The sequence below is a fragment of the Haematobia irritans genome, chromosome 4 (assembly GCF_050003625.1).
Source record: "Haematobia irritans isolate KBUSLIRL chromosome 4, ASM5000362v1, whole genome shotgun sequence".
Taxonomy (NCBI): Eukaryota; Metazoa; Arthropoda; class Insecta; order Diptera; family Muscidae; genus Haematobia; species Haematobia irritans.
In genome coordinates this window covers 145,358,549-145,430,637 of record NC_134400.1, presented here as the reverse complement: position 1 = coordinate 145,430,637, position 72,089 = coordinate 145,358,549, and the positions used below count along the sequence as shown (strand labels likewise).

At 33.7% G+C, this 72,089-nt stretch overlaps 5 protein-coding genes across 5 annotated transcripts; all 5 read right to left on the bottom strand.

Annotated features, from left to right (window-relative positions):
- Positions 1-3,863: 3,863 nt before the first annotated feature.
- LOC142235799 (uncharacterized) lies at positions 3,864-5,697 on the bottom strand. Its single transcript, XM_075307056.1, has one exon. The coding sequence runs from the start codon at positions 5,685-5,687 to the stop codon at positions 3,864-3,866; it is 1,824 nt and encodes a 607-aa protein (XP_075163171.1). The 5' UTR covers positions 5,688-5,697.
- Positions 5,698-21,349: 15,652 nt separating this feature from the next.
- LOC142235798 (uncharacterized) lies at positions 21,350-23,239 on the bottom strand. Its single transcript, XM_075307055.1, has one exon. The coding sequence runs from the start codon at positions 23,237-23,239 to the stop codon at positions 21,350-21,352; it is 1,890 nt and encodes a 629-aa protein (XP_075163170.1).
- Positions 23,240-30,734: 7,495 nt separating this feature from the next.
- LOC142235796 (uncharacterized) lies at positions 30,735-32,123 on the bottom strand. The gene has a single exon (XM_075307054.1). It carries the CDS (start codon positions 32,121-32,123, stop codon positions 30,735-30,737), a length of 1,389 nt encoding a protein of 462 aa, XP_075163169.1.
- A 984-nt stretch (positions 32,124-33,107) lies between these two features.
- Positions 33,108-35,135, bottom strand: LOC142234650 (uncharacterized). The gene is made up of 6 exons (XM_075305814.1): positions 34,905-35,135; positions 34,359-34,777; positions 34,174-34,285; positions 33,933-34,120; positions 33,715-33,868; positions 33,108-33,659 (listed from the first exon to the last, which is right to left on the bottom strand). Exons 1-6 carry the CDS (start codon positions 34,999-35,001, stop codon positions 33,196-33,198), a joined length of 1,434 nt encoding a protein of 477 aa, XP_075161929.1. The 5' UTR covers positions 35,002-35,135; the 3' UTR covers positions 33,108-33,195.
- Positions 35,136-39,021: 3,886 nt separating this feature from the next.
- Positions 39,022-40,740, bottom strand: LOC142235795 (uncharacterized). The gene has a single exon (XM_075307053.1). It carries the CDS (start codon positions 40,738-40,740, stop codon positions 39,022-39,024), a length of 1,719 nt encoding a protein of 572 aa, XP_075163168.1.
- Between the last annotated feature and the right edge of the window lie 31,349 nt (positions 40,741-72,089).

Below are 72,089 nucleotides of genomic sequence, written 5' to 3'. Positions count from 1 at the left end.
TACAAATTTTCTATAGAAGTAAATTTTTGACAAAAATTTCTATAGAAGTAAATTTTTGACAACATTTTCTATAGAAATAAAATTTTGACTAATTGTCGATACAAATAAAATTTTAACAAAATATTCTATAGAAATACAATTTTGACAAAATTTCCTATAGAAATAAAATGTTGACAAAAATTTTATTGAAGTAAATTTTTGGCCAAATTTTCTATAGAAGTAAACTTTTGATAAAATTTTCTATAGAAATAAAATTTTGACGAATTTTTCTATAGAAATAAAATTATCATAAAATTTTATATAGAAATAAAATTTTGACAAAATTGTCCATACAAATAAAATGTTAACAAAATATTCTATAGAAATAAAATTTTTACAAAATTTCCTATAGAAATAAAATTTTAACAAAAATTTTTGTAGAAGTACATTTTTCGCCAAATTTTCTATAGAAGTGAATTTTTGGGCAAAATTTGTATAGAAGTAAACTTTTGATAAAATGTTCTATAGTAATAAAATTTTGATTTTTTTTATAGAAATAAAATTTAGACAAAGTTTTCTATAGAAATAAAATGTTGACAAAATTGTCTATACAAATAAAATTTTAACAAAATATTCTATAAGAATAAAATTTTGACAAAATTTCCTATACAAATTAAATGTTAACAAAAATTTTTATAGAAGCAAATTGTTGGCCAAATTTTCTATAGAAGTAAATTTTTGGCCAAATTTTCTATAGAAGTAAATTTTTGACAAAATTTCTATAGAAATAAAATTTTGGCAAAATTTTGTTAGAAGTAAATTTTTGACATAATTTTCTATAGAAGTAAATTTTTGACAAAATTATGTATAGAAGTAAATTTTTGACACAATTTTCTATAGAAATAAAATTTGACAAATTTTGACGAATTGTCTACACAAATAAAATTTTAACAAAATATTCTATAGAAATAAAATTTTGACAAAATTTCCTATAGAAATAAAATTTTAACAAAAAAATTTGTAGAAGTACATTTTTCGCCAAATTTTCTATAGAAGTGAATTTTTGGCCAAAATTTCTATAGAAATAAAATTTTGAGAAAATTTTCTATAGAAATAAAATTTTGGCAAAAATTTGTTAGAAGTAAATTTTTGACACAATTTTCTATAGAAATAAAATTTGACAAATTTTGACAAATTGTCTATAGAAATAAAATTTTAACAAAATATTCTATAGAAATAAAATTTTGGCAAAATTTCCTATAGAAATAACATGTTAATAAAATTTTTAATGAAGTACATTTTTGGCCAGATTTTCTATAGAAGTAAATTTTTGACAAAATTTCTATAGAAATAAAATTTTGAGAAAATTATCTATAGAAATAAAATATTGGCAAAATATTGTTAGAAGTAAATTTTTGACACAATTTTCTATAAAAGTAAATTTTTGACAAAATTGTGTATAGAAGTAAATTTTTGACAAAATTTTCTATAGAAATAAAATTTGAAAAATTTTGACAAATTGTCTATACAAATAAAATTTTAACAAAATATTCTAGAGAAATAATATTTTGACAAAATAGAAATAAAATGTTAACAAAATTTTTATAGAAGTACATTTTTGGCCACGTTTTCTATAAAAGTACATTTTCGATAAAATTTCTATAGAAATAAAATTTTGAGAAAATCTTGTATAGAAATAAAATTTTGGCAAAATTTTGTTAGAAGTAAATTGTTGACACAATTTTCTATAGAACTAAATTTTTGTCAAAATTGTGTATAGAAGTAAATTTTTGACACAATTTTCCATAGAAATAAAATTTGACAACTTTTGATACAATTTTCTATTGAAATAAACTTCTGACAAAATTTTCTATAGAAATAAAATTTTGACAAAATTTCCTATAGAAAAAAAAAATGTTAATAAAATTTTTATAGAAGTAAATTTTTGGCCAGATTTTCTATAGAAGTAAATTTTTGACAAAATTTCTATAGAAATAAAATTTTGGCAAAATTTTGTTAGAAGTAAATTTTTTAAACAATTTTCTATAGAAGTAAATTTTTGACAAAATTGTGTATAGAAGTAAATTTTTGACACAATTTTCTATAGAAACAAAATTTGACAAATTTTGACAAATTATTTATACAAATAAAAATTTTCCATTCGTTTTGTTTTGTTACTGTTGGTTTTGTTCTTTAAGCATTGTTGTTGTTTTTTTATTTCAGCTTAAAACCATACATTGACTAAACTACAAGTGTATCTTAACCAACAGAGAAAAGAAATTTTAACAAAATATTCTATAGAAATACAATTTTGACAAAATTTCCTATAGAAATAAAATGTTGAAAAAAAATTTTATAGAAGTAAATTTTTGGCCAAATTTTCTATAGAAGTAATTTTTTGATAAAATTTTCTATAGAAATAAACTTTTGACAAAATTTTCTATAAAAGTAAATTTATGACAAAATTTTCTATAGAAGTAAATGTTTGACAAAATTTTCGATAGAAATAATATTTTGACAAAATTTTCTATAGAAATAAATTTTTGACAAAATTGTCTATACAAATAAAATTTTAACAAAATATTCTATAGAAATAAAATTTTGACAAAATTTCCTATAGAAATAAATTTTTGACAAAATTGTCTATACAAATAAAATTTTAACAAAATATTCTATAGAAATAAAATTTTGACAAAATTTCCTATAGAAATAAATTGTTAACAAATTTTCTATAGAAGTAAATTTTTGACAAAATTTCTATAGAAATAAAAATCTGAGAAAATTTTTTATAGAAATAAAATTTGGAAAAATTTTGTTAGAAGTATATTTTTGACAAAATTTTCTGTAGAAATAAAATTTTAACAAAATATTCTATAGAAATAAAATTTTGACAAAATTTCCTATAGAAATAAAATGTTAACAAAAATTTTTATAGAAGTAAATTTTTGGCCAAATTTAGTATAGAAAATTTTTGACCAAATTTTCTGTTGAAATAAAATTTTGTATAGAAATAAAATTTAGACAACATTTTCTATAAAAATGAAATTTAGAGAAAATTTTCGATAGAAGTAAATATTTTACAAAATTGTATATAAAATTATTTTTTGACAAAATTGTCTATAAAAATAAAATTTTGACAAAATTGTGTATAGAAATAAAATAGTTACAAAGTTTTCTATAGAAATATAATTTTGCAAAATTTTTTATAGAAATAAATTTGTGAGAAAAATTTCTATAGAAATAAAATTTTGAGAAAATTTTCCATAGATTGGCCAAAGCACAAAAATCAGTCATATTAACGCACGTTAGTATTGTTTAAGCTAGCGTAAATCGTATTTTATTTAATTTATTTGCAGAGGTTCATAATAGAATCAACTAATCGTTCATGGTGTTGCCAGACTACGACTATGAGATTTTGTATATTTTTTTTAATTTTTGGTAGATTATTTTTTGGCACGAGTGGATACCGCAAATTCCTTAAAGTTGGCCTCAGACTGTTTCGTGGAGACCTATTCATGGATGTCAAAAATGTTATTTGTGTTTGCTCTATGAGGTGACCATAATCCTTCTATGCTTGTACACACCAGGGACTAGTCCTGCACTGTGTGTTTGATGTGCTCATATTCATCTTTTCTGCATGTAACTGTAATATTATTCAAATTTCAAATTGTGTGAAAGCAACATTCAAACATATGCTTGACATGCATTGTTGAAAATTGTCTGTGTATTTGGCAAACTAGTGTAGAAAATTCTTCACTGAATACATGCACGTCCTGAGCATAAAAAAGTTTTTATTTCACAACGTCAAACTAGAAACCATATACATTCAATAATAATGACCAAATTTTCACTAAATTTTTTTCCGTTTGTAGGGTTCTGTTTATTTATTTTATTTCTCTCTGTTTATGATTATGGTACTTGAAAAATAGCAATTCCATGACAAATGCAAGACACGATATAGTAACCCCACCACAATACACTACCAAAACTGAATAGAAGTATTCCAATGTCAAAAGATGATCATTTACCTCATCATCGGAAAAATACTGGATTTCGCCACTTAAAATGCCATACCATTCTACACCAACGAATGTCTTCCACAATATGCCAGAGGCCCAAAGATTTTCCAGATATCGATTGAAGAGTTCAATATAGGGAAGATTATGACGGGTGGCAAAGAAAATGGGGGCACTGTGGATGATGGCATCGATGCGATGTAAACGGGGTACTTCCAAATATCTCTGCTGAAACAAATAGAATTGTAGCTTATCTTCAAAGGCCCCGTGCACAATTGTCGTACTTAAATTTCGCCTCAGATCGTCCAGAACAATGCCATCCTCTACAAGGAAAAGTTGATTGATAATCGGAGATACGCCAGAGTTAGCCCGATAATATTCCATATCGGCTTTGGTTATTTTGAAACGGAGATTGGTATTGGCCAATTCCTCGACAGTATTGATCTGCCGTTCATAGACGGTGGAAACCAGCATGCTGGACAATATGCATAGATAGAAGTTTACCATGATAAAACTGAACATGTTGAGCAATATATAAAACAAATTTAATCGCCATGAGTTAATCGTAATCGGCATTTGATAATCCGACAAGGACACACTCCATACATACATGAATGACTTGAAAAAATCCCACGAATTGGATCTGAGATATAAAAATCCTGCTATATTTAAGGATGCTGCAAAAATCACCACAAAATAAAGCAGCCATGTGGAGGCACTGAAGGGTTTCTCAAAATATTGGTATTTCGGTATGGGTCTTGCATTGGGTACCGCAAGATAGAGATGACCATTCCACAGCACATTACTGGATTCAAACGAACGATTGGGATAAGTGAGGAATGCCGCAAAATCCATATCTCCAGCTGTGAGGGCTTCCAGCAATTGTGTCTTGTCATCATCACAATAGTTGTGAGGATATTCACTGAATGAAAAATTGAATTGGCGTATAAATGTCCTTAGAATTTGGAACATATATCCTGCATATATGAGTTTACCATTTCTATTGGTGAAACGATAACACCTAGGAGGGCTTGAGGTTATGGGAAATTTTACAGGATAATGATAAAAATTTCTTGTGTCCTCTCTCAAAAAGTATTCGTCAAGCGTTGACAGCCTTTTTACTTCTAAACTGGGAAATTTATTGTAAACATACAGTGAAGATCCTTCGTAAAACAGAACATTGATGAATCCAAAATTCCAGCAGATTTCCGCAAAGTCTTTTAAATGATTAACATACGATTTCTTAATAACCCACAGGATGTGTATTAAATGCAATTTTCGCAAATGTGTATTTGCAATATGGGCCATATGTTTGAAATTTTTCACAAGCGCCTCACTTTTCTCTTTATCCACTTCAGACTTTCCCGTATTATTCCCATGATGTTTTCGTTCTTCCACAAAAATTACTGCCAACATATTATGTGCAAAATTTTCATAGAGAAATTTTGAATCTACAAAAACCGCTGTAGAATCACTTTTAATTTTATTCGACTTGGTGACTACAATTCTCGTTATGAAGATTTCCTTTAGTAAAAATTCTTGATTTTTTGGATTTTTTGTTATAATTAAATTCCATTCAATTTGAAACTTTCGATTTAGTTCATTGATAATATTGTTTAATTTATTATCTGGCAAAATTGCATGCAATATATCCATGTATATGGTCACAAGCAAAAAGTGTAAAAGCCTCATAGTTGCCAACTCCTGTCCGTTCACTTCGACGTTCAGTCCTTAAATGCATGTATGTCATCCTATCTATCGATTATAACCCATATTGTTAAAGTATATGACACTCTAACACTTTGAGGCTTGTACTTTTAATTGGATGGAATATTGTTGTAGTAAAACAAAAAAATTCTACAAGTATACATTAGGGTGATAATATTTAGAGTGCAATTTCCATAAACTTTTAAACTAGATGGTTTTTGAAAAGTGCCTATAAATAGTGTCATTCTATGGACAGTTGTATCAACTGGAAAAATATGTGTTCTATAAAAAATATTCTCAAAATTTTATTTATATAAAATATCATTCTATGGACAGTTGTATCAACTGGAAAAATATATGTTCTATAACAAATATTCTCAAAATTTTATTTCTATAAAAAATTTTGTCAAATTTATATTTTTATAGCAAATTTTGTCAAATTTATATTTTTATAGCAAATTTTGTCAAAATTTTATCTCTATAGAAAATCTTGTCAAAAATGTATTTCTATAGAATTTTGTCAAAATTTTATTTTTATACCCTTCACCACTACTGTGGTACATGGTATAATAAGTTTGTGCATTTGTATGTAACGCCAAGAAGGAAAAGTCTGAGACCCATCGTTTAGTATACCGATCGTCTTAGAATTAAATTCTAAGTCGATTTAGCGATGTCCGTCTGTCTGTCTGTCTGTCTGTCCGTCTGTCTGTCTGTCTGTTGATGTATTTTTGTGTGCAAAGTACAGCTCGCAGTTTTAGTCCGATTGTCCTAAAATTTGGTATAGGGTCCTGTTTCGGCTCAAAGACGATCCCTATTGATTTTGGAAAAAATCGGTTCAGATTTAGATATAGCTGCCATATATATTTTTCACCGATCTGGTCATAATTGGCGTGTATATCAACCGATCTTCCTAAAATTCCGTACATCCGAATATTTTATGAGTCTCGAAAAACTTGCAAAATATCAGCCAAATCGGTTCAGATTTAGATATAGCTCCCATATATAGCTTTCGCCCGATTTACACTCATTTGCCCACAGAGGCCAATTTTTTGCTCCGATTTAGTTTAAATTTTGCACAGGGAGTAGTATTAGCATTGTAGCTATGCGTGTCAAATTTGGTTGAAATCGGTTCAGATTTGGATATAGCTCCCATATATAGCTTTCGCCCGATTTAACTCAAATGACCACAGAGGCCAATTTTTTGCTCCGATTTAGTTGAAATTTTGCACAGACAGTATAATTAGCATTGTAGCTATGCATGCCAAATTTGGTTGAAATCGGTTCAGATTTAGATTTAGCTCCCATATATATGTTTTTCTGATTTCGACCAACATTTTCCTTGTAAAATCGCCACTGCTTAGTCGAAAAGTTGTAAAAATGACTCTAATTTTCTTAAACTTCTAATACATCTATATCGAGCGATAAATCATAAATAAACTTTTGCGAAGTTTCCTTATAATTGCTTCAGATTTAAATGTTTCCCATATTTATACCCTTCACCACTACTGTGGTACAGGGTATAATAAGTTTGTGCATTTGTATGCAACGCCAAGAAGGAGTAATCATAGACCAACCTTTTAGTATACGGATCGGCTTAGAATTAAATTCTGAGTCGATTTAGCGATGTCCGTCTGTCTGTCTGTCTGTTGATGTATTTTTGTGTGCAAAGTACAGCTCGCAGTTTTAGTCCGATTGTCCTAAAATTTGGTATAGGGGCCTGTTTCGGCTCAAAGACGATCCGAAACGAAAAAATCGGTTCAGATTTAGATATAGCTGCCATATATATTTTTCACCGATCTGGTCATAATTGGCGTGTATATCAACCGATCTTCCTCAAATTCCGTACATCCAAATATTTTATGAGTCTCGAAAAACTTGCAAAATATGAGCAAAATCGGTTCAGATTTAGATATAGCTCCCATATATAGCTTTCGCCCGATTTACACTCATTTGCCCACAGAGGCCAATTTTTTGCTCCGATTTAGTTGAAATTTTGCATAGGGAGTTGAATTAGCGTTGTAACTATGCGTGCCAAATTTGCTTGAAATCGGTTCAGATTTGGATATATCTCCCATATAAAGCTTTCGCCCGATTTACACTCATATGACCACAGAGGCCAATTTTTAACTCCGATTTAGTTGAAATTTTGCACAGGGAGTAGAATTAGCATTGTAGCTATGCGTGCCAAATTTGGTTGAAATCGGTTCAGATTTAGATATAGCTCCCATATATATGTTTTTCTGATTTCGACAAAAATGGTCAAAATACCAACATTTTCCTTGTAAAATCGTCACTGCTTAGTCGAAAAGTTGTAAAAATTACTCTAATTTTCCTAAACTTCTAATACATATATATCGAGCGATAAATCATAAATAAACTTTTTCGAAGTTTCCTTAAAATTGCTTCAGATTTAAACGGTTCCCATATTTTTTTTTACTAACATTGTGTTCCACCCTAGTGCATTAGCCGACTTAAATTTTGAGTCTATAGATTTTGTAGAAGTCTATCAAATTCTTCCAGATCGAGTGATATTTAAATGTATGTATTTGGGACAAACCTTTATATATAGCCCCCAACACATTTGACGGATGTGATATGGTATCGAAAATTTAGATCTACAAAGTGGTGCAGGGTATAATATAGTCGGCCCCGCCCGACTTTAGACTTTCCTTACTTGTTATTGTTGTTTTTGATCTCAGCTTAAAACCATGCATTTACTAAACTACAAGTGTAGCTTAACTAGCTTTAATGTAACATAACCTACTTTTCCTCTGTTGGTTAAGCTACACTTGTAGTTTAGTAAATGCATGGTTTTAAGCTGAGATCAAAAACAACAAAACCGATTGAAGAGAAACCAACAATAACAAACAAAACGAATGAAGATAGAGGAAGCACGCTCAAAAACAAACCCAGCCAACTATATTCAAATCAATGATTTGAGTTTGGCAAAGGAAAAGAGATATGCTTGCAAATTTGTTTAGGCAGTAGCCGACTATCAAACCTTTTTTCGGACGATTCAAGTGTAGTTCACTTTGGGTTGAGTGAATTACTCGAATTTGTTGATAGTTTTGCTGCAGGTAGAGTATGCTGATGAGGAATGTGGTAATTCCGAAACAGCTGTACATCCAACCATCTTGCAGTCTATAGGGCTTTGCCCAAATAAATTTGACAAGCATACTTTTCCTCTGTTGGTTAAGCTACACTTGTAGTTTCGTCAATGCATGGTTTTAAGCTGAGATCAAAAACAACAAAACCGATTGAAGAGAAACCAACAATAACAAACAAAACGAATTTTATTTTTGTAGCAAATTTTGTAAAAATTTTATCTCTATAGAAAATTTTCACAAAATTTTATTTCTACATAAAATGTTGTCAAAATTTTATCTCTATAAAAAATTTTGTCCAAAATTTTATTTCTATATAAAATTGTATATAAAATGTTGTCGAAATTTTATTTAGGTTAGTTGGAGATATTCTGCAAAATCTACAAAAGCATCAAGAATTTTACCAATCGAACAAACAGTAAAAAATCTACCGACTGTGGCAACCGTGAATCAATACCAAAATATTTAAGGGAAGGTCAAAATCGTTGGTTCAACACGCAAAGAAAAAAAAAACGTTTGGAAAACCTTTACCGAAAACGTTTTTCATTTGTTAGAGTTTTTTGAAGTTCTTCGAAAATTTTAAACTTCGTTTGTTACAAAAATTTTTATTTTTTGAATAAACAAATTAGTGTTGAGCCAACAACACAGTCCATTTCAAGCACTGTTCTTTTCTGACTTTAAGTCATTAATAAGACGCATAAGACACAGTTTCATAAAAGGTGATACGGTCAAAATTTGGTCAAGGGAAAACGCGTGTAAATCGGTGAAATCGTTTATTTAAAAAATCAAATTAAATTTCTTTTTCAAGTTCAATTAGTATAAAATTCAGGAAAAATATTCAGTTAGGCTTTCGTTTTCCCAAATCCGAATTGCCGGGCCTCACGCTTGACACCTGCCATCAGATTTTGTACAGCCACCTTGTCCACCTTCTTCGCCGCAGAAAGCCAGTTTGCCTTGAACTGCTGCTCGTCCTTAGCAGTTTTTTGGTCTTCTTTAGGTTCCGCTTGACAATAGCCCAGTATTTCTCAATTGGGTGGAGCTCTGGCGTGTTGGGAGGGTTCTTGTCCTTGGGAACCACCTGCACGTTGTTGGCGGCGTACCACTCCGTGGCCTTTTTACCGTAATGGCAAGATGCCAAATCTGGCCAAAACAGTACGGAACAACCGTGTATCTTCAGGAAAGGCAGCAGACGTTTATTCAAACACTCTTTCACGTAAATTTCTTGGTTGACAGTCCCGGAAGCTATGAAAATGCTGCTTTTCAAGCCACAGGTACAGATGGCTTGCCAAACCAGATATTTCTTTCCGAACTTTGACAGTTTTATGTTCTTGAAAATATCTGCTACCTTTCCCCTTCCTTTTGCCGTATAAAACTCCTGTCCCGGAAGCTGCTTGTAGTAGGCTTTGACGTAGGTTTCGTCGTCCATTACCACGTAGTCAAACTTCGTCAGCATCGTCGTGTACAGCCTCCGGGATCACGCTTTGGCCGACGTATTTTGTTTATCATCGCGATTTGGAGTCACTATCTTCTTGTAAGTCGATAGTCCGGCTCGTTTTTTGGCTCGATGCACGGTTGTAGACGATACACCCAGCTTATTTGCGGCATCTCGGAGAGAGAGGTTAGGGTTTCGCTTGAAACTACCGGCAACTCTCTTTGTCGTCTCAGCGGCTTCTGGTTTTCGATTTCCCCCCAATCCAGACTTCCTGGCTGTCGACAAACGTTCCCCAAACACTTTAATTACATTTGTAACGGTTGATTTGGCAACTTTTAGCGATTTTGCCAGCTTTGCGTACGAGTAGCTCGGATATTCGCGATGCGCGAGCAAAATTTTGATACGCTGCTCTTCTTGCTTGGACGGCATTTTGACAACTGAAGAGTGAATTCCAAAATCAAAATAGGAGCAACATTCTACACACACACACACCTTCAAAATGAGGGGTGTTCAGGGGTGTTTTTTAAATGCAAACTTGAAAGAAATACGTCAAGTTTATATTGACCAAATTTTGACCGTATCACCCTTTAGTATATGGTCTCTAACATTCATGCAAAAATTGGTCCACATCGGCTCACAATTATATATATCCCCCATATAAACCGATCCCCAGATTTGGCTTGCGGAGCCTCTAAGAGAAGCAAATTTCATCCAATCCGGTTGTAATTTGGGACATTGTGTTAGTATATGATCTTTAACAACCGTGGCAGAATTGGTCCATATCGGTCTATAATTATATATAGCCCCCATATAAAGTGTTCTCCAGATTTAACTTGGCTCCGCTAACAACCATACCAAAATTGGTCCATATCGGTCTATAGTTATATATAGGCGATCTCCAATCACACAAAAATTGGGCCATATAGGTTCATAATCATGGTTGCCACTCGAGCCAAAAATAATCTACCAAAATTTTATTTCTATAGAAAATTTTGTCAAAATTTTATTTCTATAGAAAATTTTGTTAAAATTTTATTCGGTTCATAATCATGGTTGCCACTCGAGCCAAAAATAATATACCAAAATTTTATTTCTCTAGAAAATTTTGTCAAAATTTTATTTCTATAGAAAATTTTGTTAAAATTTTATTTCTATTGAAAATGTTGTTAAAATTTTATTTCTTTAGAAAATTTTGTTAAAATTTTATTTCTACAGAAAATTTTGTCAAAATTTTATTTCTATAGAAAATTTTGTTAAAATTTTATTTCTATAGAAAATTTTGTTAAAATTTTATTTCTAGAGAAAATTTTGTCAAAATTTTATTTCTATAAAAAATTTTATGTCTATAGAAAATTTTGTGATTTAATATATACCACGTATGGACTTACATACAGTTTAGAAGACGGTGTTAGGAGGTTTTAAGATACCTACCGCAACTTAAGTAATTCGATTAGGGATGGCAGTGTTTAGAAGAAGTTTGTATGCAATCTATGGTGGAGGGTACATAAGCTTCAGCCTGGCCGAACTTACGGCCGTATATACTTGTTTTTATACCCTCCATTATAGGATGGGGGTATATTAACTTTGTCATTCCGTTTGTAACACATCGAAATATTGCTCTAAGACCCCATAAAGTATATATATTCTGGGTCGTGGTGAAATTCTGAGTCTATCTGAGCATGTCCGTCCGTCCGTCAGTCTGTTGAAATCACGCTAACTTCCGAACGAAACAAGCTATCGACTTGAAACTTGGCAAAAGTAGTTGTTATTGATGTAGGTCGGATGGTATTGGGCCATATCGGTCCAATTTTACGTATAGCCCCCATATAAACGGACCCCCTAATTTGGCTTGCAGGCCTTCTAAGAGAAGCAAATTTCATCCGATCCGGCTGAAATTGGGTACATGGTGTTACTATATGGTATCTAACAACCATGCAAAAATTGGTCCACATCGGTCAATAATTATATATAGCCCCCCATATAAACCGATCCTCCGATTTGGCTTGCGGAGCCTCTAAGAGAAGCAAATTTCATCCGATCCGGCTGAAATTTGGTACATGGTGTTAGTATATGGTCTCTAATGACCATGCAAAAATTGGTCGAAATCGGTCAATAATTATATATAGCCCTCAGATAAACCGATCCCCAGATTTGACCTCAGGAGCCCCTTGGAAGAGCAAAATTCATCCGATTCGGTTGAAATTTGGTACGTGATGTTAGTATATGTTAATATATGGTCGTTAACAACCATGCCTAAATAGGTACATATCGGTCTATAGTTATATGTAGCCCTCAGATAAATCGATCCCCAATCACACAATAATTGGTCCATATCAAAAACATAATTGTATAAGCGATCCCCATATTTCAATTCTGGCCCCCTACGTACCGTGTAAAAGTCTATATCGATTTGTAATTATTTGTAGACTTACCTACACATACCTATTTTGTCTAATATATACCACACAGAAAAAATTATCACGAAAATTTTTCCAATTAAAATTTTAATTGAGTTTTAAAAAATGTTCAATTAAAAATTTAATTGATTCAACAATTTTTTTAACTGAAACAAAAATCAATCACAAAAATTAATAGTTTCAATTAATGACAGTCTTTCGTAGAAGTTTCAACGCAATCCATGGTGGAGGGTACATAAGATTCGGCCTGGCCGAACTTACGGCCATATATACTTGTTTGTTATTAAGAAAACTTATTTTGCATTAAAGTATCTGTTATAATTTGAAGTTTTATACGAACATACCTTTGTTGATATATCGCAAAAAGAGAACGAAAATTCGATCAATGAGATTTGCATTCTAATTTGAATTTTATAGAGCCTAGATTAGAAATTGGTAGCTCGGAATCAAAATCCTTAAGCGCAAGTTAAAATCTTTTATTTGACGTAAACTTGTTTTTGAGTTTGGTTTTCCAGTGATGTATTTATTATGCTAATATATCAAAATGCTTTTGTTGCTTAGTAAAAAAGAAAATTAACTGTTACTGGAATAAATTTGCCAGCTGTCAAATGAGCACTTTAAAAACAAGTAAGGAAAGTCTAAAGTCGGGCGGGACCGACTATATTATACCCTGCACCACTTTGTAGATCTAAATTTTCGATACCATATCACATCCGTCAAATGTGTTGGGTGCTATATATAAAGGTTTGTCCCAAATACATACATTTAAATATCACTCGATCTGAACAGAATTTGATAGACTTCTACAAAATCTATAGACTAAAAATATAAGTTGGCTAATGTACTAGGGTGGAACACAATGTTAGTAAAAAAATATGGGAAACATTTAAATCTGAAGTAATTTTAAGGAAACTTCGCAAAAGTTTATTTATGATTTATCGCTCGATATATATGTATTAGAAGTTTAGGAAAATTAGTCATTTTTACAACTTTTCGACTAAGCAGTGGCGATTTTACAAGGAAAATGTTGGTATTTTGACCATTTTTGTCGAAATCAGAAAAACATATATATGGGAGCTATATCTAAATCTGAGCCGATTTCAACCAAAGGCGGCACGCATAGCAACAATGCTAATTCTACTCCCTGTGCAAAATTTCAACTAAATCGGAGTTAAAAATTGGCATCTGTGGTCATATGAGTGTAAATCGGGCGAAAGCTATATATGGGAGCTATATCTAAATCTGAACCGATTTTAACCAAATTTGGCACACTTAGCTACAATGCTAATTCTACTCCCTGTGCAAAATTTCAACTAAATCGGAGTTAAAAATTGGCCTCTGTGGTCATATGAGTGTAAATCGGGCGAAAGCTATATATGGGAGATATATCTAAATCTGAACCGATTTCAACCAAATTTGGCACACATAGCTACAATGCTAATTCTACTCCCTGTGCAAAATTTCAACTAAATCGGAGCAAAAAATTGGCCTCTGTGGTCATATGAGTGTAAATCGGGCGAAAGCTATATATGGGAGCTATATCTAAATCTGAACCGATTTCAACCAAATTTGGCACGCATATCTACAATGCTAATTCTACTCCCTGTGCAAAATTTCAACCAAATTGGGGTAAAACTCTGGCTTCTGGGACGGTATTAGTCCATATCGGGCGAAAGATATATATATGGGAGCTATATCTAAATCTGAACCGATTTCAATAAAATTTGGCACACTTGACTAGAGTATTAATTGTTCTTCTTGTGCAAAATTTTAAGCAAATTAGGGTAAAACTCTGGCTTCTGGGGCCATATAAGTCCATATCGGGCGAAATATATATATATATATATGGGAGCTATATCTAAATCTGAACCGATTTCTTCCAAAATCAATAGGGATCTTTTCTGAGCCAAAACACATACTTGTGCCAAATTTCAAGTCGATTGGACTAAAACTGCGACCTAGACTTTGATTACAAAAATGTGTTAACGGACAGACGGACAAACGGACAGACGGACATCGCTATATCGACTCAAGAGCCCACCCTGAGCATTTTTGCCAAAGACACCATGTGTCTATCTCGTCTCCTTCTGGGTGTTGCAAACATATGCACTAACTTATAATACCCTGTTCCACAGTGTGGAGCAGGGTATAATGATAACAATCTGAAATTTGTTGCAATATATCTCAGCCACCCTGATAATATTCAATAAATAAATATGTAGCATTCTCATTTGTTAGATCGCATGATTTGCAAGAAGCTTGTGTATTTTGAAATGAAAACCCCATTAAATTTATTTCTAATAATTACACTGAAATAATTTCATGGACGCCAGCACACAGATATTTTTTTGTTTGCAGACCCCATAAATAGCTTTAATCACGGAAATTTGTTATATATCTCATTGCAAAATTTGTTAAAAATGCATTCACATAAACGTTCATTTAATATTAGTTTGTAGTATTTGTGAGTAAATCGCCTATAATTAGTGTTTTTATATACATAACGGGATCCAGAGAATTTGCGGGATTTTTGTCATATTTGTACTTTTGCTTAAGTACTTAATTCACGGAAATTTCCCCTTACAATATTTTATTAAAAAAGAAAATCTTTCAATACTACAAAATTTTTGTTTTAGTAACAATGGGAGAATTTAGTACACTGAAAAAAAAATTGTTATTAATAATAGCAAACAAGTTTTCAATTATGAAGAGCGGTTTTTATCTGTTGAAAAAGGGAAAGCAGTCAATGAAGTTGTTTTAACAAACATACGTTAGTTTAAACAGCAAACACTTTTCTCTGCTGAAATAGCTAATAAATACTGCTAACTTACCATACTTTTATCTACATACCCTGCCAGCATTTCAAAGTTCCATTTCATCCTCATCGTACGAAATGTACATGAAAATATTTTGCCATCACTATTGCGCAATTAGCGTATTATAATTTATTTAAATAAAAACGAAAATGAAGTGCTGAAAACATAGTTATTGCGCTTAAAATTGTGATACGTATAAAGAAATAGTTTTTCAGATATTTTTCCAGACACGCTGCCTCCATCAATAATAATCACTGATAGACGCTGCAGCATCAGCCGAATGTAGCAGAATTGCAACATATACGTCAACATAATTCCTGTTTTTACGGCATTATGTTCAATGTGTGGTCATTCGTATAAATATTATACATGGAATAATTTATAAATTTTTATTCAAATTAATAAACATCTAAATAATCGTATTTTACTTGACCACAATGATTCTTTAACAACTATCTTAAAATTCACCTTTTTATAGTTTGAAGGGGCTCTTATTGGAGTCGTTCTAAATTTATCTAAAAAACCACCTAATAATTGCTCTCATGCGATACTTTTTTGTCGTAACTTGGCGTGGTATAACTTTTCAATAGTGACGGCACTTTTGCGACGAAGTTTGGATATCGCATACGACTGTTTTCGACGTGGTGGGAATTCTCAGAAGTGCCGTCAGATTCAAAAAATGTTTTCAGAGTATAACAAATGACCAAATATATAATTTTATTCGGATAATCAAACATTTTTAGTAAACTTTTGACTTTTCAGTAGTATGTATGTAACAGAGTGTTAGAGACCATATACCAACACCATGTACCAAATTTCAGCCGGATGGGATGAAATTTGCTTCTCTTTGAGGCTCCGCAAGGCAAATCTGGGGATCGATTTATATGGGGGCTATATATAATTATGGACCGAGGTGGACCAATTTTTGCACGGTTATTAGAGACCATATACCAAAACCATGTACCAAATTTCAGCCGGATCGGACGAAATTTGCTTCTCTTTGAGGCTCGCAAGCCAAATCTGGGGATCGGTTTATATGGGGGCTATATATAATTATGGACCGATGTGGACCAATTTTTGCACGATTGTTAGAGACCATATACCAACACCATGTACCCAATTTAAGCAGGATCGGATGAAATATGCTTCTGTTAGAGGCTCCTCAGGCCAAATCTGAGAGTCCCTTTATATGGGGGCTATACGTAAAAGTAGACCGATATAGCCCATTTGCAATACCATCCGACCTACATCAATAACAACTACTCGTGCCAAGTTTCAAGGCGATAGCTTGTTTCGTTCGGAAGTTAGCGTGATTTCAACAGACGGACGGACGGATATGCTCAGATCGACTCAGAATTTCACCACGACCCAGAATTTCACCCCCTGGACCGTCCGTCCATGTATTTGTTGTTCGCAGGATTCCGGTCGCAATTATTAACCGATTTTGATGATAATTGGTGTGTTGCGTTTTTTTTTTGGAACAGGGACGAACGCTATTGAAAATCGGATCAACTTTTGATATAACATGTTGGCTGATTAGTCCCCGGACTAACAAAGATAAACACATTTTTTTGTCAAAATTCGTTTTTATTATTCAACATAGTTCCCTTCAAGAGCTATACAACGATTATAACGACCTTCCAATGTTTATACCCACCACCATAGAATGGTGACGGGGGTATAATAGGTTTGTCATTCCGTTTGTAACACATCGAAATATCGATTTACGACTATATAAAGTATATATATTCTTGATCAGGAAGAAATTCTAAGACGATATAACCATGTCCGTCTGTTTGGCTATCTGTTTGTCTGTTGTAATCACGCTACAGTCTTCAATAATGAAGCAATCGTGCTGAAATTTTGCACAAACTAGTCTTTTGTCTGCAGGCAGGTAAAGTTCGAAGATGGGCTATATCGGTCCAGGTTTTGATTTAGTTCCCATATAAACCGACCTCCCGATATGGGGTCTTGGGCTTATAGAAATCGTAGTTTTTATCCAATTTGCCTTATATTTGAAATCTAGATATGTTATGACAATAAAGAGGTGTGCCAAAAATGGTGAGTATCGGTCCATGTTTTGGTATAGCCCCTATATAGACCGATCTCCCGATTTTACTTCTTGGGCTTATAGAAACCGTAGTTTTTATCCAATTTGCCTGAAATTTGAAATTTGGAGGTATTTTCGAACCATAAATAGGTGTGCCAAAAATTGTGATTATCGGGTCATGTTTTGGTATAGCCCCCATATAACCGATCTCCCGATTTAGGGTCTTGGGCTTCTAGAATCCGCAGTTTTTATTCAATTTACCTGAAATTCGAAATCTAGCGGTATTTTCGAACCATAAAGAGGTGTGCCAAAAATGGTGAGTATCGGTCCATGTTTTGGTATGGTCCCCATATAAACCGACCTCCCGATTTGGGGTCTTATAGAAACCGTAGTTTTTATCCAATTTGCCTGAAATTGGAAATCTGGAGGTATTTTCGAACCGTAAATAGGTGTGCCAAAAATGGTGAGTATCGGTCCATGTTTTGGTATAGCCCCTATATAGACCGATCTCCCGATTTTACTTCTTGGGCTTATAGGAATCGTAGTTTTATCCAATTTGCCTGAAATTTTAAATCTAGAGGTATTTTATGACCATAAAGAGGTGTGCCAAGAATGGTGAGTATCGGTCCATGTTTTGGTATAGCCCCCATATAGACCGATCTCCCGATTTTACTTCTTGGGCTTCTACAATCCGCAGTTTTTATTCAATTTACCTGAAATTCGAAATCTAGAAGTATTTTAGAACCATAAAGAGATGTGCCAAAAATGGTGAGCATCGGTCCATGTTTTGGTATGGTCCCCATATAAACCGACCTCCCGATTCGGGGTCTTGGTCTTATAGAAGCCGTAGTTTTAATACAATTTGCCTGAGATTGGAAATCTAGAGATATTTTCGGGACATAAAGAGGTGTGCTGAAAACAGTGAGTATCGGGCTATATTTTAGTGTAGCCCCCATAAGAACGATCTACCGATTTAACTCCTTGGGTTTCCAGAAGCCGTAGTTTTTATCCGATTTGCCTGAAATTGTAAATATTCTGGTATTTTAGGCTCACAAAAACGTGTATCGGATTAAGTTTTTATCGGTCCATTTGGTAATGCCTCCATATAGACCGATTTCACTTCTTGAGGTATAGAAGGCGCACTGATCATGAAAATTGCTTGAAACTCAATGTAAAATTTCCACATTTTACTTTTCGGGTGAAAATCTACAGATTTAAGAATTCAAATCAAGACGTTATTTTATAATTTTCTTGCACACTTACAAGAGATGTTAATGATTCCTCTAAAACTCAAACAAAAATGGTTCTTATAAATCTAGAATCTGATATAGTCTCCATAGGTAAAATCTTGAAATTTATCTTGGGGAAGTGTACTAGTTGATCTGCTCTGCTTGGGAGAATATCTGTCATCAAACCCCCCTGAAATTTCAAAGGAAACCCTAATATTTGATTCATGGTGGTGGCACGCAGAGAAGAAACATGATTGTCACAATCATATTTCAAGAGCAAAATAATATGATAGGAGCTATTTTTGCGGCGACCATGTAACATTTTCACCTGCAAACATGTTGGCTCAGTGAACATGGTTCTAAGAAAAATATAATTGTCCTCATCTAAACTGTTATTATATTGATAAAAAGAATTTTGTTTGAATGAAAAGACAATGGTCACAATTTAAAATGTTATGGTATTCATTCAAAATGTTTTTCTTCTAGTTAAAAGAACATGGTCACAACCTAAAATGTTTTGATCTTTATGAAAAAACTTTTTTCATCGTCGAAAAAAGGACGCCACTTGAGAAAAGAAAACACAAAATTAACTTTATTTTTTTGTTTTTATTTATTTATAAACTAATTCATTGTTTATTTGTATTTATAATGTCGTTCAAGCAAACATCATATATTTTTTTTACACACTCAATTTTTACACATTTCAATTTCAACAATAAGTGATCATTCCATATTTACTGCGTGCCCGTCAAATGTACAAACGCAGACATCATGTAACTGCAAATAAAAATAAATGATACCATATAGCAAAATGCAGAACAAAAAACAGGTAAATTTTTTTCAATTACACTTTCCTTTTTTGTCTTCACATAAAACCACGTGCCACTTCTGAATAAATAAATTAACACAAAACAGTAAATCCGTATTCTCCGTCCATTCCAAGAAACAACCAACACACGACTGACGCGCAAAATGAAAATCGTGTGTACCTTCTCAATGTTTTTATAAAATTCTTTTCGCTGCAAAAAAGTTAAAAAATTAAATGGTCACGAAAAAAATGTAAATGGTCTTTATGGCCATGTAATGGTTCTAGTCATGTCTATACTTGCGGCAACCATGTCCAAACAGGGTTTTTCTGTGCGTGGGGTATTTAAGATTCGGCCCGGCCGAACTACTGCTGTATATATGTACTTGTTTGATACCATTTTGGTAGTACTCCTTCGGTTTTTCCTCAAAATAGGCCTTAGTTTCGGCGATCACCTCTTCATTGCAGTCAAATTTTTTTCCCTGCGAGCATCCTTTTGAGGTCTGAGATCAAGAAAACGTCGCTGGGGGCCAGATCTGGAGAATACGGTGGGTGGGGAAACAATTCGAAGCCCAATTCATGAATTTTTGCCATCCTTCTCAATGACTTGTGGCACGGTGCGTTGTCTTGGTGGAACAACACTTTTTTTCTTCTTCATATGGGGCTGTTTTGCCGCGATTTCGACCTTCAAACGCTCCAATAACGCCATATAATAGTCACTGTTGATGGTTTTGCCCTTCTCAAGATAATCGATAAAAATTATTCCATGCGCATCCCGAAACAACAGAGACCATTACTTTGCCAGCGGACTTTTGAGTCTTTCCACGCTTCGGAGAAGGTTCACCGGTCGCTGTCCACTCAGCCGACTGTCGATTGGACTCAGGAGTGTAGTGATGGAGCCATGTTTCATCCATTGTCACATATCGACGGAAAAACTCGGATGTATTACGAGTTAACAGCTGCAAACACCGCTCAGAATCATCAACACGTTGTTGTTTTTGGTCAAATGTGAGCTCGCGCGGCAACCATTTTGCACAGAGCTTCCGCATATCCAAATATTGATGAATGATATGACCAACACTTTCCTTTGATATCTTTTAGGCCACTGCTATCTCGATCAACAACATTTTACGGTCATTCAACATCATTTTGGGGATTTTTTTTGATGTTTTCGTCGGTAACCACCTCTTTCGGGCGTCCACTGCGTTCACCGTCCTCCGTGCTCATTTCACCACGCTTGAATTTTGCATACCAATAAATTATTGCTGATTTCTCTGGGGCAGAGTCCGGAAACTCATTATAAAGCCAAGTTTTTGCTTCCATTGTATTTTTTTCCTTCAGAAAACAGTATTTTATCAAAACACGAAATTCCTTTTTTTTTCATTTTTTTCACAATAACAATAGTTGCTTCACAAAAGACGCTCTATCTCACAAACTAATTGACTTACAGACGTCAAATTTTGACACGAATCATTTGAAGGTTGGTACTATATAAAAATAATATGCATTTAATACTAGCGACGCCATCTATGTGTCAGACCGGGGACTTATCAGCCAACGTGTTAGCTCCCATATAAATGTATCGTCCGATTTCGATAAATGGGGTCAGATTGCGTTCATTTACAAACCGATCGTCGTCAAATTTACCACAAAATCTAAAGTTTCCCTATAGGCAACATTGGGAATGAAAGGGTTAATAAGTTTAAAGTTAACTTCACAAATGCATTTGTATTTTAGTTAAATCAAACATTTATTCTTTGCAGTAGATATACACATTAAAATTAAATTATTAAATTAATATATAATCTCAGTGAAAGTATTTAAGAGGCGGTTTTCGCATTTTGCATATTTAAAATTCATCACTTCTAGAACAAATACAAAACACGAAATAATTACAGCAGTACAATAAAATGTCAAAGGTGCATAGAAAAATGCTAAGGTTAGGTATGGTTCTTGGGGTTTCTCATCCTCGAGATATTTGAGTTCTCCACTTAAAATCCCAAACCACTCTATATCTTCAAATGTTTTCCACAATAGTCCCGATTCCCAAAGATATTGCACATAGCGAGAGAATAGCTCGGAGTAGGGTAGATTGTGACGAGCTGAAATATACACTGGTGTTATGTAAATAGCCGTAGGCATAAGATATACACGAGGAATCTTCAAGTGTTTCTGTTGGAACATGTAGAATTTTAATTTATCATGAAAACCTCCCAGTACAACATCTGTGCTTAAATTTCGTCTCAATTCATCAATCGTTAGCCCATCTTCGATATCACAAAGGGACAGCAAAGCGTGAGAATCCCAATGCGAGTCCCGATAGGTATCCAGGTCTAATTGTGTTATGGGAAATCGTAAATTTGTAGCGGCCAATTCCTCGAATGTGGTAATCTGATGTTCGTAAACGTTTGTGACTAAAAAGCTTGCCATGATGCACAAATAAAAGTTGATCATAATAAAGCTATAAACGAGGAGCATAATGCAGAATAAACGAAACCGCCACGATTTAATTGGAATTGGGATCTGCGACTGGTACAGGGTTACACTGCAGACAAACAAACATGACCTGGAAAAATCCCATCTATTATATTTCATATACACGAATCCGGCCACTCCAAAAGAGGCTCCAATTATTGCCAAAGTAAATAGTAGCCATGTCTTAAAATCATAGGGTTTATTCAAATAGTGATAGACTGGTATAGGTTGAGCATGTGGAACAGCAATATTAGCACGTCCTTGCCATAGAACTAGGCTGGTATCATAAGAGCGATTGGGATATGTTGTAAAGGGAAGAAAGTCCACTTTGCCTTCCTTGAGAGCCTCTGTAAGGACTTCCTCATCGTCACTGTTATAGTTGTGAGGATATTCACTAAAACTAAAATTGAACTGCCGTATGAACGTAATCAGATAATTGTACATGTATCCGGCATAGACAGTTCGACCCTCTTTATCAATAAAACGGTAACATCTCGGTGGACTGGAACTTATGGGAAATTTGATAGGATACTGATGAAAATTGCGCATTTCTTCTTTGGTGTAATAACTCTTCAATGATGACACCAATATCACCTTCATTGTAGGGAATTTATTGTAGGTATATAGAGATGTTCCAGTATAAAAGAGAACCTTTGTAAAGCCAAAACTCCAACAGATGTCTGAAAAGATATGCAATTCATACATGCTAGCGTTTTTCACAATCCATAGAATATGGCTATAATGAAGTTTCCTCAAATGACTTTTAGTTATGTTAGCCATATTTTGGAAAGATCGTATGAATCGTACTTCCGAAAATCCATCATGGGATTTACCATCATTTTGAATGCTTGAAGTTGAGGGTATTGTATGTTGAAGGTTCACAATCACGATAACCAAAAAATTGTGAGAAAAATGTTCATATATAACTTGTGTTGTTACAAGAGGATCTGCTGCATCTATGTTTATGTCACTTGACTTGGTCACAATAATTACTGGTTTATGCAAATTCTTCAGCATCTCTTCGTATTCCATTTCAGGTTTGCTAATAAGCAAATTCCACTCGAGGCTTAGATGGGTGCTCATATTTCCTATTATCTTAATAACATTATCGTCCGTTGCACTACCATATGTAATACCGAGTATAAAGAACATCGTCCATATTTGTAAAAATACCATTATTCCTTCCATAATAGTTTCGCGACACTGCATGTTCTATTAACGACTGATAATAGAGAGAAGAATTCTATTCAATTTATCCTCCTATGTTTAAATCCACCATCATTAAATGTTTAAGGGCGTTGCATTATGTAATGGAAATGAGTTAAGAATTCTTTTGTTTGGTGTTTTTAGAAAACAAATCCATTAACTCCATCACAATACATTTAAGAATTGATAAAATTCAATCTAAGATCTAATATTTATACCCTACATCATTGTCGGGATTGTTTCGCAGTAAAAACAAGTGAGGAAAGTCTACAGTCGGGCGGGACCGACTATATTACACCCTACCACTTTGAAAATCCACATTTTCGATACACGCAAAAAAATAATTCTTTCCTCCCAAACGAAATTTTAGCCAAACAAAGTTCGTTTCTCATTTGCTTTTCGCTGTAAGGAAGTGTATTTGGAAGAAAAGTATATACTTTTTATGATAAACGTTTATTCTTTTCCAAGATGTAAAAACAATTTCATAAAGACAAACTCGAAAAAAAAACATTATTTTCTTGCTAATCTTTCTGACATCCACGAGGATTTTTTAGTTCTTAACACCTTTTCCTGTAATACAAACAATGTAGAAGAAATTATACGATTTTATAAATTTTTAAAATTTTTTTACCTTTCGCCTGGACGGAGAATCGAACCGCGGACCATGCACTTTGTAAGCCAACACACTAACCACTGAGCTATGTACCTGTTATGGTCATCAATACCCAGCAAAAAAATTTGGAGGTTCTTCCAAAGGCACAACTTTAAAAGCACTTCTAGAAGATGCACTCCCAATGATGTTCTTTTAATTCAATTTTTTATAACTTGGTTGTTCTTTCTTTTACGGCCATTTTCATGTAGCTCCGTTAGGCTTTAACTGCCAGTTAACAGAAAGTAAATTGCAAATATCTTCTCTCCGGTTAACTTTAACTGACAAATTTTCGTCAGTTAAGTTCCTAACTGGCCTATGGAATATAAAGGCAAGATGACAGCTTCGTCTATAATACGGTTTAAAAGTTGGTTAGTTAACCGAACACTAACGGAGCTTTATGAAAATGGGGGTTAATGTGTAATTTTAACTTTTTTTGTTTTAAATAGGTTAAAAACAGAGTAAGAATTTATAAAATGGTACAAATCTTTTAAATTTTGTCGAAAAAATGCTAAATCTAATCCGAAAAATTGTGATTTTTTTTAAATATTTGAGGTCAAACCTTTCCGACATCCAATAAATGTATTAAAAATTATAAAAATTATTTATTTTACAAAATATCGCAGAATTTTTTGATTTACATCCAAAACATTGCATTCGGATCACACCTAAAAAAGTGATGCAAATTCAGTGCAACGGCTGTTGAAATGGAGAACTTCCGTCCTATGACAAGCCCATGTTAAATTCATTGCTGCTGCGTCAATTTTGCACCACTTCCGGATCAAAAAAGAACATTTTCACTACTTTTTTGGCGACGCTTTTTTTGCTGGGTAGATAAATATCCATTTGAGTTATATTTATATAGCATAGCTTGCGGCGCCCACGAACCGAATAAACAAAGTTTATTTAACAGAAACAAACGTTTAGTTTGACGCCGTGGAGCAGTGGTTGCTACGTGCGACTTGCATGCCAAGGGTCGTGGGTTCGATCCCTGCTCCGACCAAAGTTTTTTTTTTTTGTTTTTTTTTATACCCTGCTCCACACTGTGGAACAGGGTATTATAAGTTAGTGCATATGTTTGCAACACCCAGAAGGAGACGAGATAGACACATGGTGTCTTTGGCAAAAATGCTCAGGGTGGGCTCCTGAGTCGATATAGCCATGTCCGTCTGTCCGTGAACACATTTTTGTAATCAAAGTCTAGGTCGCAGTTTTAGTCCAATGGACTTCAAATTTGGCACAAGTATGTGTTTTGGCTCAGAATAGATCCCTATTGATTTTGGAAGAAATCGGTTCAGATTTAGATATAGCTCCCATATATATATTTCGCCCAATATGGACTTATATGGCCCCAGAAGCCAGAGTTTTACCCTAATTTGCTTAAAATTTTGCACAAGAAAAACAATTAGTACTACAGTCAAGTGTGCCAAATTTTATTGAAATCGGTTCATATTTAGATATAGCTCCCATATATATCTTTCGCCCGATATGGACTAATACGGTCCCAGAAACCAGAGTTTTAGCCCAATTTGGTTGAAATTTTGCACAGGGAGTAGAATTAGCATTGTAGCTATGCGTGCCAAATTTGGTTGAAATCGGTTCAGATTTAGATATAGCTCCCATATATAGCTTTCGCTCGATTTACACACTGGTAGAAAAATGGTTCGTAGGCTCTCAAATTGTTCTAGCAAAAACACATGCACTTTGCATAACGCAGAAAATGCCGTAGTGCAAACAACGAGTATGTATACAAAGGTACCGTTAGAAATTTACAGATAAACAGGTTTTGTGTTCTAAATGCCTTATAAATCAATTTCGTAGATATGAATAACGATGTGCATGTGGTTTCGGTCGGACATCATGACAACACAGCAAAATCTATTTAGTGTTGTGTAGGGTGACCTATTGACTTTTTAAAATCTCTGTAACTTTTTTGTTTATGAATATAAGTAAATACTTCAAAAGCAAAAGTTTCATATTTTGTTAAGATATTTATAATGGTTGTAAGAAATGGGCATCATAGGGGTATACGAAGCGAAATTAAAAATCAAATTTGACGTCGGAGTCAAAAATGACCAATGCACGAAATATAGCCCCTGATCAACCACGAACAACGATATGCGTTTCTTTTCGATTGGACTTCAAATGACGACACAGCACAATAAATTGTATTTCGGGGGGTCGTAGGGTGCACGGAAAAAAAGTTTTGGTGTTCTGAAATTGTCTTCGAATATGTTACAAAACTGGGGGGTGACCGCATCAACTTTTTATTTTCCTTTAGGCCGTGACCCTATCTAGTGCACAGGCTCATTACAGTTTCGTTGTGAATAATAAATATAGATGGTGGGTGAGTTAAATTGGTGTTTTTTGTATATTCGCAAGAAACTTAGTGTACATTTTTAATCTTTAGTGAAAATGCCACAGGGAAGTGAACTTTCAGATGAAGAAGGCGGAACAATTACCGTAATGAACCTTGGTAGCAAAAATAAATTGCATAAATGGACACGGCGATACGATTATCATTTTCTGGTCTTATAAATTAGAGGTTTTTTTTCTTAAGTGAAAGTCACACTATATGATTATTAAATTACTTATTTTATCAATAAATATTATTTCCTACTGTACGAGTATATAAATCCTATTTCAAAGATCTTAACAAAAAATAATACACTACCAATGACACCTTCAAATGCAATAATTGGTTGGGTTTCATTAATATAACGTTTGTGTTCATTTATACAACGTTCGCCTTTCATTCATAAAGGGTGATTTGTTAAGAGCTTGATAACTTTTTTTTTTTTAAAAAACGCATAAAATTTGCAAAATCTCATCGGTTCTTTATTTGAAACGTTAGATTGGTCCATGACATTTACTTTTTGAAGATAATTTCATTTAAATGTTGACCGCGGCTGCGTCTTAGGTGGTCCATTCGGAAAGTCCAATTTTGGGCAACTTTTTCGAGCATTTCGGCCGGAATAGCCCGAATTTCTTCGGAAATGTTGTCTTCCAAAGCTGGAATAGTTGCTGGCTTATTTCTGTAGACTTTAGACTTGACGTAGCCCCACAAAAAATAGTCTAAAGGCGTCAAATCGCATGATCTTGGTGGCCAACTTACCGGTCCATTTCTTGAGATGAATTGTTCTCCGAAGTTTTCCCTCAAAATGGCCATAGAATCGCGAGCTGTGTGGCATGTAGCGCCATCTTGTTGAAACCACATGTCAACCAAGTTCAGTTCTTCCATTTTTGGCAACAAAAAGTTTGTTAGCATCGAACGATAGCGATCGCCATTCACCGTAACGTTGCGTCCAACAGCATCTTTGAAAAAATACGGTCCAATGATTCCACCAGCGTACAAACCACACCAAACAGTGCATTTTTCGGGATGCATGGGCAGTTCTTGAACGGCTTCTGGTTGCTCTTCACTCCAAATGCGGCAATTTTGCTTATTTACGTAGCCATTCAACCAGAAATGAGCCTCATCGCTGAACAAAATTTGTCGATAAAAAAGCGGATTTTCTGCCAACTTTTCTAGGGCCCATTCACTGAAAATTCGACGTTGTGGCAGATCGTTCGGCTTCAGTTCTTGCACGAGCTGTATTTTATACGGTTTTACACCAAGATCTTTGCGTAAAATCTTCCATGTGGTCGAATAACACAAACCCAATTGCTGCGAACGGAGACGAATCGACATTTCACGGTCTTCAGCAACACTCTCAGAAACAGACGCAATATTCTCTTCTGTACGCACTGTACGCATTCGTGTGGTTGGTTTAATGTCCAATAAAGTAAACTGAGTGCGAAACTTGATCACAATCGCATTAATTGTTTGCTCACTTGGTCGATTATGTAGACCATAAATCGGACGTAAAGCGCGAAACACATTTCGAACCGAACACTGATTTTGGTAATAAAATTCAATGATTTGCAAGCGTTGCTCGTTAGTAAGTCTATTCATGATGAAATGTCAAAGCATACTGAGCATCTTTCTCTTTGACACCATGTCTGAAATCCCACGTGATCTGTCAAATACTAATGCATGAAAATCCTAACCTCAAAAGAATCACCCTTTACAATGAAAAACAGGGTTCATACAATGAATGATTTTCGTTCATACAACGTATAAGCTGCATCCATACAATGAATAAATTTCATTCATATAACGAATAATATTAGTTAATACAACGAAAAGGCTACGTAAAGCAACGAAATTATTCGTTAATACTACGAAGTGTACTCCATAAAGGGTTTCGTAAATGTAACGTAAAATTACGTTGTTATAACGAAATGCTACGTTGGCTGACTTTTAATGAAGAATTTCATTAATACAACGTAAAAATTCATCGCATTAACGAAACTTTTTCTACCAGTGCACTCATATGACCACAGAGGCCAATTTTTTGCTCCGATTTAGTTGAAATTTTGCACAGTAGAATTAGCATTGTAGCTATGCGTGCCAAATTTGGTTGAAATCGGTTCAGATTTAGATATAGCTCCCATATATATGTTTTACTGATTTCGACAAAAATGGCCAAAATACCAACATTTTCTTTGTAAAATCATAAAGTCGAAAAGTTGTAAAAATGACTCTAATTTTCCTAAACTTCTAATACATATATATCGAGCGATAAATCATAAATAAACTTTTGCAAAGTTTCCTTAAACTTGCTTCAGATTTAAGGTGTGTTCCACCCCTTTACTAACATTGTGTTCCACCCTAGTGCATTAGCCGACTTAAATTCTATAGATTTTGTAGAAGTCTATCAAATTCTGTCCAGATCGAGTGATATTTAAATGTATGTATTTGGGACAAAGCTTTATATATAGCACCCAACACATTTGACGGATGTGATATGGTATCGAAAATTTAGATCTACAAAGTGGTGCAGGGTATAATATAGCCGGCCCCGCCCGACTTTAGACTTTCCTTACTTGTTTTTTTTACCATTTTGCATATTATATATTTTGTCGGGGGAATCGGCGTTCTTCTTCATTTACGAGTTCAATATTTTTGTGAAATTTAATTATACCCTGCTCCACACTGTGGAACAGGGTATTATAAGTTAGTGGATATGTTTGCAACACCCAGAAGGAGACGAGATAGACACATGGTGTCTTTGGCAAAAATGCTCAGGGTGGGCTCCTGAGTCGATATAGCCATGTCCGTCTGTCCGTGAACACATTTTTGTAATCAAAGTCTAGGTCGCAGTTTTAGTCCAATCGACTTCAAATTTGGCACAAGTATGTGTTTTGGCTCAGAATAGATCCCTATTGATATTGGAAGAAATCGGTTCAGATTTAGATATAGCTCCCATATATATATTTCGCCCGATATGGACTTATATGGTCCCAGAAGCCAGAGTTTTGCCCTAATTTGCTTAAAATTTTGTACAAGAAGAACAATTTGTACTATAGTCAAGTGTGCCAAATTTTATCGAAATCTGTTCAGATTTAGATATAGCTCCCATATATATCTTTCGCCCGATATGGACTAATACGGTCCCAGAAGCCAGAGTTTTACCCCAATTTGGTTGAAATTTTGCAAAGGGAGTAGAATTAGCATTGTAGCTATGCGTGCCAAATTTGGTTGAAATCGGTTCAGATTTAGATATATCTCCCATATATAGCTTACACCCGATTTACACTCATATGACCACAGAGGCCAATTTTTAACTCCGATTTAGTTGAAATTTTGCACAGAGAGTAGAATTTGCATTGTTGCTATGCGTGCTAAATTTGGTTGCAATCGGTTCAGATTTAGATATAGCTCCCATATATAGCTTTCGCCCGATTTACACTCATATGACCACAGATGCCAATTTTTAAGTCTGATTTAGTTGAAATTTTGCACAGGGAGTAGAATTAGCATTTTTGCTATGCGTGTCAAATTTGGTTGAAATCGGTTCGGATTTAGATATAGCTCCCATATATATGTTTTTCTGATTTCGACAAAAATGGTCAAAATACCAACATTTTCCTTGTAAAATCGCCACTGCTTAGTCGAAAAGTTGTAAAAATGACTCTAAACTTCTAATACGTATATATCGAGCGATAAATCATAAATAAACTTTTTCGAAGTTTCCTTAAAATTGCTTCAGATTTAAACGTTTCCCATATTTTTTTACTAACATTGTGTTCCACCCTAGTGCATTAGCCGACTTAAATTTTGAGTCTATAGATTTTGTAGAAGTCTATCAAATTCTTCCAGATCGAGTGATATTTAAATGTATGTATTTGGGGCAAACCTTTATATATAGCCCCAAACACATTTGACGGATGTGATATGATATCGAAAATTTAGATCTACAAAGTGGTGCAGGGTATAATATAGTCGGCCCCGCCCGACTTTAGACTTTCCTTACTTGTTTTTAAATCGATTTGTTGTCTAATTATTACAATACTATGTATCTCATAGTTACTAACTATTTCTTGTGCTAAATGTAATGCTAACATAAGGATATGTAATTGACTCGCTCCAATGACATTTCCATGTTAAGTTCACCAATTAAATACATGACGAGTAGATTTGGGAGTAAGCAGTGGTACTTATTGGTGATATGTTAATTGTATAGTCAATAACTAGTTACTTGAATAAGCGGGTTCTGAAGGAAGGCACTCATACTGGCACATTTATCCATAATAAAGTAGGCCTCTTATTTAGAGCAGCAATCATTTGCTTTCATTTGATTCTCTCACTCTCTTGTCTTTCGTTATCTATCTCCATCGCCATCGTTTTTACAAATTTTTTACATAGAAACACATGATCGAAACGCCCTATTTCACGTCCATTCTGTGAATTATATTCCAATATTTATTCTTTGTAGAAGATATAGACATTAAAATTAAAACTATCTAATTGAATGTATTGGGAATACGATTTTCGCGTTTTACTAATGGCTGTCGGTTCATTTTAAAGTTGATCAATTCTAGAGCAAATACCAGGCACGAAATTAAAATTGCACTACAATAAAATGTGAAGGGAGCATAGAAAAACGCCAAGGTTAAATATGGTTCTTGGGGTTTCTCATCCTCGAAATACTTGAGTTCTCCACTTAAAATACCCAACCACTCTGTATCTTCACATGTTTTCCACAATAGTCCCGATTCCCAAAGATATTGCACATAGCGAGAGAATAGCTCGGAGTAGGGTAGATTGTGACGAGCTGAAATATACACTGGTGTTATGTAAATAGCCGTAGGCATAAGATATACACGAGGAATCTTCAAGTGTTTCTGTTGGAACATGTAGAATTTCAATTTATCATGAAAGCCTCCCAGTACAACATGTGTGCTTAAATTTCGTCTCAATTTATCAATCGTAAGCCCATCTTCGATTTCACAAAGCGACAGCAAAGCAGGTGAATTCCAATACGAGTCCTTAAATGAATTTAGGTCCATTTGTGTTATGGGAAATCTTAAATTTGTAGCGGCCAATTCCTCGAATGTGCTAATCTGACGTTCGTAAACGTTTGCCACTAAAAAGCTTGCCATGAAGCACAAATAGAGATTGATCATAATGAAGCTATAAACGAGGAGCAGTATGCAGAATAGACGAAACCGCCATGATTTAATTGGAAATGGAATCTGAGACTGGTACAAGGACACACTGCAGACATACAAAAATGACTTCGAAAAATCCCATCTATTATATTTCATATAAGCGAATCCGGCCACTCCAAAAGAGGCTCCAATTATTGCCAAAGTAAATAGTAGCCATGTTTTAAAATCATAGGGTTTATTCAAATAGTGATAGACTGGTATAGGTTGAGCATGTGGAACAGCAACATTAGCACGTCCTTGCCATAGAACTAAGCTGGTGTCGAAAGAGCGATTGGGATATGTTATAAAAGGGAGAAAATCCACTTTGCCTTCCTTGAGAGCCTCTGTAAGCATATCCTCATCGTCACTGTTATAGTTGTGAGGATATTCACTGAAACTGAAATTGAACTGTCGTATGAAAGTTATCAAATATTTGTACATGTATCCGGCATAGACAGTTCGACCCTCTTTATCAATGAAACGGTAACATCTCGGTGGACTGGAACTTATGGGAAATTTGATAGGATACTGATGAAAATTGCGCATTTCTTCTTTGGTGTAATAACTCTTCAATGATGACACCATTATCACCTTCATTGTAGGGAATTTATTGTAGGTATATAGAGATGTTCCAGTATAAAAGAGAACCTTTGTAAAGCCAAAACTCCAACAGATGTCAGAAAAACCGCTTAACTCATACATGCTAGCGTTTTTTACAATCCATAGAATATAGGCTATAATGAAGTTTCCTCAAATGACTTTTAGTTATGTTAGCCATATTTTCGAAAGATCGTATGAATCGTACTTGCGAAAATCCATCATGGGATTTACCATTATTTTGAATGCATGAAGTTGAAGTTGTGGAAATTGTATATTGATGATCTACACAGAAAAAACTAAAAATCGTTTTTAATTATTGAAAATGGCCTGAGATTGTAAACTCAATTATTTTTTTTATTAATTTTGGGTTAATAAAAAAATTTGTAAACTCAATAACCCAATTTGTATTTTCAATTATCTAATTATTTTAATTACCAAAATTGTAAATTTAATCATTGTAGGTAATTAAAATTTCTGAGAATATTTAATGTTGAAAGTAATTATGTATGTTGTTGAAACCATAAAAATATTTTAATAAACATGGTTATTAAATTAATTAATCAAATAATTGAAAACGTGAAAATGTTCAATTATTGGCATTATTAAATAAATTACGCCAATAATTGAAAATATTCTTTAACAGTAATAAACTGCATTAATTAATTTGATAATTGAATAATTTCTCTCAATATAATAACCAATTTGGTTTATTCAATTACTGCGTTTATTAAAATTATGGAATTATTTTAATAAACCTAATGTTACTATCAATTACCGCAGTGATTAAAAAATTAAAATTACTGCAGAAAAACCTAGCCTATTTTTAGGCTCTACCTAAAAAAACACGTTACAATCATTTTTCTTAAATCATTTTATTAGTGATTATTGAAAAGATGTATAAATTATACAAGTACAAGATGTATAAATTATACAAGTACAAATTATGGAAAAAAGGAACAAACTTAACCTAATAACATTTCATTTATAGTAAAGAAAATAAAAAGTTAGACAAAATAATATTAAGTTAAAGAAGTTCACATGAAATTTCATATAAATACCGATTTGTGTGTCTAATATAATTCATCAATGTAATTACGTGTATTTGTTATTATTTATATTGAATTTGTAATTCATAAATATAATTATGTTAAACTTCTAAACTTATATTTCACAGTCAGTTGTTTTTAGCCAATATTTCATGTTTTAATGAACATGATTTAGCGTATTTTTTAGATGTGGGTAGATTAAAAAGGAAAAGTTGAATAAAATTGTAAAATACATCAGATTCTTCAGGAAATTGAAGATTAAATACGAAAAATATCTTAAATAAGGTATCAAAGGCATCCAGTACTGATAAAAAGTTGTATCTGTTATTATCAAAATATACTAAAACAGACTTAACATCATTAATTTCACCTATCATAAGCAATCTAGGCTGTATATTTTTCGCTTGCAATTTGAGGACGTTAAGTTTAGCTTCAATCTCTTCCATTGAAGTTCCAACAACAGCAAACCCCTCCTGCGACTCAACCACCGTGCATCGTTTACGGAATTTTGCACCAGATTCATCTGTTTTAGATCTCTGTTGAGGAGGTAGTAAATGATGAAGGTACCACAAAAGCGAAAAGTCTCTCGAGTCTAAGAAAATGGAAATTATTACTTTGTCTGTGATAAAAAAAATTACAATACCCACCTGTATTCAATGTAGTGAGATTAACCAATTTATTTGAAATATGCGCTTGCGATATTTTGGTCCTCATGACGTATGCGAATTTATCAGAATATTGTGTCCATCTTTCTTTGAAATCTGCTGCATGTGGATATTTTAGTGCGAAATCTATATTAATCTGAAAAAGGAAGAAAAAATCAATTTTGTATAAATATTTAAATATACACTGAAATTCTACTTACCAAGTTAACACCAGATTTAAAAAAGTATTCCGGCCACTGCTGGTAAATTTCGCCATTGTGTTTGGATTTAGCAATTTGTTGAAATCGTAAAGGCGCGCATTTTCGCCAATAAATATCGAATTCTTCATTTGAAATACCATCACTGCGAAGAATTTGAAGAATTGGTCCGTAGCTATCCTCGGGTATAACTTTACAAAAGATACAATTGCAGAAAATATACGTAATTATTTTAAGTATTTACCGTTTTCAGTATTTTCGTTTGATTCAATTTCTTTAAGAACGTTTCTTGATGCCCTTCTATTGTTTGATAATTTATTGTATATTTTTCCCCTTTTGCCTGTATTATAGAATTCCTGAAGGAGAAAAATTGTAAAAAATACATGTGGAAGCATTCAAAAATTTTAGGGTTTTAAGTAAAAAACTTACAATTTGCTCTGAAGGAAAAATAGAGCATATTTGGTTTTCAATTTCCGTACATTCAGATAGTCCGCATGTAATTTCAGAGCTCTCGATGTATTTTACAATTGTATTAATTAATAAACTTCGTTGCTCTTCATTAAAATATGAATACCTGGAGTAATATTTTAAAAGTTCCTTTCCATTTGAAGTGTTCGCTAAAATTTCATCGACTGAAATGCCCTGCGATTTTAGCTGCTTATTCTCTAAAGAAGAAGGTTTTAATGATTCTTCCGGAGGTTTATCAAATGTAGTTCCAGAAGCTTTCCACACCTTTAAATTGTATTCCAACATGGCTTGTTGACCAATTGTCATATTTGTTATTTTGTAGATTTTATCTATATGTCTTTGCTCAAGGATTTTGAGAACATTTATATCTATATCTTCAGCTGAAAATATTAGATACATTTTAAAGTATACATTAGCTTATATAGGAATATGAAACACATATACTCAAAAAAAAATAGAAAATATAATTTTTAAATAAATTTTTTAACTAATATTACCATTACTTACCAAGAAAAATATCATACAAGAAGCCTAAATTCCATTTTGTCAGAAGTTCTTTAAGGTTGGGTTGTTCATTCATTACAGTATCAATAAACACTTCCATAAAATTCCTTGAGTTTTAGAAAATTTTTGTTGTGCGAAGTTGTGGTTGTTTCAATAGGGGGGCCAACTATATCCCCGAAGTTAATTAATGTAAACGTGTTTTCAGTCCCTTCGCATTCAAACGCTGCGTAATGAGTGCTGAAAATAACTTTAAGTTTATTACAAACAAAATAAATACTATTTGATTCAAGCTGAACTATGTAGCAAATTCTATACATTTCAAAATCTGACGTGAACTTCGCCACAATCTTTTGAGTATCATATCTATAACCCCAAATATCTGCTTGTAAAAAAATTTTACACTTCTCCTTAGGTATTTTTAGATATGCACAAATTTTATTTATTATTTTTGAGTTTGTAAGCGAATTTTGGAAATTATTTTCGGAAAATTTCTCCTCATTAAATAAATAGCTAGCAAATTCCAATTGTTTTTTGTGCGAAAAAGATTTTGCAATATTTTTCCTTGAGGTTATGATATGAGCATAAATTTTGAATTCTCTATGTTTACCTTCGTATTTAAAGCTCCAAAAATTTCGAGGAGGTCCACTTTGTCTCAAAATGGTAGGATAGTGGGTAAGAAAATGAAATTTTGGCGTAAGAGATTTTTTAAAAAGTTGTTGGTAGCCAGCTGTTAATTTTTCAACTTTATTTTTTATTTGATTAATGAGTGAGTTCGATAATTTATAACAGGTTAGATCATCAATTAATTCAAAAAAAGTTAATAAGAACTGCCATACTTTGTCCCCGTTCATAACATATTCGCCAAACAAAATTGTAAAATAGTGGCAAAATGCCATCATCTGTTTAGCTGACATTTTAAGTTTGCCACTATCTATTTCTGCTTTTTTAATACAAAGTTTTTCATTGCCTTTATCATGTTTGGGATATCTAAACGTACTTAGTCTATCATTTAACGAATTCAGAGTAACATAGTCCATATTAATAAAGTATTTAATAGCTTCAGTTAAAATATTGTGGCAAACGCCTTCGAAAACATCATGCATTAAGTCCACTGCGAAGTTTTCTGTACAATGGAAGGAGGGAATTTCGTCGAAAGGACAAATGTCATTTATACCTACATCCTCGTAAAGTAAGCCCCTTTCATGTGCATTTCTATAATTAACCCTATTTCTGAAAAGCTGTATGTCTTCGGACGACTCTTTTTGTGCATTACATTTTTTCATTAGACAAAATCTGCAAAAATAATTTGCTGAAAATGATTTTGCAAATCCTAGAATTGAATTTAGGCCTAAATTATCGCCAAGTAAAAGTCCCATTATGAAATGTACCCTTTTGCAGCCATCTCCCGTCTTTATTTCAACCCCTTTCAATTCCAGCTGTTTTAATGTATTTACTAGTGGTTTTAAGCAGGCACTTCCGTGTTGTTTCAAATCATTGGACTTCACAGAGAATGCCAAAAAAAATGTCATCCAGTTTAGATGATTTTTGTGGTGGGCATGCGAAACTATAATAAAAGTTGCACATGTTATTTTTGTTTGCTTTGGCTCCAAGGGGGTTATCGATGCCGAAATCGTCGGCATATAGAAAATACGGAATTAAAAATTTTCCCGGATATAAGCTGCGTTTCTGTTTCCAAAGTTGACCCTGAACAAAGTTTGTGAAGTTGGAGTCATGTTCAAGCATTTTTATATGATTTAGTACAAGTTCAAGATAGTCGTTATGTTCAAAAATTGTTTTAAACTGAAACTCCAATGGCATAATTGCTGCATTGATGTTTATTTTATTAACATCTTTTATATAATGCACATTCCCAATTAAGTTTTTTTCTCGAAGTGATTTTAGTAATCGAGACTCAGTATTATGATTATTGAAAGTTGTTCGTATATCTTTTATCACATCTGACAAAGGATACTTTTCTGAATCGGATGAGGCTTGACTTTCTTCAATCAACTTAAGAAAAGGATTAAGTACCAAATTTTCGGTTAACATTCTAATAGAATAAACATCTGAGCGAGACAAATTTTTAAACGTATGTAATTTTACCAAAAATCTAATCACCGAGTTACTCACTTCATTTAAATTATTTTTATAGTCGTAAATCTCTTTGTTATTAGCGCTCGTTGTAATTTCTATTAAAGATGTAGTATCAATATTTTCGAAAGGTGAGCACGGTAGAGAATTATTTTCCATTTCTGGTGGGTTTAATTTATCCCTGCTTCTTTTAAAATGACGCCCCAAATGCTTTTTAAATGTATTTCTCGCAGAAAATTTTTGATGACACTCTCCAAATAAACACTCATAAATAACACCCACTGGCAGTACGTGTTCTTTCAAATGTTTAAAATATTCAGGTATTTGCCCAAATTTTTCTTCACACAAAAAACAATTAACGTTCATTTTCTTATAAATATACTAACTTCAAACAACTTTTACACAAATAATTAAAAACAAACACCTGTATTAAATGCACAATTGGAGCAGTTGAGATACCATCTAATTCGAATGAAAGTTAACGTCGTTTTGATGTATACAGAAAATGATCAACATTTGGTGTGTTTGTTTACCACAAAAAAAAACGCAAGTGATGCCAACTTTATAATAATGCGTACACGCATTATTTTAGAATAAAAGTTATTGTGGTGTACTTAACCGTTCCCCAAAATCTGACATTTCCTTACTTTAAAATTTTTTTTGTTTAATTTAAGACAAGTGCAATTCACACAAATGATGACTATAATTTCACTGATTTTGAATTTTGCACCAAATAATCCATTGTTTTAATTTTACTTAAATTGTACTATCTTGTAACTTTGTAAAACATAGCGCTTACAACATTTTCACAAAATTTTACTACAACACACACTGAAACAAAAGCAGGCTCGGTTCCAAAGATTTGGCTTTACACTAATGATTTTGGTATTGATTGCGACCCAAAGAAGCGGAGAATTCGACCTTCAAACGCTCCAATAACGCCATATAATAGTCACTGTTGATGGTTTTGCCCTTCTCAAGATAATCGATAAAAATTATTCCATGCGCATCCCGAAACAACAGAGACCATTACTTTGCCAGCGGACTTTTGAGTCTTTCCACGCTTCGGAGAAGGTTCACCGGTCGCTGTCCACTCAGCCGACTGTCGATTGGACTCAGGAGTGTAGTGATGGAGCCATGTTTCATCCATTGTCACATATCGACGGAAAAACTCGGATGTATTACGAGTTAACAGCTGCAAACACCGCTCAGAATCATCAACACGTTGTTGTTTTTGGTCAAATGTGAGCTCGCGCGGCAACCATTTTGCACAGAGCTTCCGCATATCCAAATATTGATGAATGATATGACCAACACTTTCCTTTGATATCTTTTAGGCCACTGCTATCTCGATCAACAACATTTTACGGTCATTCAACATCATTTTGGGGATTTTTTTTGATGTTTTCGTCGGTAACCACCTCTTTCGGGCGTCCACTGCGTTCACCGTCCTCCGTGCTCATTTCACCACGCTTGAATTTTGCATACCAATAAATTATTGCTGATTTCTCTGGGGCAGAGTCCGGAAACTCATTATAAAGCCAAGTTTTTGCTTCCATTGTATTTTTTTCCTTCAGAAAACAGTATTTTATCAAAACACGAAATTCCTTTTTTTTCATTTTTTTCACAATAACAATAGTTGCTTCACAAAAGACGCTCTATCTCACAAACTAATTGACTTACAGACGTCAAATTTTGACACGAATCATTTGAAGGTTGGTACTATATAAAAATAATATGCATTTAATACTAGCGACGCCATCTATGTGTCAGACCGGGGACTTATCAGCCAACGTGTTAGCTCCCATATAAATGTATCGTCCGATTTCGATAAATGGGGTCAGATTGCGTTCATTTACAAACCGATCGTCGTCAAATTTACCACAAAATCTAAAGTTTCCCTATAGGCAACATTGGGAATGAAAGGGTTAATAAGTTTAAAGTTAACTTCACAAATGCATTTGTATTTTAGTTAAATCAAACATTTATTCTTTGCAGTAGATATACACATTAAAATTAAATTATTAAATTAATATATAATCTCAGTGAAAGTATTTAAGAGGCGGTTTTCGCATTTTGCATATTTAAAATTGATCACTTCTAGAACAAATACAAAACACGAAATAATTACAGCAGTACAATAAAATGTCAAAGGTGCATAGAAAAATGCTAAGGTTAGGTATGGTTCTTGGGGTTTCTCATCCTCGAGATATTTGAGTTCTCCACTTAAAATCCCAAACCACTCTATATCTTCAAATGTTTTCCACAATAGTCCCGATTCCCAAAGATATTGCACATAGCGAGAGAATAGCTCGGAGTAGGGTAGATTGTGACGAGCTGAAATATACACTGGTGTTATGTAAATAGCCGTGGGCATAAGATACACACGAGGAATCTTCAAGTGTTTCTGTTGGAACATGTAGAATTTTAATTTATCATGAAAACCTCCCAGTACAACATCTGTGCTTAAATTTCGTCTCAATTCATCAATCGTTAGCCCATCTTCGATATCACAAAGGGACAGCAAAGCGGGAGAATCCCAATGCGAGTCCCGATAGGTATCCAGGTCTAATTGTGTTATGGGAAATCGTAAATTTGTAGCGGCCAATTCCTCGAATGTGGTAATTTGATGTTCGTAAACGTTTGTGACTAAAAAGCTTGCCATGATGCACAAATAAAAATTGATCATAATAAAGCTATAAACGAGGAGCATAATGCAGAATAGACGAAACCGCCACGATTTAATTGGAATTGGGATCTGCGACTGGTACAGGGTTACACTGCAGACATACAAACATGACCTGGACAAATCCCATCTATTATATTTCATATACACGAATCCGGCCACTCCAAAAGAGGCTCCAATTATTGCCAAAGTAAATAGTAGCCATGTCTTAAAATCATAGGGTTTATTCAAATAGTGATAGACTGGTATAGGTTGAGCATGTGGAACAGCAATATTAGCACGTCCTTGCCATAGAACTAAGCTGGTATCATAAGAGCGATTGGGATATGTTGTAAAGGGAAGAAAGTCCACTTTGCCTTCCTTGAGAGCCTCTGTAAGGACTTCCTCATCGTCACTGTTATAGTTGTGAGGATATTCACTAAAACTAAAGTTGAACTGCCGTATGAACGTAATCAGATAATTGTACATGTATCCGGCATAGACAGTTCGACCCTCTTTATCAATAAAACGGTAACATCTCGGTGGACTGGAACTTATGGGAAATTTGATAGGATACTGATGAAAATTGCGCATTTCTTCTTTGGTGTAATAACTCTTCAATGATGACACCATTATCACCTTCATTGTAGGGAATTTATTGTAGGTATATAGAGATGTTCCAGTATAAAAGAGAACCTTTGTAAAGCCAAAACTCCAACAGATGTCAGAAAAACCGCTTAACTCATGCATGCTAGCGTTTTTTACAATCCATAGAATATGGCTATAATGAAGTTTCCTCAAATGACTTTTAGTTATGTTAGCCATATTTTCGAAAGATTGTATGAATCGTACTTCCGAAAATTCATTATGGGATTTAACATCGTTGTGAATGCATGAAGTTGAAGTTGTGGAAATTGCATATTGATGATCTACAATAACGATAACCATAAAATTGTGAGAAAAATTTTCATATATAACTTGTGTAGTTACAAGAGGGTCTGCTGCATCTAGGTTTATGTCACTGAACTTGGTAACAATCATTACGGGTTTATGCTGATTCTTCAGCAAATCTTCGTATTTCATTTCAGGTTTGCTAATCAGCAAGATCCACTCAAGCCCTAGATCGGTGCTCATATTTTCTATTATTTTAATAACATTATCGTCTGTTGCAGAACCATATGTAAAACAAAGTACTAAGAACGCCAAAAGTATTTTTAAAAGCTCCATTATTGCTTCCATAGTTATTGCGCCACACTGAACGTTCTATTAATGACTGCCGATATAGAGAAGAAGACTATAGAAGTTATTCTCCTATATTTAAATCCCCCCAATGATTAAATGTTTAAGGGCGTTGCATTATGTAATGGAAATGAGTTAAGAATTCTTTTGTTTGGTAAATTTAGAAAACGTATCCATTAATTCCGTCACAATACTTTTAAGAATTGAAGATTTTCAATCAAAACAGTAATCTGTATACCCTACATCATTGTGTGGTCGGGATGTTATGATACATATGTAACAAAGATGGTAGTTTTATAATCCCATTCCATTTATAAGGTTTCGAGAGTATACTAGGCAAAATTCTAAGGCTATGGTCACACTAGGCAAATAAAGGGTGATTCTTTTGAGGTTAGGATTTTCATGCATTAGTATTTGACAGATCACGTGGGATTTCAGACATGGTGTCAAAGAGAAAGATGCTCAGTATGCTTTGACATTTCATCATGAATAGACTTACGATCTGCCACAACGTCGAATTTTCAGTGAATGGGCCCTAGAAAAGTTGGCAGAAAATCCGCTTTTTTATCGACAAATTTTGTTCAGCGATGAGGCTCATTTCTGGTTGAATGGCTACGTAAATAAGCAAAATTGCCGCATTTGGAGTGAAGAGCAACCAGAAGCCGTTCAAGAACTGCCCATGCATCCCGAAAAATGCACTGTTTGGTGTGGTTTGTACGCTGGTGGAATCATTGGACCGTATTTTTTCAAAGATGCTGTTGGACGCAACGTTACGGTGAATGGCGATCGCTATCGTTCGATGCTAACAAACTTTTTGTTGCCAAAAATGGAAGAACTGAACTTGGTTGACATGTGGTTTCAACAAGATGGCGCTACATGCCACACAGCTCGCGATTCTATGGCCATTTTGAGGGAAAACTTCGGAGAACAATTCATCTCAAGAAATGGACCGGTAAGTTGGCCACCAAGATCATGCGATTTGACGCCTTTAGACTATTTTTTGTGGGGCTACGTCAAGTCTAAAGTCTACAGAAATAAGCCAGCAACTATTCCAGCTTTGGAAGACAACATTTCCGAAGAAATTCGGGCTATTCCGGCCGAAATGCTCGAAAAAGTTGCCCAAAATTGGACTTTCCGAATGGACCACCTAAGACGCAGCCGCGGTCAACATTTAAATGAAATTATCTTCAAAAAGTAAATGTCATGGACCAATCTAACGTTTCAAATAAAGAACCGATGAGATTTTGCAAATTTTATGCGTTTCTTTAAAAAAAAAAAGTTATCAAGCTCTTAACAAATCACCCTTTATTTCACCAAAATGAGCGTCAAACATTTTTCCAGAACCATTTTCCAAAAATCTGGAATTTGGAAAAAAATCATACCATGATGTTATATATCCAATATAAGCTTAGGATGTTAGCTGCGGTTTCGCTGTGGCGACGGATTCTTTTTATACCCTGCGCCACACTGTGTTAATGCATATGTTTGCAACACCCAGAAGGAGACGAGATAGACACATGGTGTATTTGGCAATAATGCTTAAGGTGGTTCCCTGAATCGATCTAGTCATTTCCGTCTGTCTGTCCGTCCGTCTGTCTGTGAACATATTTTTGTGATCAAAGCCTAAGGTCGCAGTTTAAGTCCAATCGCCTTCAAATTTGGCACAAGTTCCTGTTTTGGGTCAGAATAGAACCCTATTGATTTTGGAAGAAATCGGTTCAGATTTAGATATAGCTCCCATATATCTCTTTCGGCCGATATGTACTTACCCTGATTTGCTTGAAATTTTGCACAAACATAACACTTGGTCGTACAGTCAAGTGTGATTAAAATCGGTTCAGATTTAGATATAGCTCCCATATATATATCTTTCGGCCGATATGGCCAGAAAAGCCAGAGTTTTACCCTAATTTGCTTGAAATTTTGCACCAGGAGAACAATAAGTACTAAAGTCAGGTGTGCCAAATTTGATTGAAATCGGTTCAGATTGAGATATAGCTCTCATATACATCTTTCGCCCGATATAGACTTATATGACCCCAGAAGCAAGAGTTTTACCCCAATTTGGTTGAAATTTTGCACTAGGAGTACAATTAGTAGTGTAGTCAAGTGTGCTCAATTTTCATGAAATTGGTTCAAATTTAGATATAGCTCCCATATATATCTTTCGCCCGATTTTCCGTCATATGACCACAGAGGTCAAAGTTGTAGTCCGATTTATGTGAACTTTTGCACAGAGAGTAGATGAAAATACAAAGTATGCATGTCAATTTTGGTTGAAATCGGTTCAGATTTCTACATAGCTTCCATATATATGCTTTTCCAATTTGGGCAAAAATGGCCAAAGTATCCACATTTTCCTTACAAAAAATCGTCACTGCTAAGTCGAAAACTTGTAAAAGTGACTCAAATTTTCCTTTATTTCCAATACATATCTATCGACGATAAATCATACATACACTTTTGCGAAGTTGCCTCAAAATTGGTTCACATTAAGATGTTTCCCATATTATACCCCCCACCATAGGATGGGGGGTATATTAACTTTGTCTTTCCGTTTCTAACACATCGAAATATAGCTCTAAGACCTCATAAAGTATATATATTCTGGGTCGTGGTGAAATTCTGATCGATCTAAGCATGTCCGTCCGTCCGTCTGTTGAAATGACGCTAACTTCCGAACGAAACAAGCTATCGACTTGAAACTTGGCACAAGTAGTTGCTATTGATGTAGGTGGGTTGGTATTGCAAATGGGCCATATCGGTCCATTTTTCCGTATAGTCCCCATATAAAGGGACCTCAGATTTGGCTTGCGGAGCCTCTAACAGAAGCATATTTCATCCGACCCGGCTGAAATTTGGTACATGGTGTTGGTATACGGTCTCTAACAACCATGCCAAAATTGGTCCACATCGGTCCATAATTATATATAGCCCCCATATAAACCGATCCCCAGATTTGGCTTGCGGAGCCTCAAAGAGAAGCAAATTTTATCCGATCTTGCTGAAATTATGTACGTGGTGTTGGTATATGGTCTCTAACAACCATGCTGAAATTGAACCACATCGGTCCATAATTATATATAGCCCCCATATAAACCGGAGTCTCTAAGAGAAGCAAAATTCATCCGATCCGGTTCAAATGTGGAACGTGGTGTTAGTATATGGTCTATAACATCCATGCAAAAATTGGTCCATGCAAAAATCGGTTCACAATTACATATAGCCCCCATATAAACCGATCCCCCAGATTTGGATTGCGGCGCCTCTAAGAGAAGCAAATTTCATTCAATCTGCTTCTAATTTGGAACATGTTGTTAGTATATGATATTTGACAATCGTGCCAGAATTGGTCCATATCGGTCCATAATTATATATAGCCCCCATATAAACCGTTCTCCAGATTTGACTTCCGGAGCCTCTTGGGGGAGCAAAATTCCGATCCGATCCGGCCGCTAACAACCATACCAAAAATGGTCCATATCGGTCTATAGTTATATATAGCCGATCTCCAATCACACAAAAATTCGAGCCAAAAATAATCTACCAAAATTTTATTTCTGTAGAAAATTTTGTCAAAATTTTATTTCTACAGAAAATTTTGTCAAAATTTTATTTCTATATAAAATTTTGTCAAACTTTTATTTATATAGAAAATTTTGTTAAAATTTTATATCTGTAGAAAATTTTGTAAAAATTTTACTTCTATAGAAAATTTTGTTAAAATTCTATTTCTACAGAAAATTTTGTCAAAATTTTATTTCTATAGAATATTTTGTCAAACTTTTATTTATATAGAAAATTTTGTTAAAATTTTATATCTGTAGAAAATTTTGTCAAAATTTTATTTCTATAGAAAATTTTGTTAAAATTTTATTTCTGTAAAAAATTTTGTGAAAATTTTATTTTTATAGAAAATTTTGTTAAAATTTTATTTCTATAGAAAATTTTGTCATAATTTTATTTCTATAGAAAATTTTGTCAAAATTTTATTTCTATAGAAAATTTTGTCAACATTTTATTTCTATAGAAAATTTTGTCAAATTTGTATTTCTATAGAAAATTTTGTGAAAATTTTATTTCTATAGAAAATTTTGTTAAAATTTTATTTCTGTAAAAAATTTTGTGAAAATTTTATTTCTATAGAAAATTTTGTTAAAATTTTATTTCTATAGAAAATTTTGTCATAATTTTATTTCTATAGAAAATTTTGTCAAAATTTTACTGCTGTAGAAAATTTTGTCAACATTTTATTTCTATAGAAAATTTTGTTAAAATTTTATTCGGTTCATAATCATGGTTGCCACTCGAGCCAAAAATAATCTACAAAATTTTTTTTTCTATAGAAAATTTTGTCAAAATTGTATTTCTATAGAACATTTTGTTAAAATTTTATTTCTATAGAAAATTTTGTTAAAATTTTATTTCTATAGAAAATTGTGTCAAAATTTTATTTCTACAGAAATCTTTTTAAAAATGTTATTTCTATAGACAATTTTGTTAAAATTTTATTTCTATAGAAAATTTTGTTAAAATTTTATTTCTATAGAAAATTTTGTAAAATTGTTATTCTATAGAAAATGTTTCCAAATTGTATTTCTATAGGAAATTTTGTGAAAATTTTATTTCTATAGAAAATTTTGCCAAAATTTTATTCTATAGAAAATTTTGTCAAAATTGTATTTCTATAGAAAATTTTGTCAAAATTTTATTTCTATAGAAAATTTTGTCAAACTGAATTATATACGTATTTGATCGATCTTTTTTGATCTAATATATACCACGTATGGACTTACATACAATTTAGAAGACGGTGTTAGGAGGTTTTAAGATACCTTGCCATCGGCAAGCGTTACCGCAACTTAAGTAATTCGATTGTGGATGGCAGTGCTTAGAAGAAGTTTCTACGCAATCCATGGTGGAGGGTACATAAGCTTCGACCTGGCCGAACTTACGGCCGTATATACTTGTTTGTTTAGTAACATAAGGTATTAGCCGACTTAAATTTAAATTTTGTTCAGATGGAGTAAGATTTAAATGTATGTATTTGGGACAAAAACCTTTATATATAGCACCCAACACATTTGACGGATTTGATATAGTATCGAAAATGTGGATTTACAAAGTGGTGCAGTGTATAATATAGTCGGCCCCGCCCGACTTTAGACTTTCCTTACTTGTTGAATTTCTGTCAAATATTTGCCCAGTGTGACCATAGCATAATAATATGTGGGTCGTTCAATCAATACTTAACATAAAAAAACATTCACTCTCCAGATGAGGTTCAAATAAACATACGAAAATTTCATCAAATTACACTGGTAGAAAAAACTTCGTAGTATTAAAGAAATTTGTCCTTAAAATTGAGCCATCGAAACAGTTACCTAAATACAATGATTTTTTTTATTCTAATGAATATTTAATATAAAACCAAAACGTTTTATACTATTAATGCAAATTAATAGTATAGTTGGCTCAATTTTATTGATTTTATACCTACCTTCTATCATTGTCCAGGACGCCCTAGCTACGCCAATGCCGGAAAAGTAGAGGTGTGCACTTGAATAATATTGTCCTCCCACTTACTATTTTAGCACTCGCCAGGACCCCCTATCTACGCCAATGCCGCTAACGTAGAGGTATCCACGTGAATACTATTGTGTTCCCACTCACGCACACTTACGACGATTGTTTGTTAAACAATGACACATTTCAGTCATGTTGCAAAGAAAATTCTTTCGCTGTATTTGCATTATTCCTGAAATAAGTAAAGTGCACTTTTGATGGGAGTGTCTCATACAGCAAATGTATGCAACGTTATTAGATAATTTAGATCGACATTTCGATAAGCGCATTTTGTATTAAGATTAACAGATATTAACTATTATGAACTGTGGACATTTGTACTAGTTGTGTTAGAATGGAAAGGCTGGTGGCTACATGAAATAAATTGTGCTAATATTTTACGAAGCGCTACATTCGTGGATATTGTGATGGAACAAATAGGTATGTGATATGTGCAGCGTTGCCAGAATTGTTTCACCAAAAACCGCTAGATTTGTCCAGAAAAAAACTAAAAAAGCTAAAAAATAGCTAGAAACAAGTATATACGGCCTTAAGTTCGGCCAGGCTGAATCTTATGTACCCTCCACCATGGATTGCGTAGAAACTTCTACTAAAGACGCCCAGTCAGAAATTCCTGATGGTTATAAATATTGAGCGTTGTAACAACGTTGGAAGCTAACGTTGAAACAACGCTTACTAAACAAATTAATTGACGGGTTTTAAAAAGTATATTTTCCACAAAATTATCGTTGAAAGTGCATTTTCCTTCAATGATTAAGGTTTTTTATGAATAATGGAGATATTACTATTGATATGAATTGATTTAGAATAGGATAATATTCATTTTTCATATAAATTGAAGGTGAACACTAAAAAAAAGCAGTGAACCTACCAGGAAGAACAATTTTGGTTAACTTTACAAATGTAGGCAATTGTACTAAGTTTTAACTAAACTAAACGCTGATTTCACAAATATATGTGCGTATTTGTGGATTTATGATAAAACCCCATAAGTCTAAAAACTCAATTTTACAGGGGAGCGAAAATACACCTATATGGGATCTCAAAATCTTCTGTAGAAAATATATGGAAAATGTTTAATATTTATGTGATAGATCTTTTCAATAGCTTATTTTTAGAGAAAATTAGGAATTACCGACTTATGTTGTTTTGTCATATGATATTTTAATAAAAAAAAAAAAAACAAGTATTCAGTTTGACAAAATTTTCTATAGAAATAAAATTTTGACATAATTTTCTATAGAAATAAAATTTGAAAAAATTTTCTATAGAAATAAAATTTTATATAATTATAAAGGGTGATTTGTTAAGAGCTTGATAACTTTTTAAAAAAAAAACGCATAAAATTTGCAAAATCTCATCGGTTCTTTATTTGAAATGTTAGATTGGTCCATGACATTTACTTTTTGAAGATAATTTCATTTAAATGTTGACCGCGGCTGCGTCTTAGGTGGTCCATTCGGAAAGTCCAATTTTGGGCAACTTTTTCGAGCATTTCGGCCGGAATAGCCCGAATTTCTTCGGAAATGTTGTCTTCCAAAGCTGGAATAGTTGCTGGCTTATTTCTGTAGACTTTAGACTTGACGTAGCCCCACAAAAAATAGTCTAAAGGCGTCAAATCGCATGATCTTGGTGGCCAACTTACCGGTCCATTTCTTGAGATGAATTGTTCTCCGAAGTTTTCCCTCAAAATGGCCATAGAATCGCGAGCTGTGTGGCATGTAGCGCCATCTTGTTGAAACCACATGTCAACCAAGTTCAGTTCTTCCATTTTTGGCAACAAAAAGTTTGTTAGCATCGAACGATAGCGATCGCCATTCACCGTAACGTTGCGTCCAACAGCATCTTTGAAAAAATACGGTCCAATGATTCCACCAGCGTACAAACCACACCAAACAGTGCATTTTTCGGGATGCATGGGCAGTTCTTGAACGGCTTCTGGTTGCTCTTCACTCCAAATGCGGCAATTTTGCTTATTTACGTAGCCATTCAACCAGAAATGAGCCTCATCGCTGAACAAAATTTGTCGATAAAAAAGCGGATTTTCTGCCAACTTTTCTAGGGCCCATTCACTGAAAATTCGACGTTGTGGCAGATCGTTCGGCTATTCATGATGAAATGTCAAAGCATACTGAGCATCTTTCTCTTTGACACCATGTCTGAAATCCCACGTGATCTGTCAAATACTAATGCATGAAAATCCTAACCTCAAAAGAATCACCCTTTACAATTATTTTTCGAGCTTTATGGACAGATATAGATTAAGGAACATGGTTAATAGAGCCATTGAAAAGAAAACGCCAGATACAACTCTATACACGCCTGGACTGTACATGTTTCGGTTCGGGCGAATGAACCTTTCCACAGCCTTTAGTATAGATCTGGCTGGGAGAGATAACTCAATTTTGGGCCCTTTATGCTAACTCCTTATGGAGAAAACATTTGGGAAATTTCCTCTTACAAATTGAATCATCTTTTCTCCCACTGTACATCAAATTTTAATTTCTATAGAAAATTTTGTTAACATTTTATTAAAATTTTATTCGGTTCATAATCATGGTTGCCACTCGAGCCAAAAATAATCTACTAAAATTTTATTTCTGTAGAAAATTTTGTCAAAATTGTATTTCTTTAGAAAATTTTGTTAAAATTTTATTTCTATAGAAAATTTTGTCAAAATATTATTTCTATAGAAAATTTTGTCAAAATTTTATTTCTATAGGTAATTTTGTTATAATTTTATTTCTATATAAAATTTTGTTAAAATTTTATTTATATAAAGGGTGATACGGTCAAAATTTGGTCAAGGGAAAACGCGTGTAAATCGGTGAAATCGTTTATATAAAAAATCAAATTAAATTTCTTTTTCAAGTTCAACTAGTATAAAATTCAGGAAAAATATTCAGTTAGGCTTTCGCTTTTCCAAATCCGAATTGCCGGGCCTCACGCTTGACACCTGCCATCCGATTTTGTACAGCCACCTTGTCCACCTTCTTCGCCGCAGAAAGCCAGTTTGCCTTGAACTGCTGCTCGTCCTTAGCAGTTTTTTGGTCTTCTTTAGGTTCCGCTTGACAATTGCCCAGTATTTCTCAATTGGGCGGAGCTTTGGCGTGTTGGGAGGGTTCTTGTCCGTGGGAACCACCTGCACGTTGTTGGCGGTGTACCACTCCATGGCCTTTTTACCGTAATGGCAAGATGCCAAATCCGGCCAAAACAGTACGGAACAACCGTGTTTCTTCAGGAAAGGCAGCAGACGTTTATTCAAACACTCTTTCACGTAAATTTCTTGGTTGACAGTCCCGGAAGCTATGAAAATGCTGCTTTTCAAGCCACTGGTACAGATGGCTTGCCACACCAGGTATTTCTTTGCGAACTTTGACAGTTTTATGTGCTTGGAAATATCTGCTACCTTTCCCCTTCCTTTTGCCGTACTAAACTCCTGTCCCGGAAGCTGCTTGTCGTCGGCTTTGATGTAGGTTTCGTCGTCCATTACCACGCAGTCAAACTTCGTCAGCATCGTCGTGTACAGCCTCCGGGATCGCGCTTTGGCCGTCGTATTTTGTTTATCATCGCGATTTGGAGTCACTACCTTCTTGTAAGTCGATAGTCCGGCTCGTTTTTTGGCCCGATGCACGGTTGTAGACGATACACCCAGCTTATTTGCGGCATCTCGGAGAGAGAGGTTAGGGTTTCGCTTGAAACTACCGGCAACTCTCTTTGTCGTCTCAGCGGCTTCCCGTTTTCGATTTCCCCCAGATCCAGACTTCCTGGCTGTCGACAAACGTTCCCCAAACACTTTAATTACATTTGTAACGGTTGATTTGGCAACTTTTAGCGATTTTGCCAGCTTTGCGTGCGAGTAGCTCGGATTTTCGTGATACGCGAGCAAAATTTTGATACGCTGCTCTTCTTGCTTGGAAGGCATTTTGACAACTGAAGAGTGAATTCCAAAATCAAAATAGGAGCAACATTCTACACACACACCTTCAAAATGAGGGGTGTTCAGGTTTTTTAAATGCAAAATTTAAAGAAATACGTCAAGTTTATATTGACCAAATTTTTACCGTATCACCCTTATAAAATGTTGTTAAAATTTTATTTATATATAAAAAATTTTGATAAAATTTTTTTCTATAGAAAATTTTGTCAAAATTTTATTGCTATAGAAAATTTTGTCAACATTTTCTATAGCAATAGAAAATTTTGTCAAACTGAATTACATACGTATTTGATCGATCTTTTTTGATTTAATATATACCACGTATGGACTTACATACAATTTAGAAGACGGTGTTAGGAGGTTTTAAGATACCTTGCCATCGGCAAGCGTTACCGCAACTTAAGTAATTCGATTGTGGATGGCAGTGTTTAGAAGAAGTTTCTACGCAATCCATGGTGGAGGGTACATAAGCTTCGGCCTGGCCGAACTTACGGCCGTATATACTTGTTTTATAGTACAATTTCTGATTTCCATTCAAATACCAAAAGCATCCTGTCGAAAAACGATTTCTTCTTGTAACTTTTGTCACATTCTTCGATTTTGCCGTGTGAGTTTTTTTTCTGAATTTGCTACCTCATTCACTGCCACTGCTACTTAACGTGGTAGCCAAGTGAATGTATTTCTTGTACTTTATTCAGCAAACGCGCCATATTTTGGAGTGGTTTTAGTAACACATCAAGTATCCTTCAACGAAGGGAAATGTACACAAGTACACACACTTCAGAAGCATTTTACTAAAGTCCTTTAAATGTGATTTCATTGTTTCGTATGGAGGATGGTATGAGAGTGGAGACTTGAGCAAAAAAAAAAAAAATGTTACAAGGATACAAAAAGTGAGTCGAAATGCATACACAATCTCAGCCATCTGCTCGAGCGAAAGAGAGCTATTGACGATTTCTTACAAGATGTTCTTCCGGAACATGCCACAGCTTTCAAAGTTTCCTCATCCTCGAAGTAAAAAAAAAGAAATGCAAATCTGATAAATGAATCCAAAACCCAAATGGAAAGCTATTAAACGTCATGTGAGAGAAGTGTGCTGGTGCAATGTTACTTTTCACATCGATGATAATAAGGAGAAGAAAAGTTGATAACAATCTACACATGTGTGTGATCACAATCGTTGCGCAAAACGTGCAACGTTTGACACCGATTGTTCACCATGTGGTTGGTGATTGTGCTTCATAACTTAAGTTCATTACAAACGGTACGATATTCACGCAATTTAAGTACCGGACTAAATGCTATATTTTTAGTCAGTTATAATACATGATTTAATCGCATCACATAGAAATGTAGCCATAATGTAATAGAGCCAGATATATTCTTGGCATATCGGGCGATTGCTTCAGGATGTCAAGGTATCTTAAAACTTCTTAACATTGTCTTCTAAATTGTTAGTTAGTCGGTATGGATTCTATGTTAGATAAAACACATATATACAGGCAGAGAAGGAAGATTATCCCCTTATATAACTATTGATCCTCAAACATATCGCTTCTTTAACATATGTCCCAAACATATTTTGCAGGAAGCATATATATTTGTGGATATTGCCGAAACATTATGATGTTTCTTCTATGTAAACATATACTATATTTGGAAGCACATTGACTCAAAAAATAATGTTCTTACAGAAATTATAAATTATTTGTCACAAGCCGATTTTAAACGTTAATATTTTTCCAACGAGTCCTATAAGTTTTTAACGATAAATATTCAAATCTACAATATTTATACCCTTCACCACTACTGTGGTACAGGGTATAATAAGTTTGTGCATTTGTATGTAACGCCAAGAAGGAAAAGTCTGAGACACATCGTTTAGTATACCGATCATCTTAGAATTGAATTCTGAGTCGATTTAGCGATGTCCGTCTGTCTGTTGGTGTATTTGTGTGTGCAAAGTACAGCTCGCAGTTTTAGTCCGATTGTCCTAAAATTTGGTATAGGGTCCTGTTTCGGCTCAAAGACGATCCCTATTGATTTTGGAAAAAATCGGTTCAGATTTAGATATAGATGCCATATATATTTTTCACCGATCTGGTCATAATTGGCGTGTATATCAACCGATCTTCCTCAAATTCCGTACATCCGAATATTTTATGAGTCTCGAAAAACTTGCAAAATATCAGCCAAATCGGTTCAGATTTAGATATAGCTGCCATATATAGCTTTCGCCCGATTTACACTCATTTGCCCACAGAGGCCAATTTTGTGCTCCGATTTAGTTGAAATTTTGCACAGGGAGTAGAATTAGCATTATAGCTATGCGTGTCAAATTTGGTTGAAATCGGTTCAGATTTAGATATAGCTCCCATATATAGCTTTCGCCCGATTTACACTCAAATGACCACAGAGGCCATTTTTTTTGCTCCGATTTAGTTGAAATTTTGCACAGGGAGTAGAATTAGCTTTGTAGCTATGTGTGCCAAATTTGGTTGAAATCGGTTCAGATTTAGATATAGCTCCCATATATATCTTTCGCCCGATTTACACTCAAATGACCACAGGGGCCAAATTTTTGCTCCGATTTAGTTGCAATTTTGCACAGGGAGTAGAATTAGCATTATAGCTATGCGTGCCAAATTTGGTTGAAATCGATTCAGATTTAGATATATCTCCCATATACAGCTTTCGCCCGATTTACACTCATATGACCGTTGAGGCCAATTTTTAACTCCGATTTACTTGAAATTTTACACAGGGAGTAGAATTAGCATTGTAGCTATGCGTTCTAAATTTGGTTGAAATCGGTTCAGATTTAGATATAGCTCCCATATATATGTTTTTCTGATTTCGAAAAAATGGTCAAAATACCAACATTTTCCTTGTAAAATCGCCACTGCTTAGTCGAAAAGTTGTAAAAATGACTCTAATTTTCCTAAACTTCTAATGCATATATATATCGAGCGATAAATCATAAATAAACTTTTGCGAAGTTTTCTTAAAATTGCTTCAGATTTAAATGTTTCCCATATTTTTTTACTAACATTGTGTTCCACCCTAGTGCATTAGCCAACTCAAATTTTCAGTCTATAGATTTTGTAGAAGTCTTTAAAATTCTGTCCAAATCGAGTGATATTTAAATGTATGTATTTGGGACAAACCTTTATATATAGCCCCCAACACATTTGATGGATGTGATATGGTATCGAAAATTTAGATCTACAAAGTGGTGCAGGGTATAATATAGTCGGCCCCGCCCGACTTTAGACTTTCCTTACTTGTTTTTTTATCGTTTTGGTTTATTATTGTTGGTTTATTCTTCAATCATTTTGTTGTTTTTGATTTCAGTGTAGCTTAACAAGTGGAGGAAACGAATGTTTGTCAAATTTATTTGGGCAAAGCCCTATAGACTACAAGATGGTTGGATGGACGCACGTTTCGGAATTGTCACATTCCTCATCAGCATTCTCTACTTGCAGCAAAACTATCAACCAATTATCAGAATAAATTCAGGCAGTTCACTAAACCCAAAGTGAACCACACTTGATCCTTCCGAAAAAAGATTTATGATTGCCGGTCTTTGCCGAAATAAATTTGTACAAACATATCCCTTTTCCTAATTTAGTCAATGCATGGTTTTAAGCATGGGCTTGATGGATGTCCACCATTTCAACAGCCGTTGCACTGAATTTGCATCACTTCTTAAGGTGTGATTCATATTCAGTGTTTTGGATGTGAATAAAAAAATTTTGTTATATTTTGCTAAATATTTTTTTAATTTTTTGTAATTTTTAATGCATTCTAACGCTTGTCTGACACGTTTCACTTCAAATATTTTCAAAAAGTCGCACTTTTTGTAAATTGGATTCAGCCTTTTTTTCGACAAAATTTTATTAATTCTTACTCTGTTTTTTACCTATTTGAAGAAAGTTGAAATTACCCATTAAGAATTTGAAAAAAGCGAGTTATAAAAATTTTATTGAAAGAACTTCCTGTGTAGTTAAAATAGAGAAAATCTTTGGGAGGCCAATTTTGGAAGTTCTTTTGAAGTTGTGCCTTTGGAACAACTTCCATTTTTTTTTGCTGGGAAGTCATTACTTTGAATGTTTATACCAAAAAATGTTCTTCTAGAGATTAACATAATTTTCACTTCACAAGTATTTCTTTTGAGGTGATATATAAAAATCCGTTGTTGCGTACATTTAAATTTTCTAAATTTTACTGTGCAGCATATACAATAAGTATATAATGATAATTTCCAAAAAATACGTGATCTCTTTCTCTGATCAGAGATAAATAAAATCCGAAATATTGAAATAGAATCACATCTGAAGAACTAATGCGGAAGTAGGCAGCGGATGTTAAAAAAACCCTTTGACAGGCCCAGATGTCATTGCATCTGACCAAATTTGCACTACTTCCGGATCCAAAAAAACATTTTCATTGATTGTTTTCTACGCGTTTTTTCTGGGTAATTAATTATTAATTTTCAACGAAATTACTTTCAAGATTATCAGTTAATGAGAGCTTTCGCTGGGATGAGAATAACTTGTTAATTTGGAATTTACTTGTTTTAGGCGAGCCGATTTTTCTTTAGGGACTAACAAATTCAATTTTATGACAACCTTAGCAAATTTAGATTTTCCACGAAGCTATTTTTTAAGTTAAATATTATTCTATACAGACAAATGAGGAATTCGTTTGTCTATGTTGTTTTATGTTATATTTCTGCCTGCTTATATTCATTTGAACCAAGCACGCCGAGTTTTTAAATTCATGAAAAAAGGGAAATAAAAAAGTGCATAAAAGGCGTATTTGCTGAAATTAAAAATATGCACGTCTACCGCATCATTTTTGAACGCTCTGAGCTGGGCTGTTAAAACAAATGAATGTCTCAAGTGGAATATGCACAAACAGCCTGGTAGCAACAATAGCCGGGTAATGCACACCAGCACCGGTGGCAGCAACAGGAACAATAGAAACATTCTCATTCTCATTCTCATCATCAGCAATAGCATCTCATACCTACCAACAATCTGGATACCAATGAAAGTGAGTGCATAAAGCAAAATTATGAAACCAAGCGAAGGATGCAGACGAATGAGGGCATTGTTGGACAGAGGGTGGATGGAGGATGTAGGATCTTTAAGTACAATAACCAGCCACATCATCAGTGGTGGCTTGGAAAGAAATGGAAAATATGTACACATTGAAGTCGTAGTATCAGCCGGATAATACCGAGTTAACAAGACTGGAGGGTGAGTAATAACTCCAAGCTTACCAAGCAATGCATGCGACAGCAGCTACACCGCTCCACACCAGCGATACTGTCTCACAGCTAGGGATGTATGAATATTGAAATTGGAACGTAGTTCCCTCATTTCGGGATATAAATACACGTAAAAAATTATTTTTATTTCCAGGAAACAAATGTTGATGAATCATGAAGGGAAACTGTAATACAATTGGAGCAAAATTTGCATTGCTTTGTTTTATATAGAAATAAAATTTTTACAAAATTTTCCATAGAAATAAAATTTTGCCAAATTTTCTATATAAATAAAATTTTGAAAAAAAATTCTATAGAAGTAAAGTTTTGACAAAATTTTCTAGAGAAATAGAATTTTGACAAAATTTTCTATAGAAATAAAATTTTGAAAAAAAATTTTCTATAGAAGTAAAGTTTTGACAAAATTTTCCATAAGAATAAAATTTTGACAAAATTTTCTATAGAAATATAATTTTGAAAAAAATTTTCTATAGAAGTAAAGTTTTGCCAAAATTTTCCATAAGAATAAAATTTTGACAAAATTTTCTATAGAAATAAAATTTTAACAAAATTTTCTATAGAAATAAAATTTTGACAAAATTTTCTATAGGAATAAAATTTGACAAAACTTTCTATAGAAATAAATTTTGACAAAATTTTCTATAGAAATATAATTTTGAAAAAAAATTTCTGTAGAAGTAAAGTTTTGACAAAATTTTCTATAGAAATAAAATTTTGACAAAATTTTCTATAGGAATAAAATTTTGACAAAATTTTCTATAGAAATAAATTTTGACAAAATTTTCTATAGAAATATAATTTTGAAAAAAAAATTTCTATAGAAATATAATTTTGAAAAAAAAATTTCTATAGAAATATAATTTTGAAAAAAATTTTCTGTAGAAGTAAAGTTTTGACAAAATTTTCTATAGAAATAAAATTTTGACAAAATTTTCTATAGAAATAAAATTTTGACAAAATTTTCTATAGAAACAAGATTTTGACAAAATTTTCTATAGAAATAAAATTTTGACAAAATTTTCTATAGAAATAAAATTTTGACAAAATTTTCTATAGAAATAAAATTTTGACAAAATTTTCTATAGGAATAAAATTTTGACAAAATTTTCTATAGAAATAAAATTCTGACAAAATTTTCTATAGAAATAAAATTTTGACAAAATTTTCTATTGAAATAAAATTTGACAAAATTTTCTATAGAAATAAATTTTGACAAAATTTTCTATTGAAATAAAATTTTTAAAAAAATTTTCTATAGAAGTAAAGTTTTGACAAAATTTTCTATAGAAATAAAATTTTGACAAAATTTTCTATAGAAATAAAATTTTGGCAAAATTTTCTATAGAAATAAAATTTTGACAAAATATTCTGTAGAAATAAAGTTTTGACAATATTTTCTATAGAAATAAAATTTTGAGAACATTTTCTATAAAATTAAAAAAATTTATATAAAATTTTGACAAAATTTTCTTCTATAGAAATAAATTTTGACAAAATTTTCTATAGAAATAAATTTTGACAAAATTTTCTATAGAAATATAATTTTGAAAAAAATTTTCTATAGAAGTAAAGTTTTGACAAAATTTTCTATAGAAACAAGATTTTGACAAAATTTTCTATAGAAATAAAATTTTGACAAAATTTTCTATAGAAATAAAATTTTGACAAAATTTTCTATAGAAATAAAATTTTGACAAAATTTTCTATACACTGTTAGAAAAATATGTTTTTCATATGTTTCGATATAAACAAAATGTGTTTCGGGCACAATTTTTAAACACAATATATTTAAGTGCAAACATGTAATGTTCTCAAACTAACACTAAATGTTTGGAACACATATGTTAATATGTTAGAATATATTATGTTTGGGGCATGTATGTTTCATAAAAATTATATGTGTGAATGTAAACATATATACATTTACAAATTTCGAGTAAACATATATATGTTGTGATATTTTATTCAGAGAACGACAGAGAGAGAGTATAGAGAAAGAAATAGAGATAAAAACCGGGAGGGTCGACGAAAGATATCAAATTAACAAAGCGAGAGAATCAAAAGAGAGCAATTTCTGTGAAACCACTTATATGTTGTTTCGGAAACTGCTTTATGATAAGGCCAAAAATTGTATATGCTTAGGTCTAAATATTATTTAATTTAAGCCTAATTATTATTTAATTTGTCTATATTATAAAATTATTTATGTATGTTTATACTCGACCCCACGTTCTTCCTTTGTTAGAGTTTTTGAATTCCTTCCAAAATTTCAAACTTTTATACCAAAACCAGTTTTTTATTACAAAATTGTTATTTTTGTAATAAACAAATAATATCTTAGCCAAAAGCTCAGTCCATTTCGGTTATATCAAGCACTGTTTCTGACTGTAAATCTTTAATAACCCACATTTCGAAGTTTCATTATAAAAATTTAATATAGTATAAAATAAATGTGTAAATTAAAAAAAAATTGGTGTTTGGTCGGAGCAGGGATTGAACCCACGACCCTTTGTATGTACGGTAGACATGCTAACCACTGCTCCACGTTGCCAACACATGTATGCTTCTGTTAAATAATGTTGTGTTTGCATGGGCTCGTGGGCGCTGCAAACTATGCTATATAATTGTAACTTATAACGATAATTGTCTACTGGTGACTATAACAGCTACGTAGCTCAGTGGTAGTGTGTTGGCTTACAAACTGTATGGTCCTCGGTTCGATTCTCCGTCCAGGCGAAAGGTAAAATTTAAAAAAATTATAAAATTGAATAATTTCTTCAACATTATTTGTATTACAGAAAAAGGTGCCAAGAACTAAAAAATTTCGTGGAAGTGAAAATTATGTTAGGGAATGAGCACAATCTTCTTTGGGGAAAATTCTTCCAAGCATATAATATTTTTGGGCTCAAAATGCTTCCAAACATATTATATGTTCACATAAAACAAACATATTAATGTTTCGGCAGTATCCAATAATATATGTGCTTCCTGCAAAATATGTTTGGAACATATGTTAGAGAGGCGATTTTTTTTGAGGGTGTAGAAATAAAATTCTGACAAAATTTTCTATAGAAATAAAATTTTGACAAAACTTTCTATAGCAATAAAATTTGACAAAATTTTCTATAGAAATAAATTTTGACAAAATTTTCTATAGAAATAAAATTTTTAAAAAAAATTTCTATAGAAGTAAAGTTTTGACAAAATTTTCTATAGAAATAAAATTTTGACAAAATTTTCTAAAGGGTGATACGGTCAAAATTTGGTCAAGGGAAAACGCGTGTAAATCGGTGAAATCGTTTATTTAAAAAATCAAATTAAATTTCGTTTTCAAGTTCAATTAGTATAAAATTCAGGAAAAATATTCAGTTAGGCTTTCGCTTTTCCAAATCCGAATTGCCGGGCCTCACGCTTGACACCTACCATCAGATTTTGTACAGCCACCTTGTCCACCTTCTTCGCCGCAGAAAGCCAGTTTGCCTTGAACTGCTGCTCGTCCTTAGCAGTTTTTTTGGTCTTCTTCAGGTTCCGCTTGACAATAGCCCAGTATTTCTCAATTGGGCGGAGCTCTGTCGTGTTGGGAGGGTTCTTGTCCTTGGGAACCACCTGCACATTGTTGGCGGCGTACCACTCCATGGCCTTTTTACCGTAATGACAAGATGCCAAATCCGGCCAAAACAGTACGGAACAACCGTGTTTCTTCAGGAAAGGCAGCAGACGTTTATTCAAACACTCTTTCACGTAAATTTCTTGGTTGACAGTCCCGGAAGCTATGAAAATGCTGCTACAGGTACAGATGGCTTGCCAAACCAGATATTTCTTTGCGAACTTTGACAGTTTTTGCCGTATAAAACTCCTGTCCCGGAAGCTGCCGGTAGTCGGCATTGACGTAGGTTTCGTCGTCCATTACCACGCAGTCAAACTTCGTTATTTGCGGCATCTCGGAGAGAGAGGTTAGGGTTTCGCTTGAAACTACCGGCAACTCTCTTTGTCGTCTCAGCGGCTTCCCGTTTTCGATTTCCCCCCGATCCAGACTTCCTGGCTGTCGACAAACGTTCCCCAAACACTTTAATTACATTTGTAACGGTTGATTTGACAACTTTTAGCGATTTTGCCAGCTTTGCGTGCGAGTAGCTCGGATTTTCGCGATGCGCGAGCAAAATTTTGATACGCTGCTCTTCTTGCTTGGACGGCATTTTGACAACTGAAGAGTGAATTCCAAAATCAAAATAGGAGCAACATTTTACACACACACACCTTCAAAATGAGGGGTGTTCAGGTTTTTTAAATGCAAAATTAAAAGAAATACGTCAAGTTTATATTGACCAAATTTTGACTGATCACCCTTTATAGGAATAAAATTTTGAAAAAATTTTCTACAGAAATAAAATTTTGACAAAATTTTCTATAGAAATAAAATTTTGACAAAATAAAAAATAAAATTTTGACAAAATTTCCTATAGAAATAAAATTTTGACAAAATTTTCTATAGAAATAAAATTTTGACAAAATATTCTGTAGAAATAAAATTTTGACAAAATATTCTGTAGAAATAAAGTTTTGACAATATTTTCTACAGAAATAACATTTTGAGAACATTTTCTATAAAATTAAAATTTTGACAAAATTTTCTATAAATTCAATATCTTAAAAAAATTTAATTGTCGTATTATTTCATGCTATCAATGTCCATTTTGAGTAAGTTCTCACTTTTTAAGAAGTAGCAACTTTCTCTTATTAGTGCAAGCTAAAATCGTTAAAACATTTAAAATTCGACACATTTGCAATTCAAGGTATATGTAACACCCAAAAAATTTTCGCTAATAGGAGAAATCCTTCATTTATTCGAAGTAAAAACATTTTTTTCATACCGAACTTAGATAGATGGCATCTCTTTGTGAAGCCTCAGTGGAACGCAATCATTAAACCGATGGTTTTCATAATTCCTATGTAGCCTACTAGCAATCTCATTTCAAAGGATTTATTTAAAAAACCACCTCCCCCCCTTTCTTGTTTCATTTTGAGTTTTTTTCGGAGACCATAAAAATCGACAAAAAAGCACGAACATATTTAAAATGTGATATAAAAAAATGTTGTTGTCAAAACAGCAAAGACCACCATATAACAAATAACACCCCAAAAGCAGAAATAAATGGGGGAATCCCCTACCGCTTGAAACTTGAAAGATGTGAACATTATTTCATTTCGAGTAAGCTCAAATCCGTTCCATTTGTCCTGTTTTTTCATTTTAGAATTGATGAACGTTGGTAGTTTTCGTTTGAATTTTTCCTTTATGGGATACTGGAGAAAAAGTTAAAAACATTTCTTAGTTTGTGATTTTCATAAAAATTTGTAAGATAACTCTAATTTTTATACTAGACACCACTACAGTGAATCAGGGACTATAAGCTACCCGCTTGTTCGACAAGAAGCCATTGTCGCATTTTCTCTATTTATAAAGGGTGATTTGTTAAGAGCTTGATAACTTTTTAAAAAAAAAAAACGCATAAAATTTGCAAAATCTCATCGGTTCTTTATTTGAAACGTTAGATTGGTCCATGACATTTACTTTTTGAAGATAATTTCATTTAAATGTTGACCGCGGCTGCGTCTTAGGTGGTCCATTCGGAAAGTCCAATTTTGGGCAACTTTTTCGAGCATTTCGGCCGGAATAGCCCGAATTTCTTCGGAAATGTTGTCTTCCAAAGCTGGAATAGTTGCTGGCTTATTTCTGTAGACTTTAGACTTGACGTAGCCCCACAAAAAATAGTCTAAAGGCGTCAAATCGCATGATCTTGGTGGCCAACTTACCGGTCCATTTCTTGAGATGAATTGTTCTCCGAAGTTTTCCCTCAAAATGGCCATAGAATCGCGAGCTGTGTGACATGTAGCGCCATCTTGTTGAAACCACATGTCAACCAAGTTCAGTTCTTCCATTTTTGGCAACAAAAAGTTTGTTAGCATCGAACGATAGCGATCGCCATTCACCGTAACGTTGCGTCCAACAGCATCTTTGAAAAAATACGGTCCAATGATTCCACCAGCGTACAAACCACACCAAACAGTGCATTTTTCGGGATGCATGGGCAGTTCTTGAACGGCTTCTGGTTGCTCTTCACTCCAAATGCGGCAATTTTGCTTATTTACGTAGCCATTCAACCAGAAATGAGCCTCATCGCTGAACAAAATTTGTCGATAAAAAAGCGGATTTTCTGCCAACTTTTCTAGGGCCCATTCACTGAAAATTCGACGTTGTGGCAGATCGTTCGGCTATTCATGATGAAATGTCAAAGCATACTGAGCATCTTTCTCTTTGACACCATGTCTGAAATCCCACGTGATCTGTCAAATACTAATGCATGAAAATCCTAACCTCAAAAGAATCACCCTTTATAAACAACTACAAGGTTGACTGGTTATTTAAGAGGAGATAAGTAATCTATGGAATAGTCGAATAATTATAACACAGATAACTGGTTGCCTGTAAAGTAGACGCGGGAGAATTATCTTATTTTCTGGAATTTTTGTACAGCTCTCTGAGATAATTATCCGTTATTTTTAAGAACAAAAAAAAAAAAACAACAAAGCTCATCTCCATACTTTAGAATTTTCAGAAACTCGTAATTTAGTTAGTTTTCCGTTGGTTTCGTAGCAAGAAGCTTTTTGCAGAACATTACAAAACAATTTAATAAAAACATGTTTGGATATATTGCGGAATTTTTTTAGTAAGTATATACAATAATAATATGGTATACATTTTGCATTATTTTGTTAATTATATTCTTTATTTTCAGGTACCACTATATCATTCAGATGTACATGCTATGCGGTGCGTTCCCGTAAAGACACCTTTCTATTATGTATTTAAATTAACTTTTATGTTTTGTATTTTTTTAATTATACATTTAAATATGTTTGTGAAATATATTTAGTTTTAATTTAATATAAATCATGTTAATAAATAAATTAAAATAATCAAATTATCATTTAATCGATTTGTGGTCTAATTATTGCAATACTGAAATGAAGCTATTTATATATGTATCCCACAGTTACTACTTATTTCTTGTTCTAAACGTAATGCTAACGATATCCAAAAGACAAAATATGTATTTATGTCGTAAATTTGTAGTGTCAGAAACGATTAACCCTTTCACTACCAATGTCCACTTAGAAGGACATTCGAAAAAGACACCAAATTCTATTTTCCCACTTAGTTTCGATTTATTTCTCGATGTTATTTTAAAGTAGAGGCTTTAATCTAAATAAACTATAAATAATTTCCATATTGGTGAGGTCTAAAATACATTTTTATAAACTTCTTTAGCAATAAACGAAAAAATACGAAAATTTGAGAGAAATTTTCTACTGTATGTTTCCAGACATTCATACAAAAACTATAGCTGATACTTTTTCGGATTCTTTTTTGTATTTTTTTTCTCAGACTTTGAAGGATTTTCGTAAGGCCATTTCGTCACAATTCAAGAATCAAGTTTTCAGAACAAGCTCATATAGCTCTTGAAGTAATTGAGGTACCCAGCAAAAAAAATTGGAAGTTGTTCCACAAACATTTCTTTTAAAGCCCATCCCAGAATCCCCCATCGAGTTTTTTCAACTTCCGATGCAGTCCTTTTGGACAAGTCCACAAACATTTCTTCTAAAGCGCATCGTGGGATCCCCCAATAATTTTTTTCCACTTCCGATGCAGTCCTTTTGGACAAGTGCACAAACATTTCTTCTAAAGCGCATCTTGGGATCCCCCAATGATTTTTTTCTACTTCCGATGCAGTCCTTGTGGACAAGTATTAGATCAGGCTATTTTAAGTGCAAATTTTGTATAATTAAATTTTGCAAAAAAAAGAAAACTAATAAAAAACTAAAAAAAAATAGAAATTAAGAAAAAAGTAAAAAAATAATTTAAAAAAAAAATAAATTTCATCCCCGCTGGGATTTGAACCTGTGCCGTTTGACTATTTCGCTTCCATGGAAGTTCTTTTGAGAAGGTTTTGCAAATTAAGAGAATTTTTAATTTTTTTGTTGATTTTTAATGGAAAAATATATTTATACGAAAATATATACCGAAAATAAAAAATAAAAACGGTGCATGCCATAAAAAAATAATTTTTTAGATAAATATTTGATAAAAAAATTGCCGCTGGTGAGATTTGAACCTGCCTTTTTTTATTTTTTCGTTCATACTAATAAAGAACATCTCGAGAAGCAATAAGAATTATTCCTTGGTGTCGTATTACGATCATATCACAAACATTTAAATTGACCTTTCGACGCTTTATGTTTAATGGCGTTTGTGGCTGAGTGTGCTAAGGCGTTCTGTTATGGTGCCAGCAAACCCAGGTTCAACCCCTGGTCGGAGCGAAAAAGTTTTTCAAATTGTAAAAATTAGATAATAGGAAAATAATTGTGTAATAAAACATATTGATGAAAAAAAAGTGAAATTGGTTGAAAAAAATTTTTTTTTCCGTTTTTTAAATTTCTTCATTCAAATTAACTTCCAGGGCACAACTTCTAAAGCAATGCAAAGGATCTAAAAAGGGAGTACTTCCGTCCTATGACAAGCCCATGTAAAATTCATTGGAGATGATACAATTTTGCACTACTTCCGGATCACAGATTGGGGATCCAAACTACTTTTTTGGAAGCTCTTTTTTTGCTGGGTAGGTTTACAAAATGGCACTTTTTGTTCTACATGCTGTTAGTACAAGTAAAAACAGAAGAAAAATTCAAGTTTTTAACATCGGTAGTGAAAGGGTTAATGCACGCTTATAAAACGGGAATCGTAACTTTTTACCCTTCACCATATTGGGATTGGGGTATACTAACTGCGTTATTCCATTGTTAACACATCGAAATATTGGTCTCACACCCCGTAGGTCGTGGTGAAATTCTGAGACCACATAGCGATATCCGTCCGCCTGTAAAAAACGCGTTAATTGGAGCCTCTTGGAAGAGTAAATTTTATCTGATCAGATTGAAATTTGGTGCGTAATGTTAATATATGTGTTATAACAACCATTTAACAAATGGTTCATATCGGTCCATAATTACATAATATATATTAATATATATAAACCGATGCCCGAAAAGTGGTGCGACGCACAGTGGTTCCAAATAATTCTGCAACTTTTGAACGGATAAAGATATAAACATAATTTAACACATTTTGTACAGAGTCCAAAGTGGGCTATCATGCCGGGTTTGTCGTCTTTCTCCTATGGACGGGGTCCAAAGTGGTCTGTAGCAAACGCGATGTTGGCTCCGTTTTCATATGGCACATATTCATTATGAAACGTCACACAGTGGTTTCACATGGCATTTGTATACCCTCCACCATAATAACTTTGTCATTCCGTTTGTAACACATCGAAATATTGCTCTAAGACCCCATAAAGTATATATATTCTGGGGCGTGGTGAAATTCTTAGTCGATCTAAGCATGTCCGTCCGTCCGTCCGTCTGTTGAAATCACGCTAACTTCCCAACGAAACAAGCTATCGACTTGAAACTTGGCACAAGTAGTTGTTATTGATGTAGGTCGGATGGTATTGCAAATGGGCCATATCGGTCCACTTTTACGTATAGCCCCCATATAAAGGAACCCTCAGATTTGGCTTGCAGAGCCTCTAACAGAAGAATATTTCATCCGATCCTGCTGAAATTTGGTACATAGTGTTGGTATATGGTCTACAACAACCGTGCACAAATTGGTCCACATCGGTCCATAATTGTATATAGCCACCATATAAACCGATCCGCAGATTTGGCTTGCGGAGCCTCAAAAAGAAGCAAATTTCATCCGATCCGTCTGAAATTTGGTACATGGTTTTGGTATATGGTCTCTAAACAACCATGCAAAAAGTGGTCCACATCAGTCCATAATTATATATAGCCCCCATATAAACCGATCCCCAGATTTGGCTTGCGGAGCTTCTAAGAAAAGCAAATTTCATCCGATCCGGTTTAAATTTTGAACATTGTGTTAGTATATGATCTTTAACAACCGTGCCAGAATTTTTCAATATTGGTCCATAATAATATATATAGCTCCCATATAAACCGATCCCCAGATTTGGCTTGCGGAGCCTCAAAGAGAAGCAAATTTCATCCGATCCGGCTGAAAGTTGGTACATGGTTTTGGTTTTGGTCTCTAACAACCATGCTAAAATTTTTCCACATCGGTCCATAATTATATATAGCCCCCATATAAACGGACCCTCAGATTTGGCTTGCGGAGCTTCTAAGAGAAGCAAATTTCATCCGATCCGGTTGAAATTGGGAACATGGTGTTAGTATGTGGTCTCTAACAACCATGCCAGAATTGGCCCATATCGGTCCATAATTATATATAGCCCCCATATAAACCGTTCTCCAGATTAGACCTCCGGATCCTCTTGGAGGAGCAAAGTTCATCCTATCCGGTTTAAATTTGCAACGTGGTGTTAGTATATGGCCTCTAACATTTATGCACAAATTGGTCCACATCGGTTCACAATTATATATAGCCCCCATATAAACCGATCCCCAGATTTGGCTTGCGGAGCCTCCAAGAGAAGCAAATTTCATCCGATCCGGTTGAAATTGGGAACATGGTGTTAGTATGTGGTCTCTAACAACCGTGCCAGAATTGGCCCATATCCGTCCATAATTATATATAGCCCCCATATAAACCGTTCTCCAGATTTGACCTCCGGATCCTCTTGGAGGAGCAAAGTTCATCCTATCCGGTTTAAATTTGCAACGTGGTGTTAGTATATGGCCGCTAACAACCATACCAAAATTGGTCCATATCGGTCTATAGTTATATAGCCGATACCCAATCACACAAAATTGGTCAAAGTTTTATTTCTATAGAACATTTTGTCAAACTGAATTATATACGTATTTGATCGGTCTTTTGTAATTTAATATATATAACACCGTATGGACTTACTTACAATTTAGAAGACGGTGTTAGGACGTTTTAAGATACCTTGCCATCGGCAAGCGTTACCGCAACTGAAGTAATTCGATTGTGGATGGCATTGTTTAGAAGAAGTTTCTACGCAATCCATGGTGGAGGGTACATAAGCTTCGGCCTGGCCGAACTTACGGCCGTATATACTTGTTTGGAATTAATTCTGCAATTTTTGAACGGTTACGGATATCAACATAATTTTGTGTTAAACCTGCGGTGTTTTCCTCCAACTTTGCAAGTTTGTGCGTCGCCAGTAGGTCTACAATTTTGTTTTAGCTGTCCGCAATTATGAACCGATTTCACCAAATAAACCACGCTCAACCTACCTTGAACATTTCAAAAAAAAAAAAAAAAAAAATCGGGGAACATTTCTTCAAGTTTCTCAATGTCAAGCAAGGAGGGGGATCTTTCCCCTCCTCCATATCAATATCAAGAAATCAGATAACCCATATTAATTTCATAACCTCCTTCCATCCAATGTAAATTTTAAGTAAATAAGAGTTTATATTTTTCACTGTACTTTAAAAAAGTCGGACAAAGATGAGGTTCCCCTTCACGAAGAGTTATCGAAAAATGTAGTGGCGGATCTCTGTCTAGTTGTCAAATCGGTCCAACTTTAAAAAAGTTGGACAAAAGGGTGGTGCCTCTGTCCGATCAGATTTTGAAAAACGGGGTCGCCTATACTTATCACATGATCACCGTTTATGTTCTCTGAAAATTCCTTTAAGCTGTTTTCGGAACCCGGAACATACATAACATACAAATGGCTGAACCGATTTACTTTAAATTTCGGAGAACGTGGAGGGTTATCATGTGACGAAAATAGGGTACCTCATTTTTTTGATATCTAGACAAAGATCCGCTAATTTATTTTTCGATATTTGGTTGGGGAGGGGACATCCGCTTTGTCTGATGCTTTTAAAAGTACAGTGAAAAAAATAAAATTCTTTAATTTACTTGAGATTTACAGAGAACATGCGGTGACGTTATGAACTTAATATGGGGTAGCTGATTTTTATACCCACCACCATAGAATGGTGACGGGGTTATAATAAGTTTGTCATTCCGTTTGTAACACATCGAAATATCGATTTCCGACTATATAAAGTATACATATTCTTGATCAGGGAGAAATTCTAAGACGATATAACCATGTCCGTCTGGCTGTCTGTCTGTTGTAATCACGCTACAGTCTTCAATAATGGAGCAATCGTGCTGAAATTTTGCATAAACTCGTCTTTTGTCTGCAGGCTGGCCAAGTTCGAAAATGGGCTATATCGGTCCAGGTTTTTATATAGTCCACACATAAACTGACCTCCCGATTTGGTGTCTTGGGCTTATAGAAATCGTAGTTTTTATCCAATTCGCCTGAAATTTGAAATCTAGAGGTATTGTATGACCATAAAGAGGTGTGCCAAAAATGGTAGGTATCGGTCAATGTTTTGGTATAGCCCCCATATAGACCGATCTCCCGATTTTACTTCTTGGGCTTATAAAAACCGTAGTTTTCATCCAATTTGCCTGAAATTGGAAATCTAGAGGTATTTTCGGACCATAAGGAGGTGTGCCGACAATTGTGAGTAACGGCCCATGTTTTGGTATAGCCCCCATATAGACCGATCTCACGATTTTATTTCTTGAGCTTCTAGAATCCGCAGCTATTATTCAATAGTCCTGAAATTGGAAATCGAGAAGTACTTTAGAACCATAAAAATGTGCGCCAAAAATGGTGAGTATCGGTTCATGTTTTGGTATGGTCCCCGTATAAACCGACCTCCCGATTTGGGGTCTTGGGCTTATAGAAACCGTAGTTTTTATCCAATTTGCCTGAAAGTGGAAATCTAGATGTATTTTAGGACCATAAAGAGGTGTGCCGAAAATGGTGAGTATCGGTCCATATTTTGGTATAGCCCCCATATAGACCGATTTCCCGATTTTACTTCTTCGGCTTCTAGAATCCCAAGTTTTTATCCTATTTCCTTAAATTGGAAACCTAGAGGTATTTTAGGGGCATAAAGATGTGTGCCGAAAACGGTGAGTATCGGTCTATATTTTAGTATAACCCCCATAAGAACGATCTCCCGATGCCGGAAACTGTAAATATTCTGGTATTTTAGGCTCACAAAAACGTGCATCGGATTAGTTTTTTATCGATTTCATTTCTTGAGGGTATAGAAGGCGCACTGGTCATGAAAATTACTTGAAACTCAATGTAAAATTTCCAGATTTTATATCTCGGGTGAAAATCTACAGATTTAAGATTTCAAATCAAGACGTTATTTTATAATTTTCTTTCACACTTACAAGAGATGTTAATGATTCCTCTAAAACTCAAACCAAAATGGTTCTTATAAATCCAGAATCTGATATAGTCTTCATATGTAAAATCTTGAAATTTATGTTGGGGAAGTGTACTAGTTGATCTGCTCTGCTTGGGAGAATATCTGTCATCAAACCCCCCTGAAATTTCAAAGAATACCCTAATATTTGATTCATGGTGGTGGGTATTTAAGATTCGGCCCGGCCGAACTTACTGCTGTATATACTTGTTTTGTTTAATATATACCCCGTATGGACTAACTTACAATTGAGAAGACGGTGTTAAGAAGTTTTAAGATACCTTGCCATCGGCAAGTGTTACCGCAACCCAAGTAATTCGATTGTGGATGACAGTCGTTAGTTCCGTTTCTATGCAATCCATGGTGGAGGGTACATAAGATTCGGCCTGGCGGAACTTACAGCCGTATATACTTGTTGAGCTTAACATACACTGAAAAACCTAAATTTAAGGATGCCAAATTTACAAAATATTAAGGACAAATTTCTTTAAAATAATGAAATTTTAATTAAAATAAAGTTTATAATCTTTGCTTCAACATTTTTTTCATTAAATTTAGGACACAAATTTTGTAAATTTGCGTCCCTCGCTTAAAGTCGCAGGTCTTTGAACTAAGGCTAATTTTCCTTAAAGTAAAGAAACACATTTAAAGAAATTGTCCTTAAATTAACTGAAATATTGAAACGTTAGATTTAAAATAAAAACGCTTCAAATATAGGCAAAGCCTTATTTTGACGATTTAGCGTCCTTGGTTTAATAAAGTTTTTTTGGAATTAAGAAAATATTTTTTACTTTGAAGTGTCCATTTGAATTTGAATTTTAAACCGCGAAAAGAACATGAAAATTTGGTAAATGAGATCTGTTTCCTAATTTTAATTTTATTGATCCTAGATTTAAAGCCAAATAGGTCGCTCAAAAAATTCTTTATTTTAAAGAAGCCGCGTCTTTTGCTCGGAATCAATACCCAAATTCTTTAATGGAAGGTCAAACTTTTTGGATCCAAGTAAGCTTTTTTTTGAGTGTGGGATCGGGCAGCACTCAGTGATAAGAGAGAAATTCACCACTGTGATATCTTAATGGACTGAATAGTCTAAGTGAGCCTTATACATCGGGCTGCCACCTAACCTTCTCCTTGCCGCACACATTGAAACGTTTCCACATGTTCTTTGAATTTTAAGGGAAGATTAAGGGTGCTAAGGGTTCTTCTGTTGATATTTTATCTCGAAAAGTGACGTCCCGTTAAAAAACAATTAAGGAAAGTCTAAAGTCGGGCGGGGCCGACTATATTATACCCTGCACCACTTGGTAGATCTAACATTTCGATACCATATCACATCCGTCAAATGTGTTGTGTGCTATATATAAAGGTTTGTCCCAAATACATACATTTAAATATCACTCGATCTGGACAAAATTTGATGGACTTCTACAAAATCTATAGACTCAAAATTTAAGTCGGCTAATGCACTAGGGTGGAACACAATGTTAGTAAAAAAACAAGTATATACGGCCGTAAGTTCGGCCAGGCCGAATCTTATGTACCCTCCACCATGGATTGCGTAGAAACTTCTACGAAAGACTGTCATCCACAATCGAATTAATTGGGTTGTGGTATCTTAAAACTTCTTAACATCGTTTTCTAAATTGTGAGTTAGTCCATACGTGGTATATATTAGACAAAAAAGGTATGTATAGGTAAGTCTACAAATAATTACGAATCGATATGGACTTTTGCACGGTAAGTAGAGAGCGAGAATTGAAATATGGGGGTCGCTTATATGTGGGCTATATTCGATTATGAACTTGATATAGACCAATTTTTATGTGATTGGGGATCTATTTATCTGCACTCTTAGAAAAATATGTTTTTCATATGTTCCGATATAAACAAAATGTGTTTCGGGCACAATTTTAAAACACAATATATTTAAGTGCAAACATGTAATGTTCCTAAATTAACACTAAATGTTTGGGACATCTATGTTAATATGTTAGAATATATTATGTTTGGGGCATGAATGTTCCATAAAAATCATATGTGTGAATGCAAACATATACAAATTTACAAATTTCGACTAAACATACATATGTTGTGATATTTTATTCAAAGCGACAGAGAGAGTATAGAGAAAGAAATAGAGATGGAAACCGGGAGAGTTGACGAAAGATATCAACATAACACAGCGAAAGAATCAAAAGAGAACAATTTCTGTGAAACCGCTGGTATGTTGTTTCGGAAAACTGTTTTATGATAAGGCCAAAAATTTGATATGCTAAGTCTAAATATTATTTAATTTGAATAAAGAGAATGGACATTCGGAACCAAGAGAATAGACATTTGAAAAAATAAAGCCTGTGTTTTCGCCTTGAGAGCAGCATTTTATGTATGTGTAGACATGGGTTTTGTTTATCATTTTGGCATTATGGGCACAATTTTTTTCTTGGTTCGTTAAAAGAAATCAGGGGTCTTCATAAAAATAAAGAAAGGGCACTATACTCTTTTTAGAGTTGGGACAATAAAATGAAATAAGGAGGAAATAGTGAAAAATTACACAGTAAAATGTATAAAAACAAAGTTTAGTTCCTCTTTTTTAATAAGTAGTCCAAGAGGAGTTGACGGACACCTTAAAATATAAAAGCGGGCATTAAGTTCGAGTTTTGCAGCTAAAACAATTTAAAAAGTTTATTTTCTTTAAAATGAATTATTAAAGTAAAATAAAAGGCATTTTAGACCGATGGTGTTAAATGCTAGTAAAAAACTGTTCACGCCTAAATAAATTTATGTTTATATTATAAAATTATTTATGTATGTTTATACTCGACTCCACGTTCTTCTTTTGTTAGTTTTTGAATTCCTTCCAAATTTTAAAGTTTTGTACCAAAAAACAATTTTTTGTTACAAAATTGTTATTTTTGCAATAAAAAAATAGTATTTTATCCAAAAATCAGTCAATTTCGTTTATATCAAGCACTGTTAATGACTATAAATCTTTAATAACCCACATTTCGAAGTTTCATTATAAAAATTTAATATAGTATAAATATAAATGTGAAATTAAAA

Bases quoted from the DNA above. Each gene is read 5' to 3' on its own strand.
- LOC142235796 (XM_075307054.1), bottom strand. From the start codon at position 32,123: ATGTATGAGTTAAGCGGTTTTTCTGACATCTGTTGGAGTTTTGGCTTT.
- LOC142234650 (XM_075305814.1), bottom strand. From the start codon at position 35,001: ATGGAAGTGTTTATTGATACTGTAATGAATGAACAACCCAACCTTAAA. The intron at 34,778-34,904 runs GTAAGTAATGGT...TAATATTTTCAG, and splicing joins CTTGTATGATATTTTTCTTG to CTGAAGATATAGATATAAAT. The intron at 34,121-34,173 runs GTAAATACTTAA...TCTTTTGTAAAG, and splicing joins AAACGAAAATACTGAAAACG to TTATACCCGAGGATAGCTAC.
- LOC142235799 (XM_075307056.1), bottom strand. From the start codon at position 5,687: ATGAGGCTTTTACACTTTTTGCTTGTGACCATATACATGGATATATTG.
- LOC142235795 (XM_075307053.1), bottom strand. From the start codon at position 40,740: ATGAAATACGAAGATTTGCTGAAGAATCAGCATAAACCCGTAATGATT.
- LOC142235798 (XM_075307055.1), bottom strand. From the start codon at position 23,239: ATGCAGTGTCGCGAAACTATTATGGAAGGAATAATGGTATTTTTACAA.